Below are 71,515 nucleotides of genomic sequence, written 5' to 3'. Positions count from 1 at the left end.
CAAGGCTTATTCCAGCCTGTCAACAACACGGCTGAGAGCTGAGCGCATCCTGCTATTTCCTATCCCTCCATCCAGGATGACAGGCTGGTTGAAAGGTGGACTGTGACATCTCACACTTCAGACATTGCACTGGTGTTTGCTACGCTGCAGCCTGAGGAAACCCAACTGGCATCACAGCATCCGTGAAAACTTCTTTGTTCCGCTCCTTCCTTGAGACACCATGTGGGTGATCTGTTGTGCTTTTGTGCAACTCAATAAAAGCAAGGTCAGAATCCCAATCATGGAAGATGAGCTGGGAAAATCCCACAGAGAATGGGAATAAAGGAGGGGTGGGGACATCCTTCCACTCAACAAACAGGCTTGGGGCCACTGTGATCACACAGTGTCTGGAAACCATCCATAACATGGGAAAACCATTCCAGACTATTTTGCTGGTAAAACCACAACACATTCCCACTGGTGTTTTCACAAGCTAAATGGTTTTCACCTTGCTAACAAGAATGCTGTTCCTATCCAGGGTGTCCCTGAAGTTAGGAGAGTCACACTTGTATATAAATGACAACAGTAAGAGCATAATAAGGCCATAATTTTCCAGCAACAGTGAGAAAAGCAGCCTTTTGCCTTTCACGATCTCAGCCATGTGGCCCAGGGAGGACTGAACTTCTGCAGGACTGAAATCATGTCTGAATTCCTATTTAGGCTCTACGCCTGTAGAAGATGCTACAACAGTTGTCTTTTTGTAGCTAGGGATTAGAGACTTTCTGATCTCTACAGAGAAAGGCCCCAGGCATTGCTGTAAAGGTATCTATCCACATGAAGAAAAAGACCTTCCCAGAAGTTTGCACTACAAGGTAAAACAAATCCAGATGAGCTGGGATGCCAGCCTCCTTGGTGGGCATTAAATCAGCAATGACAAATTCATCTGTAAGTCTGGCTATCAGAGAACAGAACAGAGCAGTGGAAAGACCCTTTTGCATCCAGTCCTCTTGTTATGGCAAACAACCACAACACATGAATGTGCTCAAAAGCACCTTTGTAAATCAGGCTGACAGGTGCAGTCTATCAAAATACCCTACTGGAGTGGCAACTCTGCAGGCCATGTAGCCAACAGCAATAAGTATGGCGGTAGGGCAAGTAAGACTGCAGTCAGCTTCAGCAACCAAGATGGATTTGTGAGATCAGGATATCAGCACTGCTCTTGATAAGTGTCTTGTTAAGATGTCAGAAGCATCATGTTGGGACTGATTTTACCATTGATAAATTGCTTTTATAAAATTGTAGCTTTAAAAACACGAGGCACTTCTACCTTTGTTAACTTTTCGTGATCTGGCTACTTTCAGAAGAGACAAGAACCACTCCCTTGCTCAAGCTTTCTACTGACCACACATGCCACTTTAAAAAAAAAAAAAAGGTCTTTTGCTGAGGGAGGCAGGGGGGAAAACATTTAAACATCAAGAGCTGAGAGTTTATCTACCATATCAAAGTTACTTTAGGCTTGACAAAATTCCCCTTGTTAATTGGGAGCAGCCTGCAAGGAATTACAAGTCAAAATCAAATATTTGAAATGCTTATTCCTATTGTTACACCGCTCTGTTTAACTGCTCTGGCAAACCTTTTGTCAGTTATAAATTTCTTCCCTGTGCCAAGCCAACCCTGCAATAATGAAAACGTGCATGCTCCTGAGTTACCCTAGGTCCCCCGGCCTCCTGGCAGCTATTACTCGTTCATACCTGTGCCTGTGGCTGGGCAGTGCTTTGAAACAAGTGCATGTTCACAGAGGCTGCAAACTGAAGAAGACACCTGGTCACATGCAGGCTCCTCATCCATGCTCCACCAGTGCACAGCACCCTCAGGCTGAGCAGCCCAGGTGTCCTCATGCTCGGCATCCAAGACACATCTCCCCTGGTGCCTCTACCTCACCCTTTCCCACACCTCATCCCCCTCTGCCTCAACCTGCCTGACCACCTGGGTCCTCACACCTAGCCCTAGGTGAACATTTAGGTCCAAGCCAGCAAGGTCATCACTATGTTCTTATGTGCTGTGTACAATCCAATAGGTATTTTTTTATTCTTTTATGTGAACATAAGTTCACCAGAAACTCAAATACGTCTCACTTGTCAAGCGATGACAGATCTCCCAAGACAAAATGCCTTCTGCACTGAATGCTTGAACAGCCTGTCCCCAGAATGATTGTGTTTGTCGAGACCACACGTGGCCCTATGACTTCATCGTCGAGAATATCCCCAAGTGTTAGGGTATAAAAAATGTCCAGGACACCCCACAAGTGCCACCACCACTGAGGGACCGTGGCCCCCTCTGGCATGTCACCAGCAACCAAGCAGACCAGCATACACCCCACCTTTCCCCAGCATGCCATCGACACCATTGAGAACGTGCGAGGAGCCCTGCGTCTGTGCACCCATGCCCTATGGACTCTGTCGGGACACCCTGCGCAGTCCCGTGATCTGCCTGCCTTGGCAGAGGTGGCATTCAGAGAGCCACACCTGGGGAGTAAATATCTGTCACTGTGAGCCATCCCTCTGTTGTATTGCCTGCCAGGACGAATCACACAAGGTTGCAAAGACACACCATCCTCCTCGTTTATCACTTGCAGCGGGCCTGAGTCAGTGACGGAGGTGATGTGGGTGCCCTGTATCAGCAAGCAGCAACTGGCTGCCTAACATGTATGGCATCAGCCAGCAAAGTGGCATGCAGATCTCCTGAGAAACGTACTCGGGTCTCTGCCATCCCCACAGTGAAGATCTCCTGCCGCTTGCAGGCAGTGTCTGGTCAAGCACGGGGATCTCTGCTTCCTGTGTCTATGTTCTGCAAGAAGGTGGATCAGCATGAGATCCTGAAAGCTGTAAGACTGACATAAGCTGGTGCAAATAATTCTCAGGGAAATCCAAACTCCTGGGTTGGGTTTGGGACATACACAGCTTTTGAGGATTCCCTCTACATATCATAGCATTTTTAATTTGTTACACAAATGTCCCATCTTCAGTGGGACATTCCTGCAGGGGAATGGTCCCATCTGCAGTGGGACCCTTGTCCTGCAACCTTCAGACAAATCCACATTGCCTAGTGACCTCAAAGTGGTGTTGTTATGGGTAGGATTAAAAATCTCCAGAGATGAGTCCTGAGTGCAGCTTAGCCCTAACTATGCACATCTTTCAGAACAAAACTAACTCTAATTTTTCTTTAGGCAAGACCAGGAGTCACTCCTGTAAAATTCTGGAATAGTTTCATGTCATCAGAGAGGAAGGCAGCTTTTCACTGAGCTATGTCGTACTTATGTGGCTGCATGTCACCAGTGCTGCAAACTGGCAAGTCTGTTGGTGTATTCGGTGCTGCACTTGCATCCTGATTTCTGGTTCTGAGCTTTATTCCCCTGCCTCTGGCCTAAGCAGCACATGTTGTAGTTGGGATGTCCCACTGGGCCTTTTCAGGAACAGAGCATGCCCAAAGCTCATTAGCAACCCCTTGAGTAGCAGCAGAAAGAGAGATACACAATCTTCAAGCCCTGCAGATGGCCTGGGAACTGCACTCAGTTTTGGACATGCTCACCTTGGGGCATGGTGCAGCGCAGTTGCCATCTCCAGTGTATGCTGTTAGGTCTACCTACTGTGCCTGGGGTTTGATTTCTTGAGTGACTTTGAGTTTCTTTCATGGCTCAGGATGTTTCCTGCGTGTTCCCTCTGCCGGTACTTTGTTAGAAGGGTCAGGCATTAATTTGTGAGGTTTTATAATTGATGTGCCTGCACCTGGAGGTCACAACAGCAATTTGCACCAGGAAGAATGAAGCACTCAGAGGAAAGTCTTGCTCATTTTATGTACCACAAGGGAAGTCTCTGGACCCTGCACATGACTCAGATATGGTCCACAGCAACTGTAGGATTCTGGCATCATCCTGGTGGTTTTGCAGGGCTGCCTGTTGTTCTGTAATCATCTGCTCTCATCGGGCAGCTGCACCAGCGTGACCGGTTTTCCTGCCTCTTCAAAACACAGTGCTGGCCAATGGGCATGGCCAGTTTACTGTTGTCATTTTTCTGCATGGCAGATATGTCCTGTTTGTCTGTGGGAAACTGCTGCCTGGGAGGAAGTGGTGACTTTCTTGTATGTCCTGCATGTTACCTTTTCATTCTATCTTCATTCTAAATCTCAGGACTGAGATTTTCAAATTGCCCAAAAGGCTTTGAAATTCACATCACCAGCACCTTCATGTAAGAACAGCAAGCAAAAATGCTCTTCGGTGCTTCAAACATGCTTTGTTGCTCCAAAGCATTCTTCAGAGCATCCTGAGCAGGGATGACATCTAACAGCAGTGACCAGAAAAGCCAGTGTTTGCAGCAGGAAGGACACAAAGAATTGTTCCCTTCACCCAACTTTCAGTAAGGCAGGTCCCAAGAAGAAGGACTCCTAATACATATGCGCAGCCCTTGGAGACACAGAGGGTCAAGCAAACCTCAGTGCCAAGTGCTCACCAGACCTGATCCATCCCTTGTCTGTTACTGAACTTGGGAGTGAGGCCTATAGAAAGGTAAGTAGGTTTTGTGCCAGCTTTAGCCTACACTCATGAGGGTCAGCAGGTGAACACACTGCAGGGGCAGTACCATGAACAAAGCAACAAGCCAGTCAGCACGCTGTCAAGTATACAGCTGTAAATTAAATTACACCAGTCCAAAAGCCAGCTGCATTTACTTGAGGGCTGCCATCAGTATTTAATGCTGATGCTGGAAAGCGTGGTACATGAGATGAAAAGTCCCTCCAGAGCCCCCAGGGAAGCCCTATCTTCCTAGCCTGGATCCTGAGCTTCTCTGAGCCTGGATACAAATGCATAACCTGCCCACCCCAGTAGAGAAGTTGTGGAGCTTTTGTAGAAGCAAGGACACACAAATATACAAAGGTTATGGGTGTCTTTCTAATGCCCCGATGTTTTCCTGCATCAGATGGAATGTGGAGAGGGGATCGGCAGCCCTCTGGGGACTGCACAGCCAGGGAGGTTGTTTCACTAGCTTGGCATCTGCAAGGACACAAAATGAGAGTGATAGTATCAACACAGCCTCTAATTAATGTTTTGTCTGCTGGACAAAACCCCTCTGGAACTGCAAAGAAAGACCTGGGAGCTTCAAATGAGAAGGGTGATACAGGGTGACAGCCAAAGAGGGTGAGAGAAAACTCCAGCATAACATAGACTGTAGTCCTGATTTGTACAAGAACTGTACACATCCCCTACCTGTCTCCAGCCAAGGAATGTGAGATTGTATGGGCTCCCTGGCTCACCCAGCCTGGTCCTCAGTTCTTGCAGGCTCTACATTTCACAAATATATTGAATTCCACTGTAAAAAAGGACGGGTATTTGCCTGGAGTAAAACGCTGTTTCAGAGCCCAGCTACTGAGCACAACCCCTACAGGGTCATGGCATGTTTAACAGAGGTCATGAGCTCACTGAAAAAGTGATTGCAGAAGTGGAGCTTTGGCTAGAGGTCAGGTAACCATCAGAAGCAGTATTGAGCCTCCTTTGAATTTCCCTCCTAATTTTCTGTCCTTGCCCTCAAGTGCATTGCCTTCATGCCTTTTAAGATGGAAGAGGCAGCATGCATGCTTCCGTAGCTACCCATTGTTTGTTTATTTTTTTATTACCTGTTTGCCTTAAAATGATCTCAGTCTATTCTGCAATTCCCAGACTCCTTCACAGGGCAGCCTTAAGTCACCATGTATATCACAGCTCTCCTCATTTTATATACACAGACAAGGAGCAATAAAGAAGCTATAAAAAGAAATTTGGCACTTTTTCAGCTTATCGTCTAGAGTGTGATGTGGTTGTTCTTTACACAGGAAAGAAGCTGACCTCTTGCCTATATTATTTGCCTGGAAGAGGAGAAAAGAGATGGGTTTTTAAGGTGGAAAATTCCTGCAAAAGCAACAAGTGGGTGGAACAGAGGTCTATGGGCCCACTTGACAGGTCTAGGTTTCACCCTGGCTCACCCCTGCATGGAGAGGAAAAACATGTCCCTTCTCTCTACGGTGCTGGGTGGAGGAAATAGTTCAGAGCAGCAGGGACCCTGATTTACAGCCCAGCTGTCCTCACTCAGAGGACATGATCAAAGCATCCTGCGATCCCCCACCGGAGTGATGGGAAGAAACGGCTGACTGGATATCTGCTTGGCATGTTCAGCTCTAGCATGAGGCCAAGGCAAGCGCTTTGTTTTCATGGACCAGAGCTTCTCAGAGTGGCTGCTGAGGGGAAGTGACTGAAAACTAATTCTCAATTAAGTTGGGGAACCAGTAGGTGGGAAGTTCCACTCAGGCCAAAGGCCTATAATCTCGTCTAGAGGTGACCTTGTGTTAAGAAAGAAAAGGATGTGAGATGTCCTGTCCCCAAATTTCCTGGTGTTCCCTGGAGGAGGTCATGACCCCTGAAAACTTATGCTCCTCTCCCACTGAGGGCTGATGCACCATTTGGAGACCCAGCTACCAGAACATGTGCAGATCCCCCACCAGACATATAAAACAGAGCGATACAGGATGCAGCCTTCCATGTTGGAGCATAGGACCAGGTCCTTGTGTGATTATGTGATATGTGTGCACTCTCCAAGGTCACAAGTCATGAGCCAAGGTTGAGCTCAGAGCAGAGATGACTCTGGTCTCCTTGCTCTTGACTGCAGCATGGAGAATGAGGACGTGTCTCTACAGGGACAGGCAGCTTAGCATCCTGGAGGAAAGGCGTAAGGTGTAGGGCATGCCCAGTGCCATGCTGTTTCCAGAGCATGGGGCCAAAGGGTTTCTTCAGGATTTGAGGGCAGGGCTTGCACATGCATGTAATCATACTGACAACCTGAGCTACATGGCACAATGTCACGGACCCCTCATAGATACTGGTGATGGCTGGCTCACCAGGCCTGGCTCACCTCTCAGCACGTACTTGGAAAAGGAAGGGCTTCTACCTGTAGTAAACAGATAGAAAATGGCTAAAGTGACCCTTGTGAGAGAAATGACACTCCCTCCTCCCAACCCCAGCAGTACCTACTCCACCACAACATGGTGTTATTTCTTCTTTAGGATCGTCTCGGGGGGAAATCAAGGAAGGGTCTTTGCGGAAATGTCATGCAGTTTGCCACTGAAGGGTTGACTCAGGGATGGCCTCAGGAGGTGCCACTATGCATGTCTGGTATGGCCATGAAGCACGTGGGCTGTGTAAGGATACTGGGTCCCCTCCCTGGGGAAGGCTGCCAAGAAAGCTGAATAATGCCTAGAGAGGTGACAGATCTTCCTGGTGAGCCTGGGGAGGGAGTGGTTAGTGGGGAAAGGGGCTGTGATTTTGGGATGTAAATATGGGCTATGAGAAATAAGGAAATCCTTGGGTCACCAAAATGACAGACCCAGCCAGAAGGGATGCAGGGCACAACAATCCATATGGTAGGTACTCCTGGGGTATACATGGGATGGAGATGGTCCTTCTGGACATGAATAGCTTTCAACTTACAGCCAGTCCTGCAACCCCAACTGTGATTCCTCAGACTCCAAGCTGGAAAATACAGCTGGAAAAAGTGTAATTCCACCTCCAACATGTTTATTCATTCAGTTCCTCCAATCACCTCCTCACCTCAGCCTCTTAGCTCTAAGCTTCCACATTTACATCACACTGCCTATCAAGGTGACTAGCTCTTAACCTATATAGGAGCTTTCTTCTTCAGACCTGCTCACAGGAGTCACAACCCAAGGCCACAGCCATCTGCACAGCCACCCTTCCCTAACGTCACTGCCAGCCTGAGGCAAGTGGTTGAAATGTGATGCCCATGCCTAGTCCTGACCCCTGGCATTGTTGCTATTTCCTGTTTTATTCAGAATAGTTTCCTGGATAAATAGCTGGATTTTCCTCTCCTGACATTTCATAAACATTATTTCAAGAGTTCCTTTGAATGTGTATAAACAATCACCTATTTTCCACCTTCACACAATATTTTTGCTGTCTTTTAATATGCAGATGGGTTGTTCTAGTCTCTGCCTAGGTTAGCATTCTCCTCCAGTGGCTCCCACTCCTGTTTACCTCTTAAGCAACACGTTATTGCCTTTCACTCACAGCCTTGAATTTCTTGCATCCCAAATAATTCCATGGTATTTCAGCCACAACGATGACTGAGGAATTCTTACAGTTCTGGAGGCCTGTGCCTACCTTGCATAGATATCAAGGATCCTATCAAAAAGGCTGAGCCTGCCAAGGTTTTCTTATTTGAAGAACTAAAATGCTAAATCTTGATGTCTTGTATTACTGTAGATATGAGTGAGTGAGGGGAAACCTGCCTTTAGGTTCCTGAAAGCTTGTCTTTTTTCCTAACTGGGTGATTTCATCCAAGTAAAAGGCATACTTTCTCCCCATGACACTTTATTTACTTATATTCTTTTATCTACCTCAGCTATAACAAGCATATGGGAGACTGTAAATGTGAAGGGCTAGGGTGAGGCAGCAGAAGCAGTCACCCCATCTACATTTGAGAATTTAGTGCAACCATAAAAAACATTCCTGATAAAATACTAGAAGTAAAATAATCAATGACTGCATCATCATCATAGAGGCACCAAGAAGTCAACAAAAAACAACCAAAGAGGGGAGTGTTGGAGGCCTCCAGTTTCTGCCGACATACTGCTATCTTTTTTTGTACATATTAGCTGCCAGTTCATCTTGAGCAACCTCTCTGAAGCAAGCCGTGGACAAGTGTGGCAGCCAGAGGCTGTTTTTCCTCTGCTCTCGCCTTCTGCTTGAAGACCTTTGCTCCCTCAGCAAATCCTGACAAACTATATGGCACTTGAGTGAACAGCTTAACTGTAAACACAGAGCAGGACCAAAGGTGAGATAAACAGCAGGCCGTGAAAAGCAAGCAGCATAGCCCAGCAGCTCTCAGTGATCCGGGAACAAGGGGCAGAGTTGACGTCCAAGAATTGGACTGAGACTTATGTTTGCTTGCCCCTGAGATCACAGGACTCTGTTTTGAGGACCCTTTCCATGGGGTTCCTCTAGGACTTTCACAGGCTGTTTACAGCAAGGTGTAAGGGAAGAGCAAAATGAACTCCACAGCTCAGAACATTAACTGACCCTCTGACATGCTTGCCCACCGCCTGGTCATCCATCACCCTGGCCTCATTAGCAGGAATGGGGTTCTCCTCTGGTTTATGCTCCCTTCACTAGCATAGCTCCCTGGGACGGGAGTTTCCCTTCACCGGGTTTGCACAACATGCAGACCTGGGGAGAATCAGTAGAAATACTTACTCATAGATAACAATGGTGTTTTCTAAGAGCAGACTTGCTCTTGGCGATATTTGACACAGCCAGCTTCAAAACACTTGCGCTAGCCCGGGAACATGGAAAAGCTCAGCAGAACCGCACTGAGAGGGTGCCTCATTCCTTGCAGAGAAGGCTGGAGTCAGTCACTGCCTCCCAACAGCCAGTGCTATCCGCAAGAATCGAGCTCACCTGCCTTTCCCCCAACACCTCCATGAATGCATGTGGGTTCATGGTGCAGTGAAGAGAGGTGTCAAGGGCCCAGCCATAAGTCGAGAATGACAGCCAGGCGATATGTGCTTGGAGTGCTGCCTCTGCACTGCACCCACCTGCAGACATGCCAGCAACATGTTGGTGAAGCTGCTTCCACGTTATGTTGTTATCTACCTCCATACCCCACCCATCCCAGCAGGACCACAGCTGTAACCAGTGTCTACAGGCTGAACGGGCTGGAATGTTTTCAAACACAGCTTTATCCTAAAAGACACTTTGATCAATTGCATTGTTTTTAATAACCAGATATTGATGTCAATGAAAATTTCCCCCGGCAAAATAGGTCAGTATGAGCATCTTTGTTCTGGGTTGAGAAATACATCTTCATAAAATTATAAAAGACAAAGTTTTATCCCAACTTTCTACTTTTTAACTTTATGAGAGCTCCTCAGCCTGCTCATCACCATATGAAAGACTTGAAATATTGGAGTTTTATTTCCTTTCTTAAATCAAGATGGACAGCTGTTATTTAGTACTAATTAAAACACCTTATCTTTTTTTCACAGATCAAAGTGTCTCCTGTTTGTTTTGTAATGAAGCAGTTTGACACTTTTTGTGTTTGACTTTTTGTCAGACTGTTTCATTTCAAAACAAACAGAAGTCACTTTGATCTGTAGAGACAGATAAGATTTTTTAATTAGTACTATATAACAGCTGCGCTTAATTGTGTTTAAAAATGGAAGAATGGAAGTCTTCAAATCTCTTGCCATATTATGCACTAAAACTTTATCCTAAAACAGTCAATAATCATTTTAAAAAACCACAAAAAGGACATGAATTAGGATTTCTAACTGATGCTTTGAAATTCCAGAATGTGAATGAAATACAAAATGCAAAACCCAGAATCCCAAGCTGGAAACTAAGAGAATTGATTTTGTAAGAAAATTCCCAAAATAATTGATTTGGCTTGCAAAAACCTTTCCTAATTTCTCTTCCCATGGAAAAGCTGAGGGTCTCACCCTAAAAATCAGCAGGAAAGGGCTAAGAAGAGTTTATATCACTGGCCCAATTTTTTGGCATGTTCAGACAACCCGTGGCCTCGGTGTTCCCCCAGCTCCTCAGCGTTTCTAGACACTGAAATAGCCCCATCTGTTAGATTCATATCTACTGCTCTGTATGAACAATGCCTCAAGCAGCAGAGTCCCATTCCTGGCTGGCACCTAACCATAATGCAGAGGAATAGTAATAAAGCATCTTTTGGCAAGGAGACAGCACCTTTTTCCCATTGGGTTAACATTTTGACGCAGCCTTCCCAGAGACAACTGCCCCCAGATTTATTCCCCCTGACTCCAGGTTGGACACCAACTTCAAACACCAGACCCTATAGTTCTCTGCATCAACTCTGTACCAACTTTTGGGTCAAATCCAGACTCTCAGCCCTCCTCTCCAAACCTATTCACGGTCTGGGTGATGGCTGCCTAAGGGAACTGTTTCATGCTTTCTGATCGTGGCTGCTCACAGCAGCAGTGATTCACCCAAAAAGTCTCTGTCTTGAGGGGAACACTGATGTCTGCAGCAGATGGGCATCTTTGCTGCTGCTGACTCCTACCCCTGAAGTTTCGTCCTGCAAGGAGAGGGATGAATGACTGCCAGATTTCACATCTCCAAAGGCCAGAGGCACATCTCATTTCAGCCAGCTCACCAGAACGCCATGCACACCAAATACAGCCCTCACCTCTCAGAGCACCGAGCAGGGTGGTCTGTCCCATTCACTGCTGCAGAGGTCCCCATCACAGCTAAAGGACCTGCTCCACATGAAAGGGTGTGTGTGGAGAGGGGAGGGATGGCAAGGGAGAATGACAGTATCCCTCCCAGCAGCCCATCTCTGCTAGCAGCCAGCACCACACACTTCATGGGAGGTAGTAAAAGCCTCATAGTGGACAGTTATGCAATAAGCTCCCTCGTCTAGCTCACGGCAATTATTGTCATGCAAGATGAAGATTTATATCCCATGTAGGTTTTTATCCCAGCTGGTGTAGGGGTGGATGATATTTTTATTGCTCCTGTATGGAAAATGTGAGAGTAATGTCTTCCCAAGCTCTTGGCCCCAGTCGTACTTTCAAACAGTGAATTCCACAGGTTACATACTGTGTAATGCAGTGTGTTCCTTTATTAGTATTTCAGGTGCAGTATTTTAAGTCATAAGCTTTTTCTTTCTCATTGTGGTGTTTAACAAAGGATAAAAAGCAGGGTCTTACATGCCTTTTCCCTGCTATTGTTCTTTTCACTCCCATGTCACATCCCTCTCACTAAATTAATTGTCCTTCTCTTTTCTTTGTGAAATCCTTCTAGGTCTTCTAATAATTTCCATCATCTATCTTTAGATACCTTCTATTTCTGATATGTCTTTCAGAAAAGTGACAAAATCTGAGCACATCATTTCGAATGTAGACGTCATTTCAATTCATAGGAAGGTATTATAATACAACCTTTTCAGTGCTAGCTAGCTATTGAGATCACTGTTGCTTAAGGAGCTTGAAAAGGACCTTAATGTTTTCCTGAGTAAGAAATAATTAGTTTAGGGACTGTCATGTTACATAAGTAGTTTAAATTGATCTTTCATGTTGTATTACCTTGTGCCTACCCAAGCTGAAACTAAACTGCCATCTGCCTACTCTGGAGGCCCTCACGCTCTCCCCTTTTTGAGTTCTCTCAGCAACATACATATCGCTGGACTTGGGGTCCATGTTGGGACTTGTAAAACCAATATGCAGGGCCTGGAGAAGAGCAGCAGGTACCACACAGCCCTCTGGCAATCTTGCAATGAAGTGTGGTGGGTAATGTATTGGCCATCCTCCACACACTGCTGGGGAAACAGCCGCCAAGTGTTGCTGCTACACCACAAACAGGTCTGCAGGGAAGGTGATGTGAGCCCACAAAGAATGGTTGCTGTCTGAGTGACTAAATCCTTACCTCTGCATACCCACAGGAATCCTCAGGCACTTTTAGTCCAACTCAGTACCAGACATAACATTTCTGCCATCCCTCTCTTCTGCAGGTCTTGGCAATCGCTGAACGAGATAAAACCTGTCCCTTGGAAAGTCAGCCAAGCTCAACTTGGGAGCGCAAGGCTTGGTGATCCCACTCCATTGCTATGTATTTCTCCATGGGTCAAGCTAGAATGTGGCACATGGACCTATCTCCATATCTGTTCCCACCTGATGCAGTCGCTTGTGGGGCTGCTCTTTAGGTTTGCTGTTTGTTTTTTATTGTGATCAGTGACTCAGCACAGGCTGGAGGAGTTGCATCAGCAAAGCTGAGAGGAGTGGAAAGAGAGTTGGCTGAACCTGGATCACGAAAGCTCCATACATTCTTTACGGTGACAAGAGCAGAGTTTGGAAGACAATTGGCAAGGACCTATAGCTCATCAAGATTTATCTCTTGGTACTAATTCTTGCTGCCTTGAAAGGGGTTTAATTAGAGTTGTTTATATAAACTTGGCCAAATCCTCAGTAGTTATAAATCAGCATAGCTCAAATTAATTCAATGAAACTGTCAATTGACACCAGATAAGCTTCTAGATTGTAGTACATTCTTGAATTCAACCAGATCGCCTCCTTTTCATAAATACCTGTCTGGCAGTTTTCTCTCCAGGATCCCTGCAGATCTTTCCTTCTGGAATCCAGCAGACCTCAGGTTCTTGCTGTCTTGCTGGGCACAAAGTAACACCTGAGTGTTAGCCCCATAAAAAAAAAAAAAAAAAAAAAAAAAAAAAAGAAGCACACATGGTTTTTTTTACAACAGAGACCTATTAGCAAGTCAAAGCAACATCTTGGAATGGTGGAGGCACAAACGTAAGGAATCCATGGTATTTGTAAGAAATGTAGATAGTAGAGGATTTGACTTATTTCCACGTACTACAGCAACTGTTCCTTTTAATGCACAGGGCTCTGCTCAGCCTATTGCATTGCCTGCAATAGCAGTGCATTTATGGATGGCCAGAGGCAAACACACAAACCTTGTAAGTTCTTGCTCCATAAGGTAAAGGGATAATCATTGTTCCTCCAAATCACCTTTCACCAGCAGATTTCTGGGCACTTTGCAAACAGCAACTTCAGCATCAGGGAAACCGTCTGTGAGACAATGAATTGGTGTTGCTGTACTAAGAGAGCGATTTAGCAGGGACCTGCAGGACAGTGGGAAAGGCAGGAATTAAACTCCTCTTTCCACTTCCAGGCTACAATCAGTCACTTCCCAAGCCTGGAACTAGAAACCAAACTCCTGAGTCCCATCACCAGCTGCAGTCTCTAAACTACTTCTCTTTTCATTGGCCAAATAATACCTACATCTCTCAAGCCCCTAGTCCACACTGTAAACCCTACACTCTTTGTAGAATGTCACCTTTGCCTTAAAATAATATAAAACCAAGGTTCCCCTGGTCATGTGGTGGAGGGCAGCTTTCTGCTCTTTGGTTTGCTTTGCAAGTCTCCCGGGGAGACTCTTGAGGAGATGAAGAAGCCCAAGTTCTCAGTGAGAGACTACCCAACTATCCTGTTTGGGCAGAAGTTGGATAAATTTATTGCAGTTCAATCTGAATCTCTGCCAGGTTTCTGGTGATGATTCTTCAACTCAACTCCTTATCTAAAAACAGTGATTTTCATGCCAGGTGACTTCTCCTTTGTCTGCTGCCCACTCTGCTACGCTCTACATCACATAGATATATTTGCTGATCTTCTACTATCCATCACACTATATCCCCCACATCTTTTAGCAGGTCTTATCCACCCTTATCATACCTTTTACTGTTTTCTTTCTAATTCTTTCTTTAAGATCAGTCTGAATTCAATGTAATATCTCTTGCCTGACTTCAGAGTATCTGGGTATTTTGTCTTTTATTTCCCCTGATGCTGTTTACTGCATCTTTCCTTTCCTCACCACTTCAGACGGTGCAAAGCTCCAGATGGCATTAGTTGTGTCTATTCTCTGAGGCGTAGGAGTATTTTCCACTTCACCTGTCTAAGCCCATATCCTGGCCACATCCTGATTGCCTGGTGGGACAAAACCTCGATATACTTGATTCTCAGTCTCTCTCCACTCTACCCCATGCCTTAATGTCCACAGGAACAAGACCAAGTTGCCTGGGCAGGAAGACATAGCTTAGCCGCATCTCTGCTCTGGACACTCATAGGGCATAGGTTCAGCCTATACCATAGCATACCTTTATCCATAGTGTATAACAAGTTGTCCTGACTGTACCTGAACAATGCCGCAAAAACTTCACCTGTTCAAATATCTATACCATATCTTCCTACAATAACTTCAACCAGACATTGCATGTGAGAAGTGCTCAGCACCTCTAAACTTAAGATCAGATTGTTGCTGAGCCAAGCAATGAGATATGAGATAAGAGATAAGAGAAAGCCTCCACAACCAAAAATAAGTACAAAGATGGAGACTATAATCACATGTCAGGTCGGCATTAGATCAGGTACAGCACCAGGTCTCCTGATTGTCCTTACTAGTGCCCTCACCACAGACTATATGACATTTTTTTCTCCTTGCTCCCTTCTCATCCCTCTCTCCATCCCCCCCCCCCCCCCCCAACCACTCCTTTTATTTTAAGAGCTGACTCTGCCATTTCCCATCTATAAGGTGACATATGAAAACTTTCTTAGAAAACAGTCATAAAAAGAAGAAGAAAATGAAAAAGAAAGACCCAATGGAAGGCAGAAAATTACAGTGTCTGGGCCGTATTTACAATAATTATAATTATTATAAAGCACAATAGGGTGTAGAAACCCGTAATTCTCCTGGTGCTTTCTGATTTTTAGATCTATGTTTAGAAAGCACATGCCAGAGAAACAGTCAGAAAAGGAATGCTATGAAGTCACTTTCCTCTCTGTGTTGTAAAAGCATTGGGGGGGAATATTTGTGTTTGCAGGAACATGGAGACGAGCAGCTTCAAAAATGAGTCCATCATTGCCTGTCCCAAGGTGATGTACCACCTGCTAAAGTGAAAAACGAAGTCCTCTCCTGACACCACTTCACAAGAAGAGACCATCCTTCCTCTACTCCTGACCATATGTAATTTTTATAGGACCAGATATTTCTCCCATTTCTGATGCTTTGCTGACTATTACCCAAATGTCAGACTCCCTGCCAGCAGCCGTAACCCCCAGCCCACAGCAACACAAACTTGGAGTTGCTCCCTTCCTTACACAAACATAACGAGGTGGTATCTGAAGACCTCCTAGTAGCACCTAAGGCAGTCTGTCTAACATCTGCCCTATGGGACTCCTTTCCTCATTCCTCTCCCATGGACAAAAGTACACAGGTAATGCAAGTGGTTTGCTTTGCTCATCAGGTATCATAGCCAGAGAAAGCAGCTTTGAAGTGCCCTAATGTGTAAAACAGAAGGTGGGAAGGCTTGTGATAACCCTTTGCTCCTGCAGACTAGCCCACCAGAAAGCTCTTCTTCCTGGACAGAGGAGCCTTCCTCATTTGGCAGCAAATTCTATTGCTCATTTCTGCATCTTCACTCTTAAATCCCATGCAATCTCTTCAAGGAAAGGGCTGAGATCTTCAATTCTAATCAGACTTCTTTCATAAGGATAAAAGCTCATATTCCTACCTAATCCTGCATGGCTGCTTAACTTGGAGCCAAACCAGTTCATTCTGATCTTCTCCCAGTCAGGGTGACGGTATGAGACTTGCTCCCCCTAAAAGAAAGAGAAAGGTATCTCCGCACAGTTCAATTATGTTGACAATATTCTGTGTTGTTGGTTATGTGCTTCAGCATCCAGTACAAGCTGGATTACTTTACCTCCACAGATCTCCCTACTCTTTCCCACCTGGTTTCAGACTCTGCCCTCCTTGCTTTGACTCCTGTGCTCTGCTGTCCTATCCTCCTAAGCAGTATATGTTCCAGCTGCTATGATATTCACCATCTCCTGCAGGGCCACTTCACAGCCAGTAACAAAAGTGGTGTTTGAAGTGCTGTGGAAGTGCCCACATCCCTTTCAGAGCTACCCAGAGAGCTTGGAACACCTTTTCAGGCTATTTGGCTGAAAGCAACCACGGGACTGTGGCATGGCTCTTGTTGTGCCAATAGATACTAAGGACTTTCTAACCAGCAAGATGGACTAGAGGCATCCTCACTGGAAAGAGGTTCCTTTCTAAAAACAGACCTTAAATTGTCTTTATTAATACACATGAATGGGTGATAATAGCACCTGAATGTGAAAACCCACAATGAGATATGACCAAGAAACATGTCTGAGTAACAGAGCAATGCTTAGTGACATCCAGGTAAAGAGGTAGGAAATCAGCAGGAACCAGCTGTGAAGGAAAAGGCAGTCTGTGGTTTCAGACAGGAGTGAATACACCTTGCCCTCAAGCAACAGTTGTGTTTGGGGCTAGGTATAGGGAGTGGTTCTGTGCATTGCACGTGTATGTATATATGTACATACATGTACACTTGTGCGTGCATGTGTTTTTCTTTGAACATTATACATTTTTGCCCACATAAGGGGGTGCAGGACTGCAGCATGAATGTCCATAACCAGAAGAAAACACTCCTTTCAGTATTTATGCCTATCTGCAAAACCCCTCCCTGCCCTATGGTACATGTCAAGATCAGGTTCAGACAAAAAAGTCACAGGATTACCCCAAAAGTGGGGTGTCTTACATGCCTTCCTCAGGCATCACCTCTCCTCTGGTGCAGGTCCAGTGCAGGCACAATGGAGAATAAGGATGGAGCCACACAGAGAAACTCAGTGGAGGGCTTCTTCTCCACCCTTGCTGTTTCCTAAGGGGCAGGTGGAGATTTTTGCATGGTGCCTTCAGCAGCCAAGTTGAGCTGTCTCCCTGAGAGGTAGGAAGGTTGCCAAACCAACGACTTTTCCCCAATTCCCCAAGGAGGGCTAAGAGTCACACCTGGCCAGGTGTTCTTGCTCTCTCATGAGACCAACTCCCACCCCACCTGAAATGAGACAGCCTGAAGTGGGGAGAGAGGGTGATCAGATAGATGCTCATAGAGGTATCTCAGATATGCACCTGCCACTCCGCCAGCGCCAGGGAGACGCCAGGAGAGAAGGACATGTTTTCTTTCTCTGACATTTTTAGCATGGATAACAGAGTTCAAGCAGAGCAGAGGAGCCCCAGCGATAATGGCTTCTGTTGCCTTGAGCTAAGCTGCCTAATTGCATGGGACTGGCTCATCTAATCAGGGAGAAAGGTGAAACACCTCGTTGCTTGCACCAGCTGACTTTCCTTAACAAATGAAGCCTGTGCCCAAAATGCCAGGTGATCCCCAACATCAGAAATAACTCAATGGGGCAAAAAGTGTCCCACTAATGCAATCCTGTGGGCAATAATGTGTGAGCATGCATGCACTGAAATGGCTTGCAGACCAGTCTGAACCTGAAGCCCCGTTGCCATGGCCCTCCCAGCTCACTGGAAGCACATCGTTCCTAACTTACCTCCTCTCCTACTCATGATTTAGGGTTCTGCGGAGCAGAAAGCAACTCCCAACTGGTTGTTGGTATCTAGAGAAAACTGTCTGCTGAAACAGCTGAATTAAGGAGCTTCCTTTCACTTAGTGTCTCACAGTTCAGGACCATTTTCTTTCACTGCTGCCCTTCCCCTCCTTTGCAAGACCTTGGGTTGCTGTTTAAAGAACTTGCAATCATCATAAGATATAAAGTGTTCTGCCAGGATGTAAAGATCTTGATGTACCCCAAATAATTGTGGGTAGCAGAATAAAACAGCTCTGCAAGAAGGGCCCTAGCCTGGACTGGTCTCTGCATGTCCTGTCACTCAAATCCCTCAATTCTGCAGCAAAAGTGGACAATACAGAGTAGGCCCTTGGTCAGTGTGAGATCAGGGGTCTTGCTGACCTACAAGAATGCATCCTGCATACTTTAGAGCCACATTCAAGGCAAAGCATGTACCAGAATGGTGATTTTCGTGCCAGTCCAGCCCCTTTGCCTCATGATCAATTCCACATTAGTCAGGGACAGAGTACGATGGGACCGGTGCCCTGTGTGGAGCCTGACCAATGGTCTTCTCTCTCCAGTGACCAGTGCAACATCAGACACCACAGCCTCAGAGAGCTGTCCTGAGTCTTAGTGATTGATGCTGCAGTCTCTCTGGGCAAGGGGAACCCATCCACAGGTACATGGGAATAGCTCACCACATCACTCGCATGGCTGTGCATTTATCATGAGCATCAGACACAACGCCTTTCTGTCCCTGGGTCCAGGTCCCTTATTTGCCCAGGTGCCACCACCCACTGCAGACAGCACCCCAAATGCTCCATCTGCTCTCAAGGGCTGCTGGCCAGCCAGTGGTCTCCTCCCTGTCCTTCCACCCATGCCCCAGTCAGGTCAGGCTTTCCCTGCTGAGCTGTTGTCTGTGCCAGGAGAGGAAAGTGCCTTCCTGCAGCCCACAGGCTAAGAGGAAGGGTGGGCTGGGGGGTGCCTGGCCCTAGGATGGGTTCAGTACCACACTGTGTGAGAGCCCTGCCATGGAGGCAACGTGTACCCATAGTGCAAGCACCACAAGACCTGGTTTCACGTTCTGCTGCTACGATTCACCCAACATGTGGCCCTGGGCAAGACACCTTGCCACTTCCTTCTTTCTGTCTCCCTCCCTATCTGTCTTGTCTAATTAGGTAAAAGCTTTCCAGGGTAGAGATTGCCTCTCCCTGGGCAGTGACATGGGGCAGCTGGAAATGCTGCTAGACACAATTAACACCCGAGCAGAGCAGGGCTGCTGTATATGACAGTGTCAGCAGAAGCAGACGTCCCTGACGCAAACCTTTATCTTGTCTCAATTAGTGGGAAGAAAAATCTCAGACCTTCTGTGGTTTGGTTGGAAAACCAAGGCTCTCCCCTTGAGAATCTGTCCCCAGCTGGGAAGTAGATTCCCGGCCTCAACACACCAAGCAGAGTGGCTTTCACAGGAACTGCGAGATGTGTCTCCCTCCAAAATGCCTTGCAGGCTCTCCTCAAGCACAGAGCAGAGAGGCTTTCTCAAGCTTTGGTGCTGCTAAAGGAAAAGCTTTGCCCGTTGGCTGAAAACAGCTGGAAGAGTCCTGGAGCTCAGCCTATCTCACAGGTAGAGGCACACAGGCAGCGGGGAGAGAATGACCCTGGCATGGTTATTAGAAGGGCTTAGGGCCACTTGTCTGCGTCATGATAGAGATAACATCAGCCTACGGAAGACAGCCTTGGAGCAGCCTAATTGCTCCTGCGGGAGAAGGGAAATGTGGGCCCCAGGAACCACTCTGGCTCTCAGCTAATTGCCGGGCAGTTGCACTGCAGGGACTGTATCCTGGAGGAAAGGTTGCTGAGGAGGGATGCTGTGGGCAGTCAGCACAGAGATGAGCTCCATTTAAACACCATGAAGGATGGGTGGATGGAGCAACACTCAGAGCAGGAGGCTCAGTTGTGTCCTGCTCTTCCCTGGGGAGGTGGTTGCATGTTGGGATGCTACACCAAGGATGGCAGTCACCATCTCAGAAGAAAAGGGTGAGAACTATGTTGGGGCACAAAGGAGAGTAGAGAGGAGGGGTGTGACAGCTGCTAGGAGTTTAAACAGGCGTGCTGCAAGGGATCCAAAACCACACAAGGTCTCCCTCAGTCCCTCACTACTGGCTTTATTATTTCATTTGTGTTTACCAGTAGATTTGAAGACATTAAGATGAGAATGTCATGAAACTAGTGCAGCTACAGACATTGCTAACCTCAAATGTAATCACCAGAGACAGCGTTGCAGAATGGCAAACCCGAGGTGTGTGGACATACCAAACCCAGACTCTCCTCACTAAAAATCCACATGCTCAGGATGTTTCTGACATGGCTTATAAATAACACATTGGCCTTAAATATTCGGAAACCCACAGTTATGTCCTCCAGGATTCAAGCCAAACAAAATAAATGAACATTTTGAGACGATATAGGTCTATGCATTTGAGAGCTGCATACTAAAAGTAGTAGTGGCAACAAATGTAGTGTTCTTCGTCTGCCCAGTGGACATACAAGGAGTAAAGCGTGTGTCAGGTAGCATCCCAGCTATGACTGAACCTGGAGATGGCTTGAGCATATGAGTTCTGGGCATATTCCCTTCCTCTCCTCCTGCCTGCAGTCTCCTCCTCACTCTGAACAGCCTAACAGCTCAGCTTGTAACACCGGCAAGAAGCACAACAGGACCCATCTACACTGACCAGGACCTACACAGTCCTACTGATTGCAGGACAGTGAGCCAGGCTGTGTGGAGTTTGCAAGGCAGCAAGAGCTCAAGCAGTCTTCCCAGCAAGCTCTTGAGCTCATTCACAAAACAGGAGCTCATATCCCTGCGAACCCACACGCTCACCAAAAGGAGCCTGGAAATGATCTGAGGGGGAGCACAGATGGAAATCATTGTCATCAGGGAGGCCAAGAGCTTTGCAGGAAGCACGAAAGGATCAGATGTTTCAATGGATAAAAAAGAACATCCAGAGCTACATGAGATAGAATAAAAATGTGAGAGATCTAAGCCCTCTTGCTCCAGGATACAAGCCAGCCCTGACTGACAGGGATTAAGACAAAATGACACATCAAGTCGCATTTCCTACCCCTCTTCCCTGCAATGTCTGGCACTGGCCCCGTCCCAGATGTAGCTCTGAATTAGACCACTGGGAAACTGGCAGGAGTGGAAGGAGGCTCTGCAGAGGGGAGTCGGGGAGACAAACTGAGAAACCTCAACTGTGGTAGAGCGCACTCATTCCCCTCTTGCTCTCCCCCTTATCCCCACCTTCTCCCCCACCAGTTCTGCTGAGGAAAGATCTTGCCTAAGCAAAGCTCTGATGACAGAACAGCTGCTTTGGATATTTAGGTAGGCAAGGGAAAAAACTAATTTTCAGACCATCTGTCCTGTCCAAAGAAGAGCAGTCTTTCCCAAACTGAGCTAACGCCATGCAATGGCAACAGTAAGCAACATGATATTAAACAATAATAAATCAAAGCTGACATCATTTTGAACACATCCGGACCCTTCCCTGTGGGGGTATCACTCTTCTGTGCATCAACGGACGGAAAAGAAAAGCAGAAAGAAACCTAATGCAAATCAGATAAAAGACAGTGGACCTAGGATGGTGTTTCCTAGATGGAGAGAGAAGACACCTCCTAAACACTTGATGTGGGCACCATGAGGGCAGGAGAGTGAGGCACAAGGAGGAAGGATGAGACAGGATGATTTGTCTCCTTTGTGGTAGATAATTGTCTAGAACAGCAAAGCCACCCTCAGCACAGAGGGCTGGGACCATCCGTCCCCGCTGCAGCATGCAGCACACCTTCCAGAGTCCCTGCCTTTGCAGAGAGATGATCTCTTCTTCCAAACTGCAAGAGGGCTGCACACCTTGGTCTAAACCAGCAAACTTAAGAGCTCAGAGATGTATTAGGACAGAAGGGGAGCACTTGCAGTGGCTCTGGACTGGAGGATGTGGCAGTAGTTTGACAGTGATGTAAAGTGCCAAAACAGCAGTCCAAATTCATGAGGATGACTTGAGGAGACATCCTTGGGCCAGCTTAAGCTAGCTGGGGACTGATGGGAGAGTATGAGCAGCAGCAGACAGCCAAGTTTGGCCTAATAAGGGTCTGCAATCCAGACATCTCGGTGACACACCACTACTAGTACCCACACTAACAGGCAGAAAACCAGGTTAAAACTTCAGATTAAAACCTAAACTCATTAGGGTGTGTTTACCAAGCTGCGATCCCACCTCTGGAATGCAATGCAGACATACCCAAGGGATGACTGGATTCAGCTATCTCCTCGTGAAATACTAATGGAGAAGTGACTTAAGGGAGTTTTATTCCAAGGCCAGTCCTAGAACTGTATACTAATCACTTCAGGGTAAACCTATGTTTTGGTGTCTTTAATGGGAGCAGAAAAATGAAGCCATTTTCCCAGTGATCTACTAGCAAGGGACACCGGTGTCAGGGGGGTGTGCTGCAGACATGTTTTCTGCTGGTGCCTCCACTCTACACACCCCAGGTCAGGGTACTTATACCTAGACGCACAGAAGTCTCCTCTCTCTCTCTCTCTCTCGTTTGATGCTTTCTTCAAGGGACTGTCCAAGAGACCAGACAGCAGGCAAGGGAAAGTTGGCAGGTGGACTAGTGTTCAGAGAGCACAACTTCACCCTAAAAGCTGAGGGCATCTCCCAGGTGCAGATCTACAGCTGTGCTACGGACACTGCCAGACCAGTGCAGGCCTGTACACACTGCACAGGGGCAGTGCTGTCCTTTGGCTACTTCAGCCTTTATAGAGGTTGCAGACACCAGGCAGATGGGCAGATGGCTCTGAAGAAACCAGAGTCCAAGGCAGTGGCTGAAAAATGAGTCTTGGATCACATGACTGATGAGCCCATCAGGCTGGAAGGAGCTACTGGAGACCTGGGGCTGGGCTGGTGGGGGCCATGGGGCAGGAGAGAGAGGCAGAGGCAGAGACAGGGGGCTTGGGATAAGGCTTTGGGGGAATTTAAAGGGGATTAAAGTGAACAGGTTTTAATAACATAACAAGGAGTTATCCCACCTTCCTTTCCCCTGGCCATGTGCACTCCATTATAATGTCTTGCTTCCAGTGATGCTGGAAGCTCTTCAGGCCAAGGACTAATTCTCCAGAAATGCTGTGTAGCTCCGAGAACCAGGGATTACGATACACAGTGCTTCTCTCTGCTGCCATCACTGCAGACACTGAGATGAGCACATGGCAAAAGAGACGGTTTACAGCAAAGAGAAGAAATAAGGTGCTTGAGCTTCTTCCTTTCAGTTTTAATGGGCTTCTCATAGGAGTGCCACTGCTAATGAGTGTTGAGTCATTCTGGCCAGGGCTTTCTCTTGCACAACCTCTCCCTTCCTCCCTAGGTTGCTCTGTATCTGCCCTCTGATAGTGTTAGACCTGATGACTAGGGCAAGCACCACTGCCAGCAGCAGGTTTTACACAGTATTTGCTGAGCTTTACCAGAACGGGACCCGATTGTTTCACTGTGGCGGCTGTTTGCTCGGCCAGCTCACTGTTTGCTCGGCCATTCCTCCCCTCTGCCCCTCCAAAACCTCTGCAAGCCTCCCTTGCCTCACTCACAGCAGCGAAGGGCAAAGCAGCCCAAGGGTGCAGCCCCAGCCAGCCTGGCGTGCACTCCAGCAGCAGCCAGCGCCAGGGCCACGCTACTCCCCTCTGACATCACCCGCACCCCACCCCAGCTCGCCAGCGCTCGCAGCCCCACTCCCTGCCCCTGAGCACAGAAGGAGCCACCCACCCGCCACCCGAGATGCACTTCCAGGGCCAAACGCTGAGGCTGCAGGTGAAACCGGCTCTTTCCCACTGCCCTGGACCCTCTTCCATGCAGATCCCGTCATGGCATCACACCAGCCCCCTTCAACCCACCCAGACATAGACTAACCCCAGCAGAGAACACACCAGCTCCATGCAAGGACGGTTCTCACCCCAGCCAGGTGGAAGCAGTTGGGAACTTCAGTACAACATGACTGGCCCTCACACATGCTTCATTTTCATTTTCTTTCCTATTTTTCTTCCAGGCTGCCAGCAGAGGAGTCGCACGTGCCAGGAAGGATCCAGGCACCCCATTCAGAGATATCGACACCATTAGGACTTTTTTCACAACCTCTGTGCACAGGGGAGAACATCTCAAACTGGTGCTTGAAACCTCCTATACAAGGACTGTGTGTCCAAAGACACTGTGTAAGTAGGCAGCATTCCCTTGCTGATTCAGCTAAACGTACTGGCATATCACAGGGAAAAAGCTGAAGTATTTTCACTGACTCACATGGGTCCAGAGATCCTGTTAGATCTATCTCAGGCTATGAGAGTGGGTAGAGTCTGTCTCTAAGTCTCAGTGCCTTGGGACTGCAATGGGTGGGAGAGGAAATCCCTTATGGAGAGGAGCTTGGATCCTAACACACCAAGGAGAGCTGCGACCTTCCACCTTGCAACAGGCATAGGCTGCAGGGCTGCACAATGCAGCACCTTGCACCAGATTCAACTCTTCTCTGAATCCGGCCTTCAGTCTCTGAGTGGCTTCACATGCCAGGGCACAGTGTCCCGGCATTAAAAATACCAAGGCTGACAGATAGTGTTTATTAATAGCACGAGTGGTGTTTATTGCTGAGCAACAGTCAGCAGCTCGGAGGTTACTGCTGTTACAAGCCAAGGTCTGAGACTGCTGCCACATTGCTTCATTCTCAGGGGAGAGAGCAGAAGCCACAGGGATGGGGGGTGAGGTGGGTGCCCAGCTGCCTTGGGGACCTGCTGTGCACAGAGGAGGGGGTTACAAGCAAAGCATCCTGACCTGAGGCACAGGGCACCCCCATGGAGTGGGGGAGCCCAGCCCCCAGGGTGACCTGCATAACACAGGGCAGCTTGTGCAATGGGTGCAGAGCAGACGTGCCAGTGCTGAGCATCCGCTTTCTTCCCATCGTCTGCACTCGGCTGTGCTGGAGGCACCATCCCCTGTCCATGAAGAGTCCTGGTTTTCTCGGGTCTCACTCAGACCTACATGTGGCTCCCCAGCCCCTTTCTCCTGCCCCATGGTCCCTGCCAGTCTCTGGGCGCCAAGCCACTGTTTAGGAGGATGTTGGTTTTAACATCCCTGTTTCACAGAAAAGGAAATGGAGGTGCAGAGAACTGAAACGATCCACCTAGGGTGATCTTCTGCCTGTGTTCCAGAGATCTCTACAGATCGGGTGACTAACTTCTAGTAATCCAGAAGTGATGAAGTAGGGCACTTTGCTGGGTGTTCTGCAGAGATCTACACATCTGACTTCTCTGAAGAGCTCTGAAATAACGCTGGAAGAGGGGCAGGGGTTTGGGGACTGGAAAAACTTGAAAACTAACAAGCAGTTGTCATACCCCAGACTCACAGTCCATACTATAGAGGTGGAGGCCAAATCCAGCTCTCAACAGACATTTCTTTCCAGTCCTTGATCTTACCCTCCCAGCAGACTTTGTGTGATGCTTTGCACTCTCCAGGTTTCTCTCCTCCAGGGCCATCCTCCCTAGCTTTTACCAGTTTATGGTTAAAACAGTACAGCACTAGTATGCTACAAGCAACATCCCACTTTGCTCTGTTTCTCCTATTTTTTTCCCTTTTCTCTGTCATCACATGCACCATGTGGGGGTCTCCTAGAGAAAGTTACCCCTGGATTATCTATTTACATATTGCTTCAAGGGAAAACAGTTGCAGCTGGGAAGCTACTCCATACAGTCTGCTGCACACCTGGAAATAACATTACGTGGCTGATGAGAGCTTGTCTCAATCAAGGCGTGACTTTGGAGCCACACAGAGAAGATGCAGAGACAGGCTGCAATGTAAGCAAAAGCTGTGCTTTGCACAGCACACGAAACTTCAGATCACCACTCACTACCTGCTATCATGGAATCTCTGAGCACTCAACAGAGGCTACCAATTAATTCTTCTTTAACTCCTCACCATTAATGCACTTACAGATCATCCCCCAGGGTAGCTCAGTACTGTTATCACCACTGTACTGTTATCACCACTAACAGATGAGGAAACTGAGGCACAGACTAGAGCAGTGATTGACACTGCCCTAATTAGCAAGCAAGGCACAGGGCTGAGAAGAAGACCCAGGACTCCCAGATCTGGCACAGCACCACGTACAGGATCTCCTGTACTGCACGACCCTGTAACTTTTGGCCATTTTCTTTTATACCAAGCCAAAACACAGGGTTTGGCAAAAAATCTTCCACAGAGGCCACAGCTTTGGTTTGTCTTGGCTAGAATATCCTACACAAAACTCCCTGCGTTCTCCGTAGTACCCTCCAAGCAGGTTTCCTGCCATTACTCTGCCTTACATCTTTACCCACATCCGCTCACCCTCAGCGAGTTAGAGACCAGTCATACAGTGCTAGCTGGCACCCCAGACTCAAAGGATCCACTGTTTTCTGCTGCAGGGCTTGGTCTACCTGGCCACCTGGGACGGAAGAGTCAAGGACCTGGTTCAGAGGTACCCACAGACCAATTTTTGACACTAACATGTTCCACACACTTATTGTCTGAACAAGAAAAAGAGGAGCCTCTGGATGCATCGAAGTTTGTGCATACAGGCAGGTCTGCGTGAAGATGCCAAAAAAGCACACGGACCTCCTGTGCTCCCAGCATAGCAAAAGTGAGGTACCTCCTCTCCTCCCTCAAGGACCCCACTCCGGGTCAGGGAGCTGGGCTGGGGATGTTTAGTCTGGAACGGTCTGCAGGACACGATTTGGTGGTGTTCCCGTGATATTTCACACAATAAGCTTAGAGAGGACAATGCAGTTGCTTTGTGAGACATGGTGATGCTGTGTCTTGTGACACAGCCTATTAGCAGATTGGCTAATGCTGGGTGTGCAGCTGCTTTCTGTCACGGGAAAGGCTGAAAGCAGCCAGAATATACCTGTGAATCCTGCCTCTAATTACTTAGAGTAAAACACACTGTGCTCCCGGTTTTCCCATATCTGAGTACCTTGTACACACATGAAAAATAACAGCCAATAACCAGAACAAAAATCCTCTTTTATGCTTTCCTAAACTCCTGCTCAGTAAACAGGATTATGCTTGAAATAGGCTGGGATAGAGATACAAGGAAAGACAGACAGATGCCCACTTTCCTTTTCATGAAGACAACTTGCTAAACAGCTGAGTGGATTTTGCTACCGCTGCTTAGCCCCAGCTGCCCCCTATTTAAAATATTTTGCCTCTTTACAGGGTCTGTCTGGCAGCCCTCCCTCACTGCCTAATTTTGCCTGGGTGGGATGTGAAACAGCCCAATGAGGGAACATAACATTTTTCCCTTAATTTCACCAAGGCCAAGATTTCCCTTTCTTGCTGAGGGTAGCTTGGTTGTAACAAGGATCCTGGCAGTGAATTTCCTGTGAACTGATGGGAACGGCCCTTCTCTTGGAGCAAGAAGACAATATCCAAGGGCTGTGGATGGAAAAAACGAGGTAGTCAGCTCATAAAGAAAATTAACCCAGTGGACGCAATTTGCCCACATTCTCCAAAGCTGGAGTTCTTTTATAAGGCTTGCTGCAGAAAGCTCTTAAGGATAACAACTAATCCCTGGATAAGGGTCAAAGTTCTTGCTGGGCATTGAAACTTGGCAATGTGATTAAAGAAAAAGTGAAAACTCGCTGCTCAGAGCAGAGCCTCCGATGAGGAAGCTGCAGGGTGCTGGTGCTCTGGCTGCTGCTGAATGATCCCAAGACACTGAGGATGAGGAGCTAATGGATTTGGCTCATGGTCCTCAGATGTCTGAGGAGCCTGAAAGGGATGTAAAGATACTTTGGAGTGAAGCAGCACAACAGCCCTCTGAAACAGCCCCTGGATAGGTGCAAGGTGACGTAGCCTGGCACAGAACAGCCAAAACTTCACCTCTTCACCAACGGTCCTTGAAGATCCCCTCTGGAAAAAAATATTTAGCAGTTGCTGTGGATACCTCTGATTGGATGCCTGGGTTTTGTGCATATCTACAACCCAAAAGGCAAACAGGGCTCAAGTGACTTAAAACCAGGAGAGAAACAGTAAAAATATTCACAGTGAGACACAAACTTATATACAATCCTCCTCCAGGCTTAGGAAAGGTCTGAGATTGACAACACCAGAAGATGGGGAGTAGATTAAAATAGGGTGGAACCAGAATGTAAAAGGATATGGCAAGAGCCTGGAGAGCAGAGTCTGAAGCATGCCTAAAGGGATTCACTGGCAAGATTTAAGGCTAGGAAGAAAAGTCATTGATGGCAAATCACCCACTCAGCTGAACCCCACAGTAGTTTGAAACTAATGCAATCTGGGGATGTTTGCCTTCCAAGATTTTGAAGTATACTTGGGTTGTGCTGGATTTTAATCTTTCGCGAGTATGAAGGATTGAAAGCTTTTTGGTTTGACTAAAAGCAGGTAGTCTTGCACACCATACAGCTCTTGTGCTGATGTAAGTAGCACAAGATTCTCAGCATTGGCCACCTTGGGCTCTAGCAGCTTGCCTTCACCTGCATGGTCATCCCACAGAAAGGGGACACTCCAGGGAGTCAACAGCCATGGAGGCAGCCATACAGCATCTCATCTCCCTTTCTGCAGCAGGGCTCTCTGTGGCACAGGGAGGCCAAGGGGCTGACCAGGGAAGGTTCCCCAGGTGCTGATAGAGCTGGCAGCTCAGGCACTCCTGCAATTTCCAGCACTCAAAGTAATTCACACCAGCCAGAGATGTGTCCATGGGAGCACAGGTTTCGTAACTGGGAGGGTTCCCTGTGCCCGGGGCTGCCAGATAATCTCAGGCCTGCCCAACCCCACCCCACTCCTGAGACACAGTCAGCCTATTCCTCCTCATCCTCCCACCTCACAGGGCATCCCTTACCTTCTGCCCTCATCACTCTTGCACTGTCCCCTACCACTCCCAGCCAGCAAAGCCCCTCCTGAGCTGTCCCCTGCTGTTTCCCCTCCCCTCCACCCTCCATATGCTCCTTTCCCTTTGTCAAAGAGCAGATGGAAGGAGGTGCTATTGGTACCAAAATACCTGTTGAGTTTCTCTCTCAAATGATGGAGAGGAGCAAGGAGTCGTGCGTGCAGCTGGGACTGGGTGGTGAGGGGACAATGACTTACCTGCTTTAGGAGAAAGTACACAGAGATCACTAACAATTTCAGCAAGCTAGGAAGTCTTCTACTAACTGGCAATAATATGCAGTGAATAGCACTTAATTGTCTGTCAAGAGTCCCAAAAGAGCAGGATGGTATTTGTCTTATGCAGGGAGAAATCAAGGCAGGGAAGGAAAGCAGAGCATTGGTGGGCCGGCTGGGAGCTGGGAACTGAACCCAGCTCCCTCCCTTCCCACACCTCTGCTCTGTTCTACAGACTAGGACCAGCTGACTCCCACAGTTCCTCCAGCTGCGCTAGGCAATTCCTATCTGATGGTGAGGGAGAAATACAGCTCACCAGATGATTGAACACAGCTACGTGCAGGGCCGCACCTGCACCTACACTGTGGGGCTCCACCACCACCACCCCGGTACTGGGAGCCACAGCACCCTCCTGACTCAGCAGCACCAAGGTTCCCTCATGAACTCCCCGAGCTGGCACCTCCAGCAGAAATGATTGTGAATTCCAACGCAAACTGAGAAATCCTCCAAAAGGATTTAGAGAGATTGGAAATGAGCAGGAAACAAAATGAGATTTAACTTGGGAAAAGATAAGCTAATGTATCTGGGGCAAAGCTGCTTTGTGGTGGGAGGGGACAGCCTGGAAAGCAGAACTGCCAGAAGATCTTGAGAAAGAGCAACCATGGAGAGATGCATCCAGAGAGAGACACAAGGGGATATGTTCAGACCCAGCTGCGCGTTTCTTCTTCTGTGGTTCTGGAGTGTGTTCAGCAGTAGACACCTTCTGAGGGAAAAGGCGCATTATTGTTATATATGAGAGGTGTCAGGAGACAAGAAACAGGAATGATCAAGGGCAGAGCTTGATGAGATGATGCCAGGGGCTTTGAAGAACCATTTTACATCACTGGCCAAGAGACATCCACAGGGGAGACATGATGAGACTCCACAAGCATCTGAGAGGTCTATGTCAGAGAGGAAGGAAACCCATCTACTAACACATATGCAAACTACAGTATGAAATTAAGGCAGAGAAAACAGAGACTAAAGAGCAGGACAGAGTCCAGGCAGTGCAACAGGTTAGGCTGTGGCATATGACCTGCACAAAGTTAGACACGTTCAGAACAGCAGCACATTTGCAACTGGTTGACAGGACAACCTAAACCCAGAAATTGTTCCTCTTGGGATGTCCCTGAGTCTGTGACTGGTCCCAGCAATTCAGCAGGGGTGTGGATCACACTCAGTCCCACAAAGTGACTCACGAATGTCATAGCCTCTTGCACTGTACATCCAGCCACCCCAGTGGGGTACTGGTACAGAGGGCAGTGCCACTCCCTGACTCATCAACATCTCCTCTGGCAGCTGAGCCAGTTCTCCTAGGTGCTGTGAATTGAGTAGGTCTACACTGCACATTCACAACACAGACCTCTGGCAAGCCAGCACTGCAAGCAAGAAATTGGCCCTAAGCCTCAGATTAGTCACCAAGTAACTCAGGATGATCCTATGACTCATAATTTATGGTGCGTATGGAGACTGGAAACAATCAGATCCAGTGCTGTTGACCCCCCATTTGCCACACTTCCAGTGGTGAGATAAATCAAAATAAGTAGGAGTTGGCTCCTTATTCCCCAGGAGCAACACCACCTTAGAAGAAACATGATCTGCTCAGAAGTCTCCAGGCTGCTTCTCCCAGATGTGAGGTCCTTGCAATGCAAAAAAAAAAAAAGACGGGTTGAACATTCCAGCAAACTGCCCAAGATAAGGAAGGGGCTTGGAAGAGGACTGAGCCAATTCAAGCTGGGAAATAAAAAGTGGAGATGATTGACAACAAGTTGCATTTCTCAAAGTTAGTAGCTGCACTGGCATCTGAGCAGCCAGGTGAGGGGTTTATTTGAAAGTCCATCATAAAGCTCTGTTGGGGCTTTTGCTTCTGTACTCATACAGTCAGAGCACAGGCAGGAAGGGTGGGGAGGGGTGCTGGTGGGAGCACAGCTTCTGGAGAAGGGGCCAATGACACAAACACATACTCCCCAGGTATCAACATGCTCATGGCACAGGATGCCTCCCGTGCCAGCAGGTTCTCTGTAGGTTAGAAGGACAGGCAGTGAAACGGCAGCTTGGATGCCTTTCCAAAGTGTACACCATGGCTCAGATAGGTGTTATGGGCAAGACAAAGGTGAAGGGCTTTGGTTGGCTCAGGCAGGTCAGGCTTTTGGCCTTGATGGAACTGAGTTATTTGCTTAAGCTGTTCATTGTACTCATGCCACTGCTCCCAAGCTGTGCATAGGAGTTGCAGCTAAGGGGTTAGGTCTCTCCCCTTTTTGCTTAGATAACACTCCCATTGAACAGGGTTGCAAATGAAAGGCCCAAGGGCTTGTGTAAGACATGCCCTTCCTTTGCCACAGACCCATTCAACCAAGAGTCAGAGGTACTGTCATCCAGAGCCAAAGTTTCTAACCTCCAAGGTACCACACAGGTTGGGAGCAAGACGTCCCAGATTATTTCACCATTACACAGGCCTGGAGTGCTCAGCAGGAGTTGTCACTCATCGGTGGTCCTGGCAGGGCATTCAGCAGAGCCAAACACCTTTCCCAGACCGGGTCCCATCACGCAACATGCTCCAAGTATGGAGCACACCAACAGCTCCCAGAATAGCTGGCAAAGGAGGTGTCAAAGTAACCCCCTAGCTAAACCCCTGCTGTGCTGGCATCAGGCTTGCAGCATGCCTTCGCCCTCCTGTGTGCACCAGGCTTGGCCAGGAAATGGGCAGTGCGGGGTGGGCAGCAGAGAGAGGTACCTGGGTGCTAAAGGCGCGTAGAAGCCTACAGCTGCAGGTTGCAGTGGGCAGCCCCAATGCCTAAGGAGATGCTTGGGCACTCTGAGGTTAGGGAGGGATTGGGCTTTTTTTTCACCCCCAAAGAAGTGTCTGGGGCATCTGAAAGAGTGAGGTAAAAATAAAGAGTGCGAACCAGCAAGATTAGCCCCGTATCACAACGTACAGATATAGCCCAGAAGTGCAGATATTTCCTAACATGTCCCTCAGCTGTGAACATGCAGCATCGCCTGCCTGATGTATGGATGTGGCTCATGCAGCACATTGAAAAAAGTCCTTATAGGAAAGCTTTTTTGGCCTCAGGACGCCAGCCTTGGGCAGGTAAACGGGTGGCACTTGCCCAACAAGCCCATTTGCCTGTATAAGTCTGTAACTTCCTCGCACAGACAGTGAGCTGCACCTCTGGGAGACACTTTGGGACGCCCTCCTTGATGTGGGCAGCCAGCAAACCACTGACATTTGAGGGGGGACCTGACCCTTGTCCCCTCCATTGGTGCAAAGCCACCAAGGTCCTCCTAGCTCCCCAGACGGAAGGGAAAGCCTTCTGCAAAGCTGTGCTCAGACACTCTTTGCATTCCTTTCACACCCTCCTGTGCTGTTGGTGCAGGGGATATCACCTCCCCACTCTTATCGACAACTCGCCACCTCCTGTGAGATATGAGGTACTTGGCCGGAGGTCCAGGAACGAGCACCTGGTCACTCAGGGGTGGGACACTGCAGGGCACAGTGGGGGCCAGCAACTGCTTCTGGGGTAGCACAGTGCTGCTGGAGCCATGCTGGCCCAGGTCCAAACCAGGCACTGGGAGCAAGCATGGTGCTTGCACGGACTACAACTGCAGACCTCATTCTGGACGATTGGGATTAGCCTTAAATTTCAGGCACCCCAAGCACAGAGAGGCTGCCCACATGCTCACTGCATGGTCTGGGATAAAAATACCCATTTTTCACTACTGAAGTTCCCATGGGTGGACAGTGGGGGATGTGGCCTGTGAAACAGATTTCCTTTGGGCTTCCAAGGTCCTTTGTGGAACCATGCTGAAGGACAGAAGCTTTACAGGCATTTCTACACAGGTGCTGCAGGTGGTGGTGGAGCCCAAGCAGAGGCTGGCTGACTTACAGACCCTGTCAGCAGCATAAAACATCAGCTACAAGGGGTCAAACCAGCTAGCAGGTGCCAAATGGGAAAGATGAAAGGGGTTTCCAACAACATGCACCCTTTTTTCCATTGCCAGTGAGGTTTTCTGTCATGTCTGCCCATGGCACCCTTTTCTGCCTTTCATGGTGCTCTTTGAATCCCACAGAATAAATGAAGCAGGCATGAGGAAAGCACCAGCTGGCTGCCTGAAGATAGCATTTAATTAACCAGCCTCCAAATGTGAACATGACCAGAAGCCTTTGAGGAAAAGTTCTCATGCTCAGGGTGAAAGGCTGCACACTGGAATCAGAGCACCAGCCTGCAAACCTGGCCTCACTCCACGTGTTCTCACCTCACTTTGGGACGGGGCTCAGGTGAGCCAGGTGCAAACCCTAGGCAGAGTGAGGGGCAGCCACACTCCTGCATCCCAGCCTCTCCAGAAGCAGGATCCTCACTTGTGCGCAGCTTCTCCAGCCAGGCTGAGCTCCTCTCCAACATCGAGTTGTGATCATTCTCCTCATGGGACATGACAGCCCAGGTATATCCACCCTGGAGGATGAAGGAGAAGAGCTGGACTACTTCCAGGACCCCAGGTATCTCACTCAGAGCTGGCTTGGGCAAGTTCTTGCTGCAGTGGTTTGAAGCAGCTGCCTCAGCTCTGCTGCAGCCACACAAAAGTGAATTGTTTGGGCAGGTAGTCATCCCAGCTGAATGTGCCATCCAGCCAGGCACTGCCACTGCCTCATGGAGTAGGTGGCTACTAGGTCACCTGGCTCTGCAGATGTCCCACTTCTGAGCCCTCAGAGGTAGGAAAAGAGAGGTGCAACATGCTCTTCTCCTCCAGGTGCTGGGAGCAGCCAGCCCAGCTCACCATCAGCAGGCAGGGTTTGACGTGTTGCAACTGATAGCAGGGACCCGTTGCCTCATCCATCTGAGAGATCTGGGTTCCCTCATGCCGAGATTTCACATCCAGCTCAGCCCAGGAGAGCAACACTGACCTGCCAGTTTCAATCTTCTCAATCTGATGACTAAGTAAACATCTCCCAAGTCACATAGAGACAATGCAGGTCTACTGAGGATAGGTTTGCTGTCTTTGTCACCTTCCACTGCTATCTGCAAAACAGTCCATAGATCTCCACAAATCAAAAGCCAGTGAACATGCAAGTGAAGGCAATTCCTTGGGTTCCTCTCACAGCAGCATCCACAGATGGCCCCCACTCGCCTTCTCACCTCACTGCTACACTCCATGAGATGATACTGAACAAGACAAATCAGGCCCTCCTCAAGTACTCATTCTCTTTCCTCCACTCTGCTCTTGGCAGAGGCTGTGGCTGCAGATCCACCTGTTGAGCTACCCAAGTCCACGCTAAATAAAAACCAGATCCTTGTCCTGCACAAGAGCAGGATGGAGGCAGCCATGAACTCAGTGGTCTGTATTAACATGGATGAGTCACCTCCCAGGCATCCAGGAACATCCTGTATGCTCCATTCCAGCGTGGCCAGACACGTGATACACTCACCTCCACAGCTGATGAGGAAATAACATAACTTCCAAAGAGTTTTTCTTCCCAAAGACCCCAAAGTGCATCACAAAAGATGCAACAGATCAAGATCCCTCACAAAGTGACGAGCACGGTCAGAGCTGAACAGTTCTTTGTTCAGCGTTGTCCAGGTGAGGTCTTGTTGAGCCATCACTGGCAGTGGGTTATATACACGCTGTTCCAGTTGCAAACACCAAGTCCATTACCAGTGAAGGGCAGACTCAGACCACTACTTTCATCTTGGATTTTAAGCTCCACCAGGATCACATGTACTCATGCCTGTAGGGTGCCCAGCATATGGGGCTTGGCTCCTGATAAGACAGAGGCAGGGTTGGGACCATCACGACACTCGTCAGCATCAGAGGCTTGGAAGGAACCCAGGAGTCCTGCCGCCCCCCCGCCCCCCCCCTTCCTGCCCATCAGAGCACCCTCTTCTCACTGAGCGAGGAACTCGGGTTGAGCTCCACGCAAGTATTTTGGTGCCTACCTCCCATTCATTTCAACTGGCTTTAGGTACCTAGATGCTTTTGGAGACTCTGAGCCCAAATCCGAGTCTGACTGGCAGGTTTGCTGGTGCCCTGTAGCCTCCAGAGGCAATGCTGGAGGGTCTGTTACACAATGGAAGAAAACCAGGATGCAAGGCAGAAGGAGAAGGCAAAGGAAATCAAGGTCAGAATTAAATTCTTTAATACAAAAAAAAGTTTGTTTGTCGTCGTCGTCGTTGTTTTTTTAAGATATATCTGTAATTTCTTTGTTTAAAAATAAATATGTACTAAGGAATATCTTGAAAAAATTCACTAGACACAATATGTAGTGTTAATATCTTTTTTCCCCGCAATTATTACAGATAAACAGTAGCACCAATAAATAAAATGATAACAAATATTAAAATTAAAAAGGAGAGAGATTCAAGATGTAGAATTTTCTATTTTTCCTGTTTCTTCTTTTTACATATATAAAAAAATCGTAGTGTCTATTTAATCCGAATCACACATATACATAAACATATATATATATATACAAACACATAGCCAAATATATATATAGTATGTAGATGTATATCTAACCCTTGTCTCAATAGGAATGTGTAGGGGTAGGTGTTAGAGAAATTAATTAAATAACTGCCCATAACATGCTACTGACTCTGCCAACAATTGGGGAGAGATGGGACGGGACAACAGGAAGGTTAAATTTATACACAACCAGTACAAATAAAAAAAAAAAAAAAAAAAAAGGAGGTACGGCTTATAAATAGTTGAAATTAAATATTAACAAAGAATACTGAAAAATCCCTACTCTTTAATTAAATTATCTGTTTAATTTCTAATTTAAAAAGGGATATTAAATAAGTATATAAAACACTTTCTCTTCCCTCCCCCCCATCGGAAGCCTCTGTCTTGCGCACGATGCAGCATGAGTATTATACGTTGCAGATGCAAGCACCCACCCTCGTGTTTTTTCTCCTTCTGAAAGCCATCAGTTGGATGGGGAGTTCCTAGTGGTTAGTAGTCACTTGTTGTGAGTCTGTTTTTAGACTGTCTTGTCTTTTTGGAAGCTTTCCGTGTTGTACATTATCAGGCGTTGAAAATTCAATTGCAGATGATGTTTGGCAGCATTCTGACACAGACCGAGTACCTTTTTGATTATTATTATTATTATTATTATTAATAATTTTAATCACAGAACTAGATTATATATATCCACATAGATGTACAAACACGCTTTCAGGGGGGTGTGTGCGTGCGCGCATGTGTAAGGTGGGTTTCACATACACCACAGCGTATATTGCAGATACACACATAGCCAAGATTCTCAGACATGGCTTAGGGATTCCAGCTGCCTTCATGTTTGATTCCCCAGCCCAAGACATGGAAAAGGGACCTGATATTTACAGTACGTCATAAAAAAAATCTTGACGTTCTTAAGGGTCATTCACACTGGGCACGCAAACTGAAGGCAGCAAAAGTTGCTTTCTTTTTCCCCTCTTCAATCTTGGCATACATATATATTATTTTTTTATATATATATATATATGTATAAAAATAAATATATATATATAAAAAAAAGACAAGCACACATACACACAGACACAAAGGCACACATTCACATACACACACACACCCCCCTACTGTGTATATACTTTTGATTAATATCCCTTTCCAGAAATGTTCCATAAGCATCTTGGATGCTCTTGAGTGGCAGCTCTGTGCATGAAGAAAGCAGACAGTGCTGAACAACTGTGTGGCTATGCACCGGTCCCCATTCTTGCTTCAGCACACTGAAGGCCTTGTGTCCTTTTGCAGCCACCAAGGGCGGGAAATCTAGACTCCTGTGATACTCCTTGAATGGAAAGTTAGCGTGCATCAGCTGCCCACCATCCTTAAGAGAAGCCAGCATGTCTCTCTGGCAAAGTTTCTATAGTGAATAAAGTCAACGCAAAATGTACACTGACATCCCATGTCCCAGCAAGGCAGGCAGGTTATGAGACGAGTAAGGGCGAAGGTTGGGGGAAGAGAGGGGAGGAGGAATCCTTGATCACGCAGACGGCCATTTCCTTGGCCTTTGACCCATCGCACCCTAGGATGCCGCTCTTTGGAACTCCCTGCCCATCCTCTCCATCACCTCTCCTCCCTGTCCCAGGCAAGGAGAAGGTGGTTTGTGGTACAGCACACTCTAGAGAAACAGCGGAGGCCGCACAAGTCAGTTAGAGTTAAGAAGTTTACACCCAGCGCTTCTACTCAAGTCCAGTCTTAGCTTGTTTCTTATGCCCCAAGTAGCCCGCTTGTGTCCACAGCAGTCGAGTATTATCCAGTGAAGACACCAATAACATTAGCAATGTTAAAAAAAATAATCAGTATATATATATATATATTATATATATATATGTGTGTGTGTGTGTGGTTAAGATATACATATATGTATATATAGATGTGGTTAAAATATATATACATATATATATATGTATATGCATGTATACACACATATATATGTATGCACGGGAAAACCCATCAAATACACCCCTATAGTCTTCCTGGCTCTGTTATTTAGCAGCATGAAAAGAAAAATAAAATAAACCAGTTCAAAACCCAAAGGTGAATTCTGTGCGGCGGGTGCCTTGGGGAATGTTCCTTCCGGAGTCCATCGTCCGTACTGAAAGTGCTGTGCTCTACCGATCCTTCATTTTTAGGGTTCATTTGGATTAGTGTTTTGTTTTGTTTTTTTCTGTCCAGGCGAGAAATCAGGCTCCAGAAACAGGGCTGTTCCCCTTTCTTTTCCGCTGCTCACCGTCTTGGTTTTTCACATCTGTCAGAGAGGAGAGGGAAGGAAAAAAAGAGGAGGGGTTAATGTTTGTGACGGGGGTGCAATCAGGACATGGAAGGGGAGGAAGGGAGGTGGCTAATGCGTTTAAGAGCACATGGTGTTAAGACATGGCATGACGTCACTGGTGGGGTGAAGTGCTGTGCAGATGGGGCAAAACAGCTGAGAATCTTGACCCAGGAATGGGTCGATGAATTCTAGTCCCCAGGCTCACGTAGATGGGGTGGGGGATACTGGTACAGGGGTAAATTTAGGAGCAGAACCAGAGGCTTCCTCACAGATGAGCAGAGTGTCTTGTTTGCACCCTCTCACACCATGCACACATAGATACACACAAACACACAAAAGAACAAGGCTAAGCAACGCATGCAGAAAAACACACTCCTTCAGCTCTCCACCTAGACTGTTGTTTGGGTTGGAAGCAATGCAGACAACAAGGCCGCATGCAGGCAAGAAGGTGAAAAGTGCCTCTCATTCCACTAGCTGCCATGAGCAGAGGTTAGCACTAAAAACAGCAGCAGCAGCCCAAAGAAGCAGCAGGAAAAATGAGGATTTACCCTCCCCTGTAGGGCCCAATTTTAATTCTACAAGACAGAGCATGAGGAACTTCAGCTTAACCAGCTTTTTATCTGGAAGCAGATAAGCTACCCACTTCCTGTGACTGCTTCCTATCATTCTGGCCAACACACCAACTCTGGAAACCTCCCTTAGTGCCAATTATCCCACCACAGAGAGGGACTAGTAAGAGAAACTAGTAAACCCCTTCTGCCATCATGACTTCTTTGGGATATTGTTCATTTTTAATTGGTATTTGTTGCTATTTCTCACCCTTCAGACTCTGTAGGGTAATTTCCAGTTATTCTCAGGTTTGGGAACAGGAACAGAGGTAAAAGGCCAAAGTTAGGTCTGGTCTCACATTTCAGGGGTTATGCTCACTGGGAGAAGTTTAACTCCAGAAGCTGCACTACTTTTGGTCCCTCCATCAATTACTTTTCCACAGAAATTACAGTACCCCAGAAAATTCCTCTGCATACAGAGCAGTTTCCACCACACTGGCACTGTCAACACCTCTCTGGTTTGGGCACAAAGCATTTTCATACTTAAAGGAAGCACTTGCAATACTTGTAGCAATCTTAGTCACCTAGCCAGTTCCAGGCAGGCAAATGGAGGCAAATGGATGTCTCCTCTTTCAGGATGTAGCCACAGAGGACCCTGGATCTCTCTCCCTTACTCTCTCCCATCCAGTCACTGCCACTGCAATACTCTCAACAGAAGGAATCTCCTAGTTCTCTGTGAAAGGGACCTGAGTTCAGTCACAGCCAAGGGTTCATTAGCAACCCCATTTCTATGTCTCTCTCTGGATAGGTAGGATGACCCCACACTAGAGATGTAGACGCAGCTGGTGCTAGTTAAGAGACCCCACTGTGCTCACCAAAGCGCTCAGGTGAGAACCAGGAATCAGTTTCTGTGCATGTCTATGCCACAGACGGTGTGTGACAGGTAGCACTCCGATGACACATGCACAGCATGGATCTCTGAACAAATACTAACACACAGTGTCTTTACATCTCCCACCTCCCACCTGAAATACAGACCTCTGCCTGCGTTCACCCAGAGACAGACTTAATCCTGCTGTATCCCATGTCACAGCCCTGAGTGCAGCCCCTCAAACCACAGCTCCAGCCGAGACATGGACAGGGAACTGTGAGCACAGTGGAAGAGGGCACGGTGCTCTTCCCCGCTTTTAGAAGAAGAGGCAAAGGAGAATGTGGGGACAGCCTTGAGGGAGGCTCCTGGCCTGGCTTTCCTCACTCTGAACACAGCAGAGTGTCCACAAGCCGCATAAAAAGGGCTTGGAAGACAGGGGTAGTCAAATCCCAGACAAATAAGGATTCTTCTTCGTCCAAAAGTACCCTCAGAGTTGCATACAGATAACGTACAGAGGGCTACAGACTCCCCCCCCTTGCTACCTTAGCAACATAAACTCCATTATCTTGTTCTACTGGAAAGGATACCTCAGATACAAACGCCCTGTCTCTGGGAGCCGCCCCCGTCCAAGTCCTGACAGCACATCTGAAATGCACAGCCACCCTTTGACACAGGGAAACTGTCCTCATCTCAGTTAGCCCCTCTGGCCCACATAGGACAGAGAAAAGAAGTAATCATATAGCACTGGTGCCAGAAGTCAGCAGGAAGCAAGCTCCCCCCTCTTTCTCTTTCTCTCTCTTTCTCTTTGTGTGTTTCTCTTTCATCCTTCCGGACACAAACCTGCAAGTGCGCTCGTTTAACTCAAGCTGCCTCGACTTGCAACGTGAGTCTGTGAATTTGCAGGAACATTTACAGGTCTGGGGATCTTGTACAAACAAGTGCTTTCTCCTCTCTGAGCAAGGCTCACAGTGACTGCAAAAAGGCAAAAGGAAAGATGTCTAAGCTACAGTGCTTCAGCAGAAAGAAAATACACATGCAACACCCTACACATCAAAGCAATCCCCTTGCCCCCTCCCACAGCCCCCATGCTGCCCACTGGAGCGTCACGGGCTGATGGATTTTCCAGCAGCACCCAGGAAGCCCCAGGACAGCACCCCCTTGCATTAGCGTAAAGAAAAAGAAAAAAGGCTCTCTGCACAGTATTCACAAATGCTGCATTGGATCCATCGGCACAGGCCGGAGGGAGGAAGAAGGGGAAAGCAAGGATGGGAAGGTGAGAGGTCCCAACCAGCTATTGACATATCAATGAAAGGCGTTCTCTGAAGTGGGCTATTCGAGTAGAAAGAGGCCAGCAGCTAAACAAGTTAAATACACACGGTCTCTCCTCCCCTGGAAAGCAGCTGGGCTCCAGCATCACGTGCTTACCCCTGAAGCCAGCACTGCCCTCCTTTCTGTAAACCCCACCCCAACCTTGCCACCTAGATGTCTCCGACGGAGGGGCCATGAATTTACAATGCAGAATTCTGTGAACCACCGTGAGAGAGGCAGAGCAAAAGGGACAGAGACAGGGATAGATAAGCCACCAAATCCAGCAGAAAGAGATTAAAAAAGAGAGAGAACCCCCCTGAAGTTCCCCAGCACCCCCTCTCCGACTTCCCACCATCCCACCTCTCCTCTCCGCCTGTGACTCCACCAGACACGCACGCACACGCGCACACACACACACACACACATGCATGGCAGATGCCAGCCTGCCTGTCACCAGTCACTGTAGCAGTGAGGGCACAAGACGAGTGGGGGAAAGCGGATGACAGAGTTGCAACCATAAGGCGTGGAAAAGAGGTGCAGGGTGTTCGCCCACCCACCCGCACTCTCACACTTTGGGAAAATGGTCGCCACTGATGATTAGAGAGCCAAGCAAGCTAAAGCCACCTTCCCTGAGATACCCTTAGTGCCAGAGCAGTGCCACCACCAGTGCTGCCCCTGCAGGATCTGCAGCCCACCAGTGACTGGGAGGGGAGGGTGAGATTTGCGTGAGCAGCAAGCAGGCGGATTGGTTTGGGGAGCGGGAGGGAAGAGAGTCTACAAGCAGAGGACACAAACGTACAAGCTGGGTGGTTTGTACCGGCCTTTCTTGCGCTTTCTCTTTTGACCCTTCCCCTTTCCTCGCTTTGATTTTCTGGAAGAAAAACAAAAGAAACAGAGAAAGAGAGAGAGAGAGAGAAAGAAAGAAAGAAAGAAAGGGGGGGAGAGAGAGAAAACGGAAGAAAACGCAAGGAAGAAGAGAAAAAAAAACACAGCCATGTGCCTTGCTGGGAGGGGGGAAGCACATGAGGCAGGACTGGAGGGCAAGTCCCAGGGCCGAAGCACAGATCTCCACCTTGCACACATGTTCACCAGCCCTCGTGTGCTCCTGTCAGCACCACAACCAGCCTGCCCACAGCCAAGCCAACGCCAGGGGACTCAGCAGAGACCACCTCCAGCAGGGCTGCTGCCAGCAGAGGCAGTTCTGCAGGAGCCTCAGAGGGGTACCTGCCCCATCCAGAGAGGGGCAGCAGGAAAGGGACAGAGGGTGAGGGGGAAGGAACAGAAAGCTTCGTGAAAGCGTCACGCGACCGCAGTGAGTGCAGACAACCGTTCCAGGCAACAAGCGCAGGCGCACACTGACTGACAAGAGGTAACCTGAGTGGAGGGGCTCTCCCTGGGGAAAAGGAAACTGCTCTGACCTGACACACTGCCCAGCACTGAGTCTAGGAGGGTGCAGCTGAGCTCCGACAGCTCTCCTACAGAGCTGGTGGTAATTCTGCCTTGGGATGGGAGCAAAGGGGGCCTGGCCTCAGCACCCCGCAGACAAAGGGAGAGACCTGGTCTACAAGCAGTGCTGTGTGGGAGAGCTATCTAGCCCGAAGGCTCTGCTCACCCACCCCAGATCCTGCCTGTGGTTTGGAGGACTCCAGGAGACCTCCCTGGATGCCTGCTAACATCCCCTCTGGCAGTCTCCATCATGAGTAGGGAAGGGGAAAGAGGGAGGCCTGACCTAGCTATACACCCAAGAGATAACCAGCAAGCAGCTTTCAGATCTTCCCTCCTCTCCCTCCCTCCCCTCCCCTTCCACATGGATCTGCCAGACAGACAAGCAGACAGAGTCAAGGCACTGCTCCATTCTGAAAAATTCACCAGTTGCTCCAGACTCTTGGGCAGGAACTGAGACAGGCAAGGGCTAGGGCAAGCAGGCCTGGACACTAACAGTGGATCCCTACAGGCCAGTGAGAGCACAGGGAGGGAGGGAGGCTGGAGCCTGCGCTGCTCCTTGAGCCACATTAGCACAGAACCAAGGGAGAGACATGCAAGGAGAAGGCCCTAGGCAAAGCACCAGGGCTTGTCGGGCAAGTGAGCCCCAGCACTGTGGCAGTTCAGCAAAGGCTCCCTTGTTCGCTGGCCTTGGGAGGAAGCTATCGAGGGGACATGGGGGGACAGAAGGGACAGCACCATAGCTGTTTCTTAGGCCCTGTTCAAGTCGTCTCACTGGAATGAGTGTCAGAGCATCAGCTCGCTCCCAGCCTCTGCCCTACATGTCTGGAGTCACAGGGAGGCGGTGAGGGAAGGAAAATCGACCTGAAGGGAGGAGAGGGGCACCAATATAAACAGACTTTCAATCCAGCACAAATCAAAGCACAGCAATTTCTCCCATCCCTTCCCTTCCTTCCCCAGGGAGTGCAGAACCAGCAAAGAGCAGGCAAGGTGCTGTTAGAAGAGGAAAGGGAATGCAACACAGTCCGGGCTGGCTGCTTCACCCACACCCCATCCTCACCAGAGTTCACACAGACCCAACTCTCGCACACCTTCAAACCACAGAGCCACGCAGACCGACCGTCCCCGACACGGCCCCGCACAGAGAGGAGTGTTGGCTGCACAAAGCCCAATGAAGCCAGGAGCAGATTTCCAGGGGAAGGAGGAGAGGCTGGAAGGCAGCTAGAAATATACAACCACCAGGAGAGGGGTGAAAGAAATTCTCTCACTCTCCCACTTGCCCTCTCTGTTTCCGTTTCAGCCTCATCTCCAATATTCACCCCCTTCTGCTTCAACTCCACACCTCTAAACGGCAGAGTCACTACCCCAGCCATGCCCAGACCAGCTGACGCTCTCACCCAGAGAGTTCACTCTTTCTTTTCGATGTTGTTCCACCTTTAGCGATTGGCCCTGCAACTACTGCAGGACAAGAACTTATTTCTCTACTTTCCACAACCTTTTAACTTTGGGGAGGAAGGAAAGGGAAGGTTGTACCTTAACCTCCTTCAGATCACCAGAGCAAATCCATCAGACTGAAGAAACCTCTCATGAAAGCCTCCACAGAGACCCAATTAGGTCATCCACCTCCCTTTACACCCTCCTGGGCCCCCACCCAACCAAAACCAGCGACACATCCTGCATGGCATCAGTCCTGCCTCCACCAGGCCTCTATTGCCACCTCTCCCTGTAGCCAGCAGAGTTCCTACCCAAGCTGCTGTGAAAGAAGCCAGCAAGTACTCACTCAAGCAGCAAGAAAAAAATTAATAATAAAGAAAGTCAGCGATCTGCAGTAACCAGAAACACCCCAGGAAGAGGGAAGGGAGGATGGGGGATGCACCTTGAATCCATTCTGGTAGGACACACACGATGGGACTTCCCTGACTCGGGATAAAGCATTAGGAATGACTGCCATGGCTGTGGGTCATGCAAGCTCCAGGTCTGGGGTATGAAGGAAGGACCGTCAGATCTGGGTTTCTGTGCCCACCTGGAACGGATTCAGAGTGTCGCCCCATGCACTACCATATGCCATTTCCAAAAACACCTTCTCAAAGTATCTCCAACCAAAGAAAAGGACAAGGGGCAGTGGGGAGAAGAAATGCCAACCAACCACCAAAAGAGAAAGGAGGAAAGGCTTGTCACTTACTTTTCTTGTTTGTTTTTGACATCTTTCTTTGGTCTGTGGGGAAGAGAGAACAAAGGCTTCATTAGAAGGAAGCTTACCACATATGTTTCCAGTACTATCCCCAGTTCCCACCAAGTCCAGGGAAGGACATGTACAGCTGGCATTGCAGGATACCCATGGCACAGGTTAAGTGGTCCTTCTCAAAGTGTTTGCTCTCCTGGTGCACCTCACTGGCAGCCAGTGCCAAAAGATCCCAGGTTGCAGGCTAGCATTGTCCACCTGTGATATCCAGAGATGGAGGAGCCTTGCCAGCAAAGGACTTCTTTTCCCAGGCTCAACCATCCCACTGCAAACCAACTGAGGAGACTGCAGAAGCCTCTGGACAACAGTCCCAACCCAATGGCAGAAAAAAAAGAAAGGCTCAGAAAAAGTTTATTGCAAGAGGAACCAGTGCTGCTCCATTCTCACCTGCAGTCACATTTACTGTGCTGTAAGAAGCTCATGTGCGCTATGTGCTGACTCTGATGGGGTTTAATTCTCATGATCTGGAATGAAAGAAACAGAGAGGGTCACCGCCCATTCACTATTTATATTCACAGCTCCAAATCAGCCTGCTGCGCAGCAAAGCATTTGCACCCCAGGTGCTCCTGGGAAGAGCACGGCAGAGTCTGAGCTGGCTTTGAGACCTCATTCTCCCAGGCAGCAAAGGCCTTTGATCACAAGCAAGCGGCAACACCAGACTCGTGCCAAGGCTCTGTTTGCTCATGCATGCAAGGTGCCAGCACTGGTGGACTGCCTTGGAGACAGGCATGGGAGAGGGCATAACACCACAGCAAGGTTCTCACTGAGCTGTCCCTGGTCAATGCTAGAGAGACAGTAACAGAGCATCCAGCCTGCTTTCACATAGAAGCATGCTTCAGTCTAACGCAAAGGGCCGAAGCAAAAATTCCATATCCAACTCCTTTTCCCTAAGCCACCGTTCCTTCCCAGCTGACATCTCACTTTCTCAGTGAGTTGACACACAAAGTAAATCTGGTGATCTGTGTTTAAAACAGTCTTGCAGAGCCCTTCCCCCAGGCCCAGATGCCTCCAAGGAAATCCTACTAGAAGCTAAGCATGTATTGTCACAGTCTCTCAACTCAGAACCTGGCTGGATCACTAGCTCTATCGTTTGGACCAGAGATCTGCTCAAGCACCTCTGATCCTTTACAGGAATGTGGGCATACCGGCCAAAATCTGTAATTCAGCAAGGAGTGGTAGGAAGAAAACCATTCCCAGCTACAGCGTGCTAGTATGCTCTGGCCCAGGCTGGAGCCTGCTAGTGGAAAGGCAGTATGGGGAACCATGGAAGGGCACAGACAGGTTCTCCACCAGAGTTCAAACACAGCTCAAATGACAAGTAAAAAGAGCTTGCTGGTTAACCACTTAGTCCTGCATGTGTCTCATCTATATCAAAAAGTGATGGCAATGTTTACAGTGGCCATTCAAGAGGCTGAGGGGCAAAAGTAGGTGAGGGAGCTATGGGTTAAGGATAATGGGCACCAACACCATTGCAGACCCAAGATGGCATCCAGGCTTGCAGACAAAGCTCTCTAAAGCAGAGTTTGCATCTTCCCCATGTCTCCAGCCTTTGCTATCTCCACCATCTCTGTTGTCTTCCAAGGAATGAATTCAGCAGCCTCCAAACAAAGGAGGACGCCCAGAGGCAGAAAGGCTTTTCCACTTGACACTGAAGCAGTGTGTTTCTTAGAGCCCCTTTCCACCCCTGCTGTGCCAATGTAGCTAATGACCCAAATCCCCCGATCTGTTGGTAAAGGCTGACCTCACATGCCCTCCAGGAGAGTACTGACAGGCTTTCCCCTTTTGCACTACTCAGTTGCCTTCAGAGCAGCAGCTGTGTGGACCAAACGAAGAGCAAGAGCCCAAGGAGTGTCTTCTTTGAGGCCTCAGAGATAACAGCATCAGAAATGCTGCTTCGCATTCTCCTTTGCAGAAATGCTCCTCTGCATGCTCCTACCTACTGTATTTGGGCACTAGCAAGGTCAGAGCCAAAAAACGGGTTCTCCTCTTAGCCTTGAACAGACATGGGCAACTCATCTTTTAACCCTCCATGGTATAATGCTGGGCACAAGGGTCAGGAGAGAGGTGAACCCTCCTGATCCAATAATCTGCAGTGCCCTGGGGTAGGCTGCCCTTTCTCTGAATTAGCTAGGAGATGGGACTTGGGGTGGCTGTGATGGCTGACTCTCTTCCTTCCACCCAAGCATGACAGCTTGCAAGCAGGGCCCTCACCTCCATCGTGACGTTGTACACATCCACAGGGACACATTCTAGGCCCTCATCGCCGCAGCAACCTGCACATCTCATCAGAGGCACACAGGATGGCTTGAATATGTACTCCACCTCATCAGGGTACTCCTGGAAAATGTCCACCAGGGTCTCAATTGTCCTGCAGAAGCTGCGCTCGTAGACTTCCAGGAATTTGATAACTAAAAGGAGGAATGGAGGGAATAAGTTAATGCAAACTTAACTCCAGAACACCTAGTGCTTCACCCCTTAAAACCAGCCAGACAGTTGCAACACATCTGCCCTATACTCTCCACTTACATCTTGCAGGCCTATGTCCTTTGTCTCTGAGAGAAAGACAATCTCTTCCTACCACTGCTTCAGGCCAGAGGCAAGATAGACAAGAGAGCCTCACTATTTGCCTCCCTGGCACCACGATGCATCCCACAGATGCCTCCTCCCCAAACCCCATCCTCACTATCCCCCATACTCTCGGATATGCTGCCATATTAGCTCAGCCAAAAAGCACCTGAGGCTGCTGCAGATGATCTGCACTCTGGATTAAGGTCCTTCACCAGTCTGCCTTTTACCCCTTTCAAAACAGCCAGTGGCTGCCCCAGTGGGTTTTAGAAAACAAGGGGATAAGCCAGAAGCATCCCTTCTACAGACCTTGATGCAGAGACACTTTGGAGAACAAGCAGAGGGTTCTGAACAATTCACGTATCTTCACTCTTCCTGTCAGCTACCTCTTTTTCCCACGCAAAACATCCACCTCAACAGACCACCTCTGAACTACGACAGCACCTGCTACAAGTCACAGCCTCCGTGTCTCCACACTGACCACTTTCCCCAGACCAAGAAATCAAGCCACCCACTGAAAGATTCAAAGCAAGCCCATAGCACCCCCAGGATTAACTAGACCATATACTTGGCTACAGAACCACAACGAGGCAGTGTGGGAGGGGGAACAGGGTGGATCTGTCATTATCCCCTGCCTTTGCTACTAATGGAGCAAACACTAACTGCTTGTGATCTGCACTGATTTCACAAGCGTTTCTCAATGTTTCCCAGTCTCTTGCCAAAGCTTCATTTTGCTGCTTGGTCAAGGGTTGGAGACGTTTAAAGAGATGAGAGATAGGATAGATAAGTACACACGCACAAAACCCAGCTGCTACTACAGTTCTGCAAACAGTGAGTACCTAGAGCCCTCCAGGCCTCCTAGCTCTACCAGCACACAGGCAAAGAAGGATGTCTCAAATGGAGCAGAGGAGAAGAATACACACAAAGAGATAGTACTTGCCCCATGCTGTTATGCACTATAATGATCCACCTGTACAGTATGCAGAGTCCTACAGCACCAAGGTTGATAACTCTGAGTGATAAGAGCAAACTGCTTGCATCATGGAAAAAAATGGTCTCCAGTAAGCGTTTCTGAAGTGCCCTGAACTTGTGACAAACTGGCATAAAGGTTACTTTGCCACAAAAATGCAAAAGCTGCAGGGCTTGGAGCTCACAGCCCGCAGTTAATTGTTGAAAGTTAATTCTAGGTCATGCAGAGCTGACAGTGCCACAGTGCTGAGAGCGGGTACAAGAGGGGAGGAGTTTCCATCCAGGGAGTCTGAAGTGTCAGAGAGCGTGAGCAGCTATTAAAAGAGAAAGTGGCTCGTGAAAGGGAAATGTAGCCTGGCAGGCATGGACTGCTTGTTGGTATTCCTTGTCTTGAAGACAGCATGTTTCTGTTCCTTGTCCCTTTCCTTCTTCTTCTCTCCTCTCTTAACTGCAGTATGCCTCCTGTCTGTTCTCCTATCTTGTCTGCAGCTACCTCCTTCTTCCCGTTCCCCTTCAGAGTGACCTTAGTCACTGCCTATGTTCCAACAAGTTGAACAATTTAATATGTGGGAAATTCTGCAGATACAGTGACAGTCGCTGAATCGCACTGTTGATTATTCACACTGTGCCAGCAGAAAAGATCTGGGAACTCTAGCAGTAAAGGCACAGTTCTGGATAAAAATGCTTACAAACCTACGTCAAGGGGAGGGAGGGAAAAAAAGAGGTAGGGAAAATGGCAGTTACCTTTGCAGATCAAATGCTGCTCACCACAGTAATCTGGGGCACAAAGGAGGCAGAAACCGAAACAGAGTAGAAAACTGAAGTGAAACTGATTCATGTCTGCCACGCTTTCTAAATGTTTGCACTGCACAAGCAATTGGATTACACCAGAGAATCTGGACTACAGATTGGCCACATAACAGCACATTCAACTTCTTTTGCAGAGCCTTTACTTTCACTGCTGTACCCTAATGACTATACTGGAGATCTGGGAGATTTGACAGGACCAAATCCTTCCCATAAAGAATCTGTGAGATTTTGCCTTTACTTTAACATATAATGATTTTCCAAAGTCTGAATCAGCCTCTGAAAAGGAAACTCAGAATCCTTCTCCAGCTGCCAGTCAGAAGATCCTGCCATGAAAGGCGCATTGCCTTGATTCTGCTGGACACAGAGCATTCACACGGAGACCGTGCAATGCTCCATAGTTCATCTGCACAGTTAGCACCCAAACCGGAGTGCATGACTGAGGCACAGTCATCGTCACAGCAAAGCCCTGCCCCTGCTACCATATCTACACTTACTCCTATGTACCAGGACTCATATTCCACACTTTGTCGGGCTGATTCAGTCTGTGCTTCCTTTCCATTGGTTGGGTCAGGGTCAGAAGAAGGTCTGTCTTTCATGGGGAAACATAGGAAGGTCACTGAAGGACTAACACCACTTGGCTTGCTCCCTTCCTGCAATCTGGGCTTCAGCCCACGTTAAAAGCTAATCCCGCATTTAACCCACACCCCTACCCTGCAAAACACCTCCAGATTTGAGTCAGAGATTCTTCTTTGTGAATGGAAGGGGAAGTAAGGTTAAAACTCAGTCAGGGCCCACATTAACTCTTCAGGGCAGGCATAGCCACAGCAGGCAGGATGAAGTCCAAATTTGGAGCAGCTGAGTGGGAACATGCTAAACTAGAAAAGGAGCAAGTCTATGATCATTCTGCCTCCCTCCCCGTCAATGGCTTAGCAGCAATACAGACACACTGTTCTTTTAAAAATAAAAGTGCAGCCACAAATGCTGGTGGTTTCCTTTATTTATACCAGAAAATCTTTTCTCGTGGAACAAACAAAGAGTGTTTGTCTGACTCCTCTACAACTTCCCGTGCCACAAAACATGTGGAAGGCTCTCTTGAGCACAAAAGGGTAGGGGCTGAAGCTAAAATTACAGTCTCCAACCAGAGTAAATCCATCCCAAATAAAAACCTGTCACAGCTTGACATCTCAGAGCAAGCACAGAACGGCCATAGACACAGTATCACCTTCCACCCCAACCCCAAAGTCCCCAAGAACTTCAGTGGAAGGAACTACAGGACTGTCCTTGTGGAAGAGAGGCACATCATCATCTCCTCTTCACAGAGGAGAAATTGTGGTACAGAGAGAGTACCTCCAAGGTCACAGCAGGGCAAAAGTAGAGCCAGGAAGGTAATGACAAGAGTCCTGATTTCTAGCTCACAGATCTATCTGCATCGCAGAACCAGAAATAGCACCAAGGCAATAGCACCAAAGTCTCACTGCTCATGCTGCCAGACCAACTTCTCCAGCAATCCCATCAGCCCTCTTGTGACAGGGAATTAAATTCTGTTTGATTCTTCCCCTCCCCAGGAAGGCAGTCGGACACAACAAATGGCACAGATGAGGACACTAGCTCTTTTCTACCAACAGCAGAGGACTGGTTACCAAAATAAGCCTCACAGCAGGCTCCATCTTGATCCCTCTGGAGTTACTGAACCTTCTTCTGTTGACTTCTGTTGACAGGAGCAAGGGTCAAGCACAACAGGCGGCAGCCCACCAGCAATCAGAAATTTTGCCCATGCAAGATGGACATCTATCCCAAATACAGCCTGCCACAACCCTCTGGCAATGCACATGCAGTCTGTCACACCAACAGAGCTACTGAAATTGAAATGGAGTGCGGAAAAAAAAAAAAAAAAGCCAATCTGGGCCCACACTGCTAGAGCCCTCTGCTGACCTCCAGCTGGAATAACGCTGGAGGTCACAACCCGTGGGGACCCTGTAAGACCTTTGCCAGACCCTGACATGCAGCAAGCGGTCTGTTCTGCTGTGAAGGTATGGAGAGAACACAGTCAGGATGGTCTTAAAGCAGCTGATGATCACCTCGGCCTGAAGGCTTCAAAGTCCACAGCTCTTTTACCCACTTCTGAACTAAGGACTGCAGAAAGCAAGCCAACTTCCCGCAACACACAGGGCTCAACTGGACAGGCCACTTGGAGGTGTCTCCAGCTAGTCTGGGGGCTGACTGCTCTTCTGGTCTACATTTACTCACACAAACCGACGAGGCAGAGGACACTGCCACAGCCTGGTGTTTGGGCAGCCGCAGAGACACAAAATCACAACAGCTGCAGAGTCACCACCTTGTTTCCTCACCAGACAATGGTTCTGTCCACACTGGACCACCAGTAATGAATTAAGTAGAACATACCAAACCACACTGCTGTCCTCTCAATCTGCTAAACTGCTAGCTGAAACTGGAGTAAAAGGGTGTATTTTTTGAGCCTGGCTCTGTACAGCACTTAGGAATACCCTGACTAGGAGGGCACCTGGGACCATCAGGGGACATGACTCCAGAAAATCATCCTGGGCTGCCTTTTACTCCTTCTCTCGCCTCAGAGACTTGCCGCCCGGCCGTCTGGGAAGAGTTGGGGCGCTGCTTCTGCCTTTGTTTGGGGATCAGCCCTGGTCACCGAGCCGGGCACCGCCAGCGCTGCCGGGGAAGAGGAGGGCGGTGAAGATGACAAATCCCTTCCTAAGGCACTGTAGCGAATCCCAAGCAAAGTCTTTGCCGCTACTGAGCTCTTTGTGTACGCGTGTGCGTATATATATATATATATATATAAAACCGAGCGTGTGTATGTGCACGAGTGCACGCACGCAGTTTTCCTCAGACTTGTGGGAAGCCAGCGCCGCGCTGGGCTGGCCCTGCTGCACGCCCCGGCCCCGCGGCTGCCCCGGGGCCCGGCCCCACGGCCACCCCGGCCCCACAGCCACCCCGGCCCCACGGCCACCCCGGCCCCACGGCGGGGGGCGTGCGTGAGGGGCGGCGCTGCCGCCGCCAAGGGGTTAATGGCGGCGGCGCCTCCCGCCGGCAGCCCCCCGCTCCCGTCGCCGCCGCTCCCCGGGAGGTGGCGGTGTTGGCCGCCGGCGGCTCCCGGGGCTCGGGCCTCCTTCCCCCGAACCCCCGGCTGCCCTCGCCCGCCGGGAAGCCGCCCAGCGCTTACCTTCATTGGGTTTCCGCTCCCCATCCCCCAGGGCAGGAGCTGCCTTCGACAACTGCGAAGATAACAGAAAAATCAGTCACAACACGGAGCCGTTACGCGGTCCCGGGGAGCGGGAGGGCTCCCGGGCCCGCCGCCCGGCGGAGGGAGGCCCCGGCGGGAGGGGGCGCCCGCCGGGGCGGAGCCGTGCCCCTCCGGCCGCCCCGGCAGGCACAGAGGGACCTTTTGTTCCCCCCCGTCCCCAGGGGAGCCGAGAGGGGCTTGGGCAGCGCGGGCGGAACGGCCCCGGGCCGAAGGAAGGGACAGGCGGGAGGGATGCGGCCGGGCCTCCGGCGCGGCGGGCCCCAGAGAGGCCCCAAAGGGAGAAACGCGTCCCTCGGGAGGAGCTTTCGGGGATTACAGTCAAAAACCAGAGAACAAATCTGGGTCCGGGGGAGAAAAATAACAGGGGTGACCTTCTACCACTGGCGTGACCGGTGGGCCCGCGCACTGTGCTTCTCCCTCAAGCCTCCATTTCTCCCTGTAAAGGTGAATCCAGCCCGGGAGGGCAGAGAGGAGAGAAGAGCGTGCAGGCGCAAAAGGGCATCGCTCCCCTCTCGATGTCACAGATGTCTGTCCCCGAGCAGTCGTGGCCACCGAGGTGCTGGTATCTGGCCAGGTCTCAGGGCAGTTAACTGTGACGGCACCGCTTTGCCGACCAACACCGCCAAAACACCCAGGTTTCCCCCCTCTCCTCTGGAAGGGAGGGCAACCCACACCCTCACCTAACAGTTGCAGTCCCCAGCCCTGGCGTGGCCCAGTGGCAACACAGCTCCCATCCCTGTGCTCCCCGTGGCTTCCTCCAGACAAAAAGCACGAAGGCCCCAAGCTCTCTATTCACTCCTGCTGCCTTTTGGGTCAAGGGACATTTCCAAACCGTTGACGCATGCAGGAGTGGTGACAGGTAACCCACCACCAGACCAGGATGAAAAAGCGTTACACTACTTTAGGTGGAAGTCTTTTTAATTCCATGTGAAACAAAAACTCCACTCTTCCTGTGCTGCATGAGGATTTTAGCTCTGACGTAACTTTCCAGCCAAGGCAGGTTTCCCCCTGCTGTTCTGTTCTGAACCAAAACTAAAAAATTCCCAGCTTTCTACACTTCTCCAAGGTATGTTGCCACCTGTGCGACGCCGTCTGCCCCAGAACCTGCTGCCTTTCAGCAGACGCCTGAAGAGAGCATGGTGATACACACAAAATACTGCTTCATCAGCGCTGTGCTGCATTTAGGCTTAGAAAAAGGCCCTCTGATCTTGTAGCCAGAGACAGAACTGAACTGAGCAGGCAAAGTCCACCCCAAGTTCCCAACAGGAATCTGCCACCTATGGTCTTCTAGGCAGCCCAGTGCACAAGGCAGCACCACCATCCGAGCAGCCCAAAGGGTCAGCTTTTGAAAGGAGGGGGCAAGAGAGCCGGCGAAGCCCTAGAAGCCCCCCTCCCAGCCATTCCTTTGTGTCTGTGCACAGTTCCCTTTGTCTCAGGTCCCCCGGACCAAACTACTTGATTCTCATTTCAAGCAAAGTCTGTACCTGGGCTTAACCCACCAACCCAGACCTGAGCTACCCCATGTGTGGATCTGTTTCTTCTCTGGGAAGGAGAGGGCTGTGTGCCCAACCTCTGTGCTGTGACAACAGTTTAAAAAGCAGGTTCCTAGGAACAGTTTCATTCCTGAAGTGTGAAGGTCACTGCAACAGCACAAACAAAATGGAGGCAGCAGAGGTTGCAGCGGCCTTCCAAAGCCACTCAGCGCCTGACAGTCTATGGGTCAAAAGAAAACCGCATCAAGGGCAAAAAAGCCTCAATCTGTGTCGTAGCACAGGAAGAGGATCACGAGCCAAGTCAGTTTATCCAAGTCACAATGCCCCCAAGATCTTTCAGAGAGGCATTTTTAGTTCACACATAGAATGACCATGATGGACTGAGCAAAAGCAGCTCAGAGACACCTTAAGGATCATTCTACCCGTTCTCTATGCAAGGCCGCCCAGCTGGCTGCCAATCCCACTGCCTCCTCACATGCAAGCACACAGGGTGCACAGGTGATGGGAAGCAGAAGCAAGCCACACACTTTCACTGCTCACCTGCATCTGGCCAGCACCTCACCCTGCCCCTGATGTACTGCAGCAGGAGCCAGAACAGTTTCCCAGCACTCACCTAGACCTAGGTTGCGATTCCCACCCTGAGGACGGGAAATGTTATTGGTACAAAGTCTGCAGAGAGCTTGTGAGCGCTCCCAGGGGAGCTATCAGCAGAAATCCAAAACGTTTTCTATAACTATCAGTAACACGCTCTCTGCTCACTATACCAAGAAACTTTTCTGCCCTTTCGGCAGCTCCTTTCACCTGTGGCTAATGCCCTCAAAGACCGTCCACTAGAACAGCAGGCAGGGCAGGGGCTTGTGCCTCACTTTAAACCAGTCCATTAGAGATCAGACAGGGCAGTGGGGAACCAACAGCGTTCCAACAGACAAGCAGGCCCAGCGTGAAGGTCACACTCTCCTCTGCTGGCTTTTGGCATTACCCAACAGCTCTGTAACACAGTTTCCTTCCAATAGATTTTCAACATTTCAACGAGGTGCAGAAGCAACCCCTGGGCTTGAGAGCAGGATAAATGTTCCCAGGAATGGGGCTGACCAAGGAGAAGCTCCTTTCTGTGCCCTTTGCAGGTCACAGCAAATGCACGTCCCACAGTGGAGTAAAACTCTCCCTAACAAAAAACCCCACTTCACACCATTCGTGTGTCTGCACCTTCCCCGTCCCCCTCCTCCCGCAGTCCCTGTCCAAAGCAAGTTATTCTCTGTAGGGAGAGAAAAGGTTAATCAAGTCATTCCTCTCTAACCATCACCCCCCTCACCACCACCACCACCACCACCAGCACTCTTTCTCTCCCTTCCCCTCCCCCTAATCTGTGCAGCCTCATTAAAAGAGCTTTGTAACTGTTTAGGACTGGAACAAACAATCCATCCACTTTGAGAGGGACTCTGGGACAGGAGTTAAGGCACTTTTCGTCTTAGGCGCTAGAAATTCTTCTCAGCAATTTCTACTTAAGGTGGGGGGGGAACAGGACTCGCTGTGCTCCTCCATTGTACATGCAAACGGAGGTCAGTAATTCCACAAGCTGCCAGCACAACCAAGTCACCTCTGATATGGGGCAGGGCGGACAGGAGAGTGGCTTTGGGGTTGCTCAGGAATCAGCGAGCCCCTTTGAGATGTCAGCATGGGCTTCCCTCTCCCCTGCTCCCAAAGAAGCGCTCCTCCTCCCGGCCTGTCCTCGGAGCACAGGCCCAAAGAGGCTCTGGAGAAGGTGACCCTCTCTGTCCTGGCTGCCTACAGGCTGGGGAAGCAGGTTCTGGTGGCTCCCCATCGTGGCCTGGTGCAGAGGCACACCAAAGGCAGGGAGGGAGCCTGGTGGGTGTGAGATCATTAGCAGTCTAGTCACAGCCTTGCCCTCCCTCCCTTGGTGTCTGATCACTGCCTGCTCCCTATGGCAGTACAGCTGCTGTATCAAGGTCCCTCTGCAGTTCAGGGCAGGAAGGAAAGAGTTCCCAGACCCTCATCAGGAGTGACCTGCCACCAGGCTGCTGCCATGACCAGCAGACAAAGAAAGATGGGGAACCACCCACCATCCCCCATTCTTTCAGAAAGTGGGGACTGGAAGGGGACAACAATGCAACCTCTCTGACCCCATGGGGCATGAGGTTATGCACCTCAGCACAGTTGAACAGCTGGGAGGGTGGCACTGCAAAACCACCTCTTCCTCCCTCTGCTGCACAGGAAGGCTATCACCACCAGTTGGAGGCAGACACCTGTGGCACCAGCGCCGCCCAGCCCCAACCGTACATGATTTCCCACCTTCCCAGCCTTGCTGCAGTAGCAACCGTAACAACTCCCTCAGTAAAAAGTCTTCCTCTTGGCACCTTCACCAGAGGAGCTCCATGATTCCTGCTTCCCTCCTCCTTCACCTTCAGGAAAGCTGCCTAACACGTGCTGGACCCCACTTTACCAACTCAGCCTTTGCCAGGGCTTTTATTTAATGCTCTCCAACACGCCTGGCTAGCTAGATAGGTTTTATTCAGCACAACAGCCAGATTGACAGTACAGACAAATATTATCATCCAAGCACAAAGCCCTAGTCCTGGTGTGAAGAGTCATACCTTCTGCCATGCCCAGAGTCTTCGTCAAGCTGCCTATGTGAGATGTGCTGGTATTTCTAACGTTCCCATCACCGTGGTGCCCGGGTGATCAACAGACAAATAAGGACAGAACCGAAGGGCAGACCTCACCGTCGATCTGCCTGAGCACTTATATGGCTCGCATCACCCAGCTATCTGAACATCTTCAATCCCTCACGGATCTATCCCCACAACGTTTCTCCCCAACCTCACCGACACCCTGTAATTCTTCCCTACTTTTTTTCCCCCCCGTTATCCTCTTTCTTTTCTCATCGGCACCATCCTCCTGCCTAGGAGAAAGGCATCAAGAGGCTTTTACGCGACTCCTGAGGACGAACAGACCTGAACAGTACCTGATCCGCCGTTTCCTCCTCTGGGGAAGAGGAAGGGGAGGGGAGAAGGAGCAAGGGGAGGGTTAAAGGGTATTATCACTAGACACCGACACAGAGTTGTCTAACCTACAGCCGGAGAGCAGACGCTACCGTACAAGTTTACTGAGGAACTAGGAGGCGAAGAAACCCTCGTTTTCGGTGACGGTGAAAGAGGTCTTGGAGAGCGGAAAGAATTGTCCCACGAGCAAAACCTGGCAGGCAGGCAGGCAGCACGGAGCTGCCACACTCGAGCGAGAGCTGCGCCTCGGTTCCCATCGAGCACAGCATAACGCGCGGCTGTCACTGGAGAAAGTAGAGATATAACAGGCTCGAAACAAAGCGTGCAGTGCCTGCATGACTTCAGTTACAGCCGAAATGGCTCCTAATTGGGGAGTTACCTTCCAGCATCGGTGCTGAACAAACAATGCAAGTAACTGATTAGTTTGCAAGCGACGTTTATTTTCACGATTGTGGGAGACGATCTGGCCCGCGTTCTCTCCAGGAGGAGAAACGGCAGGAGAGAAGTAACCTGTTATAGCCTTTAACGCGTAGCCCATGCCCGCCTAGCCAACAGCCACTTTCACGTGGGCACTCTGTCTAAACCCCTTAATATCTCTTGGCAACACAGCCCTCTTGACTCTTCAGAAACAGATCTATAGGACAGGTTTGCACAGAAAGCTGCCTTTTTTCTTAAAAAAAAAAAAAAAAAAAAAAAGGAAAAAGAAAGAAAAGGAGGAAGAGTTGGTTTCTAATCTCTCAGGAATGACAATGAGGCAAAAGTAAAAGTGACTGAGGAGGAAGAGAAGAGAAAAATGCGCGGTTTTGTAATGTCGGTGCACGAGATATGCATTTGGATTATTTTTTGGTTTCGATCCTGGAAGAAATTCAGGATCCATTTTGTCCTCTTTGATCTCTATTTGTTTTTCCAGCTAGGCATTCTGAACTCCACTCGGCGGCACGAACCCGAGCCGGGACCCAAGGCAAATACCGAGCCTTTTGCAATGTCAGGAGACCCGAGGACGGGAGGCGAGGCTGATGCAAGAAGCCAGCGCGCTACCTCGCTGCCCCGCCGCGCCGCGCCGCGCTCCGGGCCCGACCACGGCCCCGCCGGGACCCCACGGCCCCGGGAGCCCCACGTCGCGCGCGGGCGCGCAAGGCGCGCACATGGGCGCGGGCATTCCGCACGGCGCTGCCGGCTGCTCCGGGGCCCTGCGAAGCTCCGGGGGCCTGCGAAGCGCCGGGCACCGCTCCCCAAGCCCCCCCACCCCACCCGCTGCAGCACTGCACACACACACACACACACACACGCAGAGACACGTGTGTGCGCTGCAGGCACCCACCCGGACCCGGTGCCAGCAGCACGGCGGCACGGTACGAGCAGGTGGGAGGCAACGGGGAGGGGGTGTCGAAAAAAAAAGGGGGGGTGAAAAGTATTTTCCGCCGCCCTCCCCCTTACGCGGGGCACAAAGCCCCCGTCCCGCCGCTTACCTCCGCGCTCTGCAGATAGAGCAGCGCCGCCAGCCCCCAGTGGATCCAAGTGAGCAGAAAGTTCATGGTTGCCTGCGCTCGCCGCGGAGCGGGGCCCGCCGCGCTCCGCCTCGCCGCCGCCCCGCCGCCGCCCCGCCGCGCTCTCGCCCGCGCCGCCTCCGTGCCCGCCGCCGCCGCTTCCTGGGGTGCCGCTGGCCGGGCGCTGCGAGGGGCTCCGGGGGAAGGGGGGTTCCTCTTCGGGGTCTCCTGTTTCACCGCTCCATAAGCCCGGCTCTCCGCCGGCCCCCGGTGCTGCTTTCGGTGGGCGCTCCGCCGGGCCGAGCGCAGGCTCCGCGGCCGCCCCGCCGCCGCCGCCCGGCCCCCGCCGCCGGGCAGTCCGAGCTCCACAGCGGCGCCCGGCCGCGGCCGCTCTATCCGCGCCGGGGCAGGCAGGCAACCGCGCCGCGCTCGCTCGGTTTCGCGCACTCACGCCAAAGTTTGCGCGGAAAGTTTCAATGCATCTCTTTTCCTGCGCCCCCTCTTCGCGGCGGCTGCCTCCCCTCCGGCGGCTCCCCGAGGCGGGGGTCGCCTCCCCGAGGGAGAAGGGGCTGATCCGCCGCCCCTCGGCCCGACCCCTCTCCGCAAGTCGGGGTGGTGGTGGTGGTGGCGGAGGGGACGAACAGAGCGTTTTCCTCCTGCCTTCTCTCTCTCTGCCTCTCTCTCCCTCTCTCTGTCCACCGCTTAAAAAAAAAAAAAGCAGAATAGTAAGATAAAAAAAATCCAAACTGGCTAGAGAGGGAGGGAACTGGGGCGGGGGGAGGCTCTGCAGGAAAAAAAAAAAAAAATCCCAACGGATCAAAGTATAGGTGGGAAAAAATAAATTAAACGAGAGGATAAAGCAAGGCGGCAAGCCAACAGCAGGTCCCGGTGCCCGGGGAGGGCTGCTCCCGCGGCGCGCTGTCCCCCGCCGGCGCGGCGTGCGCTCCTGGCCCCCGGCGCGGCGGCGGCCGCGCTCCGCGCACTCCAGCGGCGGCTCCGCGCAGCGCCCGCTCCCCGCCCAGCGCCCGCCCCACCGCCCGCTCGCCGGCGCTCTGCAACGGCTCGGCGCGGCCGCGGGGAGAGACGCTCCGGCGAAGTCCCACCCTCCCCGGCGATCCCTCCTCCTCCTCCCCCACCCACCCCCCCCCGAGGCGTGCGCGCCTCTCCGCCGACCTCCCCGCCCGCCCCACGCGGGACTGCAGCCCCCCGCGGCTTGCACGTTTCGCCCCAGGCTGCCTGCCCACCGTGCTCTGCCTTCCCCCGACCGCCCCGGCAGCCGCGCTTCCTCCACCCTTTCTGCCCCGCCGGTGGATGCACGTTCGGGTCAAAATTCACCTTGCCCTTAGGAATCGCTCCAAAGTCCGGCAGAACCATCCGGGGGGAGCGGGCAGCAGGGGACAAACGGTGACCACAGCCATCCTCCGTTCCCCCCTAAGGCCTCCGCCTTTCAGATACAGCGATTTCTTAGCACCCACGGGCTAAAGGGGTGAAGGGGCGGGGGGTCCACCCTCAATTGGGTTTCATTTCTCTTAATCCAGCGCCAACACCCCTTGGCTCACGGGGCTTGCCCGCGCTTGGCTGAGCTGTGCCGCGGTGTGCAGAAGGGGGTCGTACTGAAGGGGTGAAGGTTTTGCCAGACAAACCCCACCCTGCATTCTGGGAAGGTATTTGAAGGGTAAAAAAGGCAGCTTTGTCTCACCAGGGTGACCACAGGCAGTCCCAAAACGAGCTCCTTCACTCCTGTCACACGCAAAATTTCCTCATATGGGATATATAGTGACAATACATGTGTGTCAACATACATAAATCCCTCTCCTGCTACCATCCTCTAAGGACCTTCGATGAAGGATAGAGTGGAAGTCCAGACTGGCAGATTCCTGGGGCTCACCATGGGCTGGAGTAAGGGAAATGGGAAAAAGACACGGAAGAAAGAAAAGGCCATATTATCACTGGAAAGCAGGTATTCTAGTGCTGTGCCACAGGCTCCTACTGATACAGGCAAAGCGTTGGCTCTATAGAGGCACCTGCTGGCTGAGGGAAACACACAAAACAAACAAACAAAAAAAGCAATCTTTGCTTTTGGTAGGTCTTAGACCTGTTCTTCTCTTTGTTTATTTTTTAAAGATTTTGTATCACCCCTTGGTGCAGCATGTGGGGATATCGCCCATGTCACACTGATCCTGTGGAAGGCTGGGAGATGAGTGAAAGGTCTGACTGAGCAAGGAGTGTCTCCAGTTCCCATCTGGCCCCGCCGCTGCCCCAGCTGTGGGGTCGCGCCCTGCACCCCTGGTGCCCACGGCCTTCCTTCTGAGCGAGGGGAGAAATCCAGCTTAGTCGAAAGCCTGGAGGAGAATATAATCCCTTTCCCCTCAGGGATCACGTTTCTACAGAGGAGTGGTGGGTATTGTTCAAACATTGCAAAAGAATCCCTTTTTCTTTGCTCTCTCCATTTTTTTTTTAAACTAATTGTTGCAAAGGGTTTCTGAAGAAACAAATACCCATCCAAAATAGCCGGAGTTTCCCATATTCAGAAGACAACTGCCAAAAATGTCCTCCAAGAGACAGGGAGACTTCAAGCCCCACCTTGGAAAAAGAGGGGATATTTCACTAACTGAAGGTAAAGCCAATTTAAAGTTCCCAAAGGTGGGAACCACTTCCGACCCTGTCACAGTTCACTGTGAGCAGCTCCGTCCTTATGCCAGGCCTCTGCACTTCAGATGACCAGACACCAGATAACTCACTTGGTGCTTTTTTCTCTTTATTTGGTAGAAGGTCCTAGGTGCCTCCCCCAATCACACACTAGGTGAGCGTTTTATGAATGAAGGTAGCCCTACTGCAAATAACTTGCAATTTTAACACTCCTCTGGATGGGCGAAATCCCTCTGGCTGCTTCACTGCTGGAAGTCACACACAGAAATCTCACAGAAAAGATTAAATCTGCAAGTGGCAAGGGGTAGCCTTATCCCCTTAAACCTACAATGTACTGTAAATAATGTACAGAACCCAGCTTCTAAAATTACCACTACAGGATTGCTCATCTCGTCTTATGTTTCATCTGGATCCTGTGATCTTCCCACCTGCCAACATCCTGTTACCAGGAGAGCGGTGTATGTGAAGTTTGTGCAAATGGTCATGTACTTGCCTGAATTCTGGCGCCAGCAAGGACATTCATGTGCCTTCCATGTTAATGTTACACCGTAATAAATACTGACATCGCTATAGAATCCACAGTGTTTGTGCTGAGCACTGCTCACCAAAAAAGCAAATCAATGCGTGTCCTGGCTGCACTTCATTAGCCTTGTTATCTTTCCCATGTCAATGGCTCCTGAGACAGAAAGAAAGACAGTATCAACAGGCAGGATTTTAAATATGGAGTACCTAAAAGCACGAGCTCCATGTTTAGACACTCAAGGGAAGACGCGTGATTTGCAAACAGGCTGGGTGATGACTTATTTGGAGCTGTGAGACGCTGAGAACTTTTAAGATCCTGACCATAATTTAGGACTTCATCTTGCAGATTGAATTCAGTGGAAGCTTTGGCAATGACTTCAAAGAGCATAAGATCAAGTCTTTATTTCGGGGCTCAAAATACAAAACTAGGAGCCTAAATTTAGGCATCCATTTTTTAATACCTTGACCTACGTTAGTAATACCCTTTGTCTAATCTCTCCCTTTGACCTGAAAAGAGAGGAAGGAATGTCAGTAACTCTTTACCAACTTGCGTAAAAGAACCTGTGGCTGACAAGGGGAAAATGCAAGAAACACATTTCCCGCACTTTGTTTATTTTTTCTCCCCTCTCTCAGATCCCCAAAATAACAGCCAGAGCAATGTTAGTGGAGCAGCTCAGGCCCACTTTGAAATTGGAACAGGAAATGTGAGAAATGTGGACGTTAAAAAACAAATGAAACAAAACAATATTTTCTTAGAATTCCATCTTGTGGGCAAGTCTAGGGGGAATCTGGATTTGGATAATCTAAATTAGGAGAGAAGTCAGGGAAACAAAGAGTAATTTTAAACATTTTAGTGCCAGATCTATTTCTTAACACACAGCTCACTCTCTGATTTCAAATATAGTCCCTCAGCGCTGAGCCTGGAGAACAGCACAAGGAAAATCAATGTCTTGATCTGGCCTTCCAGCAGATGTGGAAAAAAGGCCAGAATGGAGTGAGCTGTTGAGAGAAGAAGCCAGGTGAACGGATCCTAAATGTCCTGAGGTATTTCAGGTGCTTCCTTCCCTGTAAGAAATCAGAGGGACACAAGATGCAGTAACCAGGCTATGGCCGAGTCAGCTGCAGCATGGTCACAAGACAGTGAATCAATTAACCGCACGATCCTTTTTATTGTGATTATTTTTGTGTCAGTTGCAGTAACAGGGAAGGGAGCAGCTGTAGGTATAACAAAAGGTTGGTCCTCTAAGATTTGCCAACGCTCCCTCTGCTGTGGTATAAATAGAATACATGCAGCGGGCAAGGGCAGTGCTAGGCTTGTATTTGCAAGCATTAGAGATGCCCATGCACCACCCACTGGTAGTTTCACTTGCCTCTGTCACTCAGGAGTTTGTTCAAAGATCTTCAGCTCATGGAAGGAGAGAAAAATCCTCACAAACGTGCAGCATCATCACTCACTCTGTCCTTCTGGGTTGATTTTGTACCCTAGGTGCTTCTCCCTTAGTCAATTACAGCATGTTATGAGGAGTTGCTCCCCTTTCCTTACTCCCCATCTCTATTTTCCTGTCTCTCACGGGATCTTGGCATGATCCTTTTGCATCCAGCAGCAGAGGCAGTGATGAGTGGAGGTAACAGGACAGGTCCTCAGCCATCAGCAGCATTGTTTTAATATCTACAGAGAGATCAAGAGACTCAAACAGCTTTTTTTCCTGCTGAAACTACAAGTAATGTCAGCCTAAGGGTATAGGCGTCTTGACCCTGACTTATATGTCCCCAGCTAATAGAGCTGGTAGGAATATTACGGTTATAATAGAGCTGGTAGGAATATACACAGTTATTGCGATAGTGCTTCACCTTACACTTACGTCACAGTCCCTAGAGAAGCATCTGATAGGGCAGCCTTATGTATTAAATCATTTCCTGGAGGGGAGAATTCACTTGGGCTCATTTATTATCATTTTGTCCTGGAGTTCATATTTTACACTCTGAGCACAGGGAGTGGGTGTTATTCATGGCTGTGGGTCTAAGAACCAAAGGCTAATTTCAGAAAGGCTGTTCTGTTGTTTGAGGTTGATCACTCAATGTTTGTCCCAGGTGCTGGACACATGTTGCTTGCTGAAGGAGGTATGACTTGGTCTCAGATTTCAACATTTTGGTAACTACCAAACAAAAACTAAACTAAACACAAGCATGCCTATCCCTCTTCTGCAAATCAAGTGGCCGATAGCAATGTCGACTTCAACAATAAATAAACCTATATAACAATCAAATCAAGATCATATTGGTGACACATCAAATGAGTACGGTATTAGAAGGACACAGAAGTTGGACAGTCAGCATGTGCAGTCCTCTGCAATGACAAGCTAATGGGACTTCAGTCCAGAGGAACCCACAAAGCATCATTATTCTGTGTGCCATGGGCCACAAAGTCCCTCCCGGCACCTCACACCACACCTCAGAGTTGTAGCAAAGACCAAATACCACAAATGTAACATGTCACAGAAAGAGAAAAGAGCACAAGGCTCTCTCCAAGTCCCAGCAGTGGCAGGCTGTGGTTTGCATTGGTGCCCCACACGACTATCAGAAGTTGTCAGCACCAAAGAGGAAGGTAGCAAACCACAACTAGCGGTGTGGAATAATTTTCTTTGAAAATGGGACTCACTCAAGCTGGGAAGCAGCTACCAGCCAGCCATTTGTGGTTCCCCATCCCAGGGTACCAGAGAGGTGTGAAATGTATATGCACCAAAGCAATGCCTGTGCCTTTTCCCCAGCAATTAGGGTCTGAGGTAGGGAACCTCCCCTTCCCCAAACACCACTTCCCCACAGGTGACTCTAGACCTCCTTGCATCATTTCCTCCTGCCACCCCCTTTCCCGCAAGTAACTTGTGATCATCCCAGTCTCACCTCCACTAATGACCCAGGGTCAGATCCCTTCAGGAAATCCTGCCCACTCAACTGTGCAGGCTATAAACACCAACCAAAGGATGCTCCAATCAAATCTACAACTGGATGTCAGTTAAATATTTTCATACTTATGCTAGATTATTATCTTATGTGTAAACCACAAGCCATACATACAATTGTAAAGCTTCCATCTCAGAGGTATTTTAGAGGTATACACTCTACACTCCAAAACCAGGCAATTTTTTAAAAAATGATGGACTTCATCAAATTTTTTTGGATAAATGGAAATTTGATAACTCTTTTGAATCACAGTTTACACAAGATAGTATTTCAGTTTCATCAGGACCTTAACTAGACCATATTGAATACAATTCAGTGAGCAATTTCATGAGAACACATTGGGTTGCTCAAAGCAGGGGAGTTTTCTTAAATTCCTTCTGTCTCTGGACTCTACAGATGCCCACACACCTTGGTGGCTGTCTGCCCAGAGCCACACCTTCACACCCCAAGAAAGGCTGGGCAATACTCCAACTAATAAAAGGTCAAACCAAGAGCAAATAGGCTGTTAGGAGGTTCCTAAATTCTCCAGCTCTCAGTCTCCTGGGGGAGTACTTCTCAACTCTGGAACCGAAATGCAGTCCCTACAGCGTTTCTTGAGAACAGAATTTGAGAGTGAGCCTTCCTCATCCTTGGCCAAGCTCATCAACCTCCTCCTTGCTAATTATAATTTCCCAAATTCCTTTTTCTTCTCAGCATTTCGAAACCAAGTTCTTAGGGCAAACCTTGGAGGAAGGAACTTTGGTCCAAACAGCTTCAGCTAGAGACAACACTTCACTAGTGTCAGTTCTGGGAAAACTTCATTTACACCAGTAGGACAAAACACAGCCAAGGCTTAAGATGCCTGAGATGCCAGAAATGCCCCTTCTTACAAACATGATATTCATAAATAAAACTACTTTTGAAGAGGAATTGGCAAAATCTGAATTGGGTAATAGGTTTTATGACATCACCAATTCACAGAGAAGTCAATACTAAAAGCCCAGATGATTTAAAACAAAAACTGTAGGGGCAGCTACTCATAGAACTGCCATCCATCAACAAAATTAAAGTTCAAACATATGATCAGTTTCATCATTTCCAGTTTATTTTCTGCTCATCTAAAAAGAAGTGTTTTTTCTGGAACTAAGCTTTAGGTCAAAGAGCTTCTGACATCTATAGTTTGACAGAGGTTGCTTTTCAGTATTGTTTGTATTCCCATACATGTTTTTTTTTCTCCCCAAGAGGTGATATTAACTCTTCCAAAGGATGATGGACAGAGGAAGGTATGTGAGTTTGCAAATCATCAGTGAATATAACATATTATCTCTACCCTGGTAGCAAAAATTATAGTGCAGGTTACCCCACCCCCTTCCCGGGCATTTCACAAGAGTTACATTGCAAGTGGACTAGCATCTTACTCACTCACACCTTATCCATCTGTATTACGTTGCAGGGCAGCACAAGGCCATCAGGACAGTGCTCCACACCTGCACAGGACAGTGCTCCCTTACCATTACAATGTGAGGCTGCAGCACTCACAGAGAGAAAGCTGCTTTCCTAGAAATGGAAAATACACAGTTCTTGCTCAAAAAAACCTTGCTGTGAAGTACCTAGCAGTTTGTTTTCCCTGAAAGTGAGCCATAAAACAACTCTTCCAGCAATGCATTTATATCTGGATAGTCCATGTCCAGAGCAAACCAGTTTGCAAATACAAGAGAAGCAAACTGAGTTGGAATAAAACTTCCCTCACCCTTTAGAAATAACAGCATGCCATTTGTTTCCATCTTCCTTTCTCATTTACCCCCCAAAAGTTTCAAAAGCCCCCAAACACCCTCTCTACCCAGGACTAAATGCTTAAGCCACTTTACCTTTTAATGCTAGCAGCCCTGAAGGTTGGATGACAAAAAGCCCCGCCTGCCCATTCAAAGTATTTATATTTATGTCACAGCTGGAGTTGCATGCCATTAGTTTTTGGGATGCTGGCTTATATGTCTCCCAGCTGCCGTTTGGAGTGCTGTGCTGGGGCCCCAGGACACGCCTGACATCGGGACAACTGAACTGTTCTCTGAGGCAACATCCCGAGTACGTGTCACTGGCTGGGGACCAGGGCTGTCAGCAAAATACCTTCACTCAACATCAGCCCAGTTAGGTGAAATAACGTGAGCTGAGTCCCATTTTCAAAGAAAATGATTGCACAACCCAATGCTATCTGTGAAAACAAGCAATTAAGCAAACAAAGCCAGGCAGCAAACTCAATGCAATAAGTGTTTTTGCCATATCTGGCTAGCTAGCCCTGCTCTGGAGCCTAGCAGTCCCATCTTTGACACTTCTGCCTGCTCTCCCCCTTGCACACTGACACATTTCACTGCATTTCACTTGGGGAGTTTGCTTTGATCCTCTGCAGTACTCTGTGGCGGGACCCTGCAGTAGCAAAGGGCTCCGGCTGCAAAGCTCTGCCTGTGATTTAGCTGGCCTTTTCTGTCTGAAAGGAAGGCGGCTTTGCAGTCTTTGAAGGGAAGAGGTGACTTCTGGAACAGATATACCTTATTTGTTCTGTACTTTCAGTTCTTTCACTGATGAGCACATCTGCTGTGCAGGTACCCATGTTTCTGCCCTGCCCGCAACAGAGGTGAGGTCTGGGCACACAAGACTGGGCTGCACAGAGGGTGCATGGTGAGGAGATAATGCAGAGGCTGCTAGAGGAGGTGCTGTGGTTCTTCACCCAAGGGATCATGCCTGGAGGATTCCATGGGAAGAGGCCAACTCATCAGATCATGATGTAACAGAGTACCTCTGGCACAGTAGAGACATTGAGAAGCTCAAGGGCTACCACCTCAGAGAATAAAGTGGTTGCCAAGGGAGTTGTCTTCTTTAATAACATACATCCTTGACCCAGGTGCAGACCATGTGCAGACTGGCCTTGCTGCGGGACAGCATCCTATGGTGCAGAAAGCGGAGGCTGGCGGCTGGGGGCTTGTGCCAGGTTTCGGTCAAAAGCGCTTGCCTTTCATTTTGCTCTGGACTGAGCAGTGGGAATGGAGGAACTGCATCAGCCAGTGCCGATTTCATCTGGTCGAATGTTTGGCGTACTAGGATGAGTCAAGACTTATTAAGCAGCTGCTGAGGTTGCCTGAGTCGGTTGCGTTTTTCTCTGACAATGTGCACACGTGCTTCAAAGAGCAGCTATAGGGTTGGCTACCTGCTCTTCCAGGTCTGTGGCTCATCCTGGCAGGGGAAGGACTGGGAGGATCATGCTGGGACTTCTCTTCTGGGATCCTACCTTTATGTATCTGGCCACGTGGGAGAACAAAGGTCTCTGATGGGGTCACCAATGAGGCAGGCCCCCAATGCAGGAGCAGTCTCACCAGACATGGACAGGTAGCAGAAACCAGACAAAATTCAGGACATGGTCCACATGGAGGTCCCTGCATGCTGATGGACAACAGTTAGGTCGAGGCACCCAAGCACACAGCTGGAGCCAGCCAGCACAGCAACTCTGTGCCATCTTAGAGCAGATGGCCTGTGCTCTGTCATTGCAGACACCTTGGGGACAGTCACCTGCTGGCAAACAGGAAAAAATTATCCTGGGTGGTTTATTGCTGGCTGCTCCTGTCCCGAAGGCACCAAAGCACTGCAGGATTAAAAGCAAAACAGACAGTTGCATCCCAGAAGACGTGTGACTAGTGCGTATTTTACTGTGACCAGCACTAGTAGCACAGGTAGAACACATATGCAGGCAGAACAGAGGCAGAGAGGGGTAGGAGGGATCAGGGTGGACCTTCCAAAACACTTTACTTTGGTGAAAACTCATTCCCTATTGGTATTCTGTGCTAGATTAAGACTACTAACTTCAGAACTAAAAATGAATTATTGATTAGTTAAGAGACAGATTAGTGTGACTCAATGTGATTTGTTAAAGGCAAACAGAATAAAGTCCAAACTGCTAATGTACAAACCTGAAGTTTTAAAAGGGCTGGTTTCCAAAGCTGAAAGCAATTCAGCTTTGAGCTAAATGAGATGGGAAACACACACAAACAGAAGAAATGGAATAGTTGGGAAACTGAACATTTTTATTTGTGCTGAAATATCACAATTGAGAAAGAAGGCTGGTTTGGAGGGAAAATAAAGCAGTTGCAATAACTAAATATGTAGATGTTAGTCTCTGTATGGATTTGCATGTATGTAGATACTGGGGGGGGGAGAGAGAAGCTGGTAACAATAAGTAATGTGACTGATAATTTAATTGATTGCAACTGTAGAAAATTGATAGGGGGAGCAAAAGAGCAGGAAGATATTTGTAGAAAGGAGATTTAAGGGCAGTAAGGCAGCTTTTTTAAGCAGAGTAAAAACAAAGGATATCATAAAGCAATTCCAGTCCATTTCTGCATTGAAATAGTGGTGAAATAATTATCCAATAATGATACAGATAACAGCTGTAGCCAACAAATATGACTGTTGTAGACTTTGGTCAGTGATGACATATTTCATTTTCAATAGGGGCTATGGAGTTTTTTAAAAATTTAACAGAAGTGTAAGAAGCCTGAAGGTAGCGATCTAGATAGAACACACAACCCCACAGCACCCCCTGCAAAGCATTAAAAAGAGCTGGCAGAAAAAGATGGTGAGGGACTTTGATAAGTTTTGGAAAGCATGTTTCATAGGCCTAGAAACAAGGTGGCACTGAACTAGTATTACAATGAGTAAATAAAGAAGGTTGTGCAGCACTGCCGCAAGATACCCAGAGAGCTGGTGGAGCCTCTATCCCTGAGCTTTTCAATTAAGAACAAATTAAAGAGGATAGCATAATATGTATCAGTGAGCCTAGAAAATGGATCTAGTTAGAATAACAACAGCTTTTATCAGTGAGATTGTGAATATGCTTGACAGAAGTAACAGGGCTGATGTAGTTTACTTGGCCTTTTTGTTCATGCCATAGGATGATGCAAAATAAGCATGGATATTACTAAATGGATTAAAAACTGACTAACTAGTAGATCTCGGGAAACAATACTGTAAGTGAAGAGTCACCATTTGACAGGTGATGCTTTTGGCCCAGCTCCTTCAAATCCAACTCAGGAAGATATACGAAATGATTCCTACTGAAGTCTGAAGATGGCACAAAGATGGAACTATTAAGTAATGAAGAGGATATGTCTTTGGTGCAGAATGGTACAGGTTGACTGGGCTCATGCAAACACAATGCATTTTAATGCAGAACTGTATGACACAGCTGTGGAAAAAAAGCAGGAGACCTCCTACCAATAAAGGATTGCAAGACAGCCACCAAGCAAGCCAGAAATTTGGAGAGGACTCGGAGGTCATGTAAGTATCTGCCAGAGTGAAATATGGTGTCAAGGGTAACAAAATCCTGGGCTGCTAAACAGGAAATATTAGACAGGAAAAGGGAGGTTGTATTATCTCAGACTTTAGCACCAAGACAACGGCTGCTGGGATAACTGGATGGGCAGAGAGGAGTCTTGAGGGTGCTGAGAAGCGCCAGAGGATGACTGCAGCACTGGAAAAGATGCCATGGAGTACAGCTGCCAGGAGGCAGCCTCTTCATTGGATGAAAAAGAAGGTCATGGGTGATTTTGTCATGGCGTATAAGAGTCTTACACTGGAGATAGCAATGCAATAACAAATGGTTCTCTTTGATTTAGCAGTTACAAATATTAAAAGAGCCAATGGGGGGAAATGATGCAAGGCAGTCCTGGAGATTAGAAATGAGGCGAAAATACAACTGAGGAAAATTACAAGAGGCTCTGGTGGATTTTTTTAAACCTGGAAATCTTCCAGTCATTCCTTTTCTAGAAAAGAGCTTTAATATTTCTCCTTAATTCAAAAAGGGATGGACTCAGGAAGATTCTTTGGCAGGTGTCATACAGATCAGATGAGATGGCCACCACAGTTCCTTCCACCCTGTGTTTCTGAATCTGTTATAAAAGTTGATGGATTCTGTGGGTGTATTTGTGGCTTGCTCTCATTGCAATAGGGATTCACATCTTCCTGCTGGTCAGACAGTGCTGTTTCTCCACATCCGTTAGCGACTCCCTTTCTGATGGCCTCTTTTCCTTCATCATCTCTGTAGCCAGAAGCACAGTCTGCTTCATTACCTTCCCTCAGGCTTTCCACAAGGTTCAAACTCTCACAGGCCACTCCTGGCTCCCCACAGCTTCATTCCTGTCCCAGTGTGCCCAAGCCTCCATGCTCCTCCAGCCCTGCTCCTACTGATAAATCCCAAGAGATGTCTCTGCAGAAAGACCCTACAGATGTCCATGTCTCTCCGGCTACAGAGAGCAGGTATGCAATTGCCTCAGACTTGAATCAGAAGAAAATTTTTGGGCAGCTAAAGGCAACTTTTGAGCAGGTAAGGCAACTCCCATGACAAACTTGCCTGTGTCATGCTCCAGGTTTGTGGCAGAGCGAGGAAGGGACCCAGAGCAGACTCCCATCTCCTGCACCAGCATTCGAACCATTTGGTCCGTTGGTTGGTTTTTCCTCTAAGAACGAAGCAACTAGATTTTCGTGCTGCCCACACTCCCCCCTGCTGGTCACACTGTCACTCGGCCCTCACTGCAAGCTGGCCCATTTCTGACTACTTCAAATTCTGAAGCTGAAATACAGAAAAAGATCACGATGGCACCTTGTCCCATGCCTGGAGGTACGCAGCATTAAATATCCCTCACCCATGTGTTCTGACAGGGCATGAATTTCAGCCTGGATGAGGGGAGCAATGAGGAATGCCTCTTTTTTCTGCTGATGCTAGCAAGAAAACAAAGCCTATGTAAACACAGTCACCCAAGCCAAGGAAGCCAAGGAAGCCTCTGCCTGCAAACGCCACTGTAAGAAAGAATCAACAGCATCAAAGAGCTACAGAGGGCCATTGGGCAGGCGTGCGAACAGGAATGTCATTAACTTGAATGTTACCTCACGCTTTGCATGACTCATAGCTGGAAGTGGAAGCACAATCCCATTACCTGCACCCTCTGACAGTACGGTCATAACCCCAGCAGAAATAGATTGCTAAAAATTAACTTATTAGTATTGTTGTTGTTGTTATTACTAAGAAGCCAGATACGAGAGTACTAACTCAAATGAATGGCCTGTCCCCTCCTGCCAGCCACCCTCTGAAGACAGGGCTTTTCTGCTGAAGATAAGAATTAAGAAGAAAAATGAGTGAAGATTTCCGTTTCTGAGATAGCTGGTAATAATTAACATGCGGCTAATGGAGGGGCATGTTAGTTGGGCTTTCCAGGGAATGTGTTCTAGCTGCGAGAAGATGGAAAAATTCCGGAGTGAAATGCAACTGGCCTTGCACCTCATATTTCTTGTGCTCCCCAGATCCCATCAGGCCATTAGAAGGCCTGACCCTAAGCACTGAAGCTACTCTA

General features: G+C 48.9%; 1 protein-coding gene across 6 annotated transcripts; it reads right to left on the bottom strand.

Annotated features, from left to right (window-relative positions):
- Window positions 1-35,320: 35,320 nt before the first annotated feature.
- On the bottom strand, window positions 35,321-58,128 carry VEGFA (vascular endothelial growth factor A). 6 transcript variants are annotated; one of them, XM_074896975.1, is made up of 8 exons: window positions 57,996-58,128; window positions 51,933-51,984; window positions 46,601-46,797; window positions 44,777-44,853; window positions 44,330-44,362; window positions 41,504-41,575; window positions 40,237-40,368; window positions 35,321-37,953 (listed from the first exon to the last, which is right to left on the bottom strand). In XM_074896975.1, exons 1-8 carry the CDS (start codon window positions 58,059-58,061, stop codon window positions 37,932-37,934), a joined length of 651 nt encoding a protein of 216 aa, XP_074753076.1. In that variant the 5' UTR covers window positions 58,062-58,128; the 3' UTR covers window positions 35,321-37,931. The 6 variants fall into 6 exon arrangements, with proteins under 6 accessions (XP_074753076.1, XP_074753079.1, XP_074753078.1 ...); XM_074896978.1 differs by lacking the exon at window positions 40,237-40,368; XM_074896977.1 differs by lacking the exon at window positions 41,504-41,575.
- Between the last annotated feature and the right edge of the window lie 13,387 nt (window positions 58,129-71,515).

The sequence above is a fragment of the Athene noctua genome, chromosome 1, assembly GCF_965140245.1.
Source record: "Athene noctua chromosome 1, bAthNoc1.hap1.1, whole genome shotgun sequence".
Classification (NCBI taxonomy): domain Eukaryota; kingdom Metazoa; phylum Chordata; class Aves; order Strigiformes; family Strigidae; genus Athene; species Athene noctua.
Note: the sequence above shows the minus strand (reverse complement) of the source record. Positions and strands in the feature narration are given on the sequence as shown.

Excerpts from the sequence above, each read along its gene's own strand:
- VEGFA (XM_074896975.1), bottom strand. The coding sequence starts at position 58,061 with ATGAACTTTCTGCTCACTTGGATCCACTGGGGGCTGGCGGCGCTGCTC. Across the intron at positions 46,798-51,932 it reads GGAGCGGAAACCCAATGAAG|TTATCAAATTCCTGGAAGTC; the intron begins GTAAGCGCTGGG and ends TCCTCCTTTTAG. Across the intron at positions 41,576-44,329 it reads GTCAAAAACAAACAAGAAAA|AAAATCAAAGCGAGGAAAGG; the intron begins GTAAGTGACAAG and ends TTTTTCTTCCAG.